At 48.9% G+C, this 70,984-nt stretch overlaps 4 protein-coding genes across 4 annotated transcripts; 1 reads left to right on the top strand and 3 right to left on the bottom strand.

Moving 5' to 3' along the window:
• Positions 1-276: 276 nt before the first annotated feature.
• LOC135812093 (trafficking protein particle complex subunit 2-like protein) lies at positions 277-6,635 on the bottom strand. Its single transcript, XM_065325425.1, has 6 exons — positions 6,439-6,635; positions 6,254-6,347; positions 5,129-5,207; positions 2,670-2,757; positions 2,183-2,262; positions 277-979 (listed from the first exon to the last, which is right to left on the bottom strand). Exons 1-6 carry the CDS (start codon positions 6,472-6,474, stop codon positions 937-939), a joined length of 420 nt encoding a protein of 139 aa, XP_065181497.1. The 5' UTR covers positions 6,475-6,635; the 3' UTR covers positions 277-936.
• A 90-nt stretch (positions 6,636-6,725) lies between these two features.
• LOC135812072 (arginine--tRNA ligase, cytoplasmic-like) lies at positions 6,726-29,250 on the top strand. The gene is made up of 13 exons (XM_065325404.1): positions 6,726-7,118; positions 7,768-7,863; positions 12,894-13,141; positions 13,834-13,972; positions 15,744-15,873; positions 17,464-17,568; positions 18,047-18,228; positions 19,144-19,250; positions 21,719-21,824; positions 22,199-22,306; positions 22,989-23,047; positions 23,521-23,644; positions 27,748-29,250. The coding sequence occupies exons 1-13, from the start codon at positions 6,960-6,962 to the stop codon at positions 27,985-27,987; spliced, it is 1,803 nt and encodes a 600-aa protein (XP_065181476.1). The 5' UTR covers positions 6,726-6,959; the 3' UTR covers positions 27,988-29,250.
• Positions 29,251-29,474: 224 nt separating this feature from the next.
• LOC135812082 (vesicle-trafficking protein SEC22b-like) lies at positions 29,475-32,458 on the bottom strand. Its single transcript, XM_065325413.1, has 5 exons — positions 32,273-32,458; positions 32,065-32,177; positions 31,400-31,560; positions 30,804-30,953; positions 29,475-30,096 (listed from the first exon to the last, which is right to left on the bottom strand). The coding sequence occupies exons 1-5, from the start codon at positions 32,345-32,347 to the stop codon at positions 29,942-29,944; spliced, it is 654 nt and encodes a 217-aa protein (XP_065181485.1). The 5' UTR covers positions 32,348-32,458; the 3' UTR covers positions 29,475-29,941.
• A 3,428-nt stretch (positions 32,459-35,886) lies between these two features.
• Positions 35,887-49,242, bottom strand: LOC135812104 (mRNA (2'-O-methyladenosine-N(6)-)-methyltransferase-like). The gene is made up of 12 exons (XM_065325435.1): positions 49,053-49,242; positions 46,013-46,176; positions 43,201-43,420; positions 42,753-42,876; positions 41,981-42,429; positions 41,343-41,514; positions 40,250-40,339; positions 39,295-39,473; positions 38,607-38,700; positions 38,195-38,295; positions 37,596-37,676; positions 35,887-36,495 (listed from the first exon to the last, which is right to left on the bottom strand). The coding sequence occupies exons 1-12, from the start codon at positions 49,067-49,069 to the stop codon at positions 36,354-36,356; spliced, it is 1,833 nt and encodes a 610-aa protein (XP_065181507.1). The 5' UTR covers positions 49,070-49,242; the 3' UTR covers positions 35,887-36,353.
• Between the last annotated feature and the right edge of the window lie 21,742 nt (positions 49,243-70,984).

The raw sequence follows: 70,984 nt of genomic DNA on the forward strand, positions 1-70,984 counted from the left end.
CTAAAAACGGGCTGGAAACGTGCAACTGCGACACTACACCACGTGATGTGAGTTTTCGCAGTCGGCAAACCCCATAGCAAGGGTACCAGGAGTTGCACACTCTGGGGGGGGCTTATGCATGTAAAGTCAAGCAGTGATAAGCACATGTACAGCTACAGGTACAGCATACATGTGTAGTACTCGGAACGCTACAGGCAGCAGAGCCAGAAAACATCTCTCTCTCTCTCTCGAGCCGCTCGCTTTCCCGGCAGGCAAGACCAAGAGCGGCACAGTAAGTACTTGTACGAATACGAGCGAATTGAGCGCTGAGAAGCGCTCGCCCACTATGTCGGGAGCAATAGCGCACTGGACGGCAATGCTGAGTATTTGTACATAGACTAGCATACGACACATTATCCTTAGCTGGAGTAGAGTTACAGAAGTCAGCGGGCCCTTGCAAATCACGAGTAGCTACATCAAAGTATAAAAAAAGGCAACCTGCATTAAAAATAAGGGGCTATGGACGAATATGGTACAGATATGTACAGACCTTCTATGTAAAAAAATAACTTGCAGATAGAAAAGAGAGAGAGAGAGAGAGAGAGAGAGAGAGAGAGAGAGAGAGAGAGAGAGAGAGAGAGAGAGAGAGAGAGAGAGAGAGAGAGAGAGAGAGAGAGAGAGAGAGAGAGAGAGAGAGAGAGAGAGAGAGAGAGAGAGAGCACAAACGTCGTGCATCCAAGATTCATGACAGCCAGCACACAGACTGGCGAAAACTGTCAGTTCGCCATGTGACTAGAGGAAAACATTCTGTTCAGATACGTACTGTTGAATACTATTCAGGTTTCAGCAAGGTGCCTCGCCTGAACTCCCCTACCAAACAGCTGGTGTTGCTGGTAGAAGGTATAGGCATACTCACGAAGAGTAGACAGCCATCAGTGACATTGTTGCTCAGTGTTTTCAAGATGGCTGCAAGAGACTGTCAATGGTCTTGTTGAACGTTCTGTGGCAAATTGTTGTAAGCAAACGAAAGCAGCAGCAGCAGGGATGGTAGCAGCACGAGCAGCGGTGGCAACAACAGCAGCAGCAGTGCACATGTTCCAGCCATGCTAATAAGTAATATGGCACCGAAATGCATACATAGATCTGAATCTGAGCACTTTGAAAGCCATTGGCACAAAGCCATGGCGAGTGGACAGAACTAGTCGACGAGTGCATGGCGTGAAGTTGACTTAGGCCGTGATGCTTTGGTCAGATCCAGATCCAGATATGTCAGATCCACTGGATCTGCAGTGTTCGATTCGTCGAATCCGGATCCAGATCCTTCGGATTAGGATCCGAGCAACCCTGCCCCAGGAGCAGGGTTGACTGGATCCATCGGATCCAAATGTGACCTTTGTGCGTATATGGCGGGTACAAATCATTTTTGTACGCATTGTCGTACGTCTAGTCGACTTTTGTTGACTTTTTTGTTCACGTTGACTTTTCGTACGACGCGTGCGATCAGTACGACTCTCACCCTTTTGGGTGACCTGTCAGCGCCATTTTTTAGTTCGTCAACATGGCAACAACCAAGGTCCAAATAAAAGTGATCGGTTGATTCTGAAGGATCCGACGGATCTGAGATCTGAATCTGGATCCGGATCCGACCAAACGATCATAGCCTTAGTGTGATCAAACAGAGTTGAAAACACAAGCCGGTGAACAGCACCCATCGGCTATTCAAGTGAAAAAGACAATGACCATCTGGGATTGATAAAACGAGGGCGAAAATTTCCACTCTGTCCGTGTGATCCTCTTGGACACAAGAGCAAAGCATAGCTGAGGCAACCTGTGCAAGCCTCCCTCCTAACACCATCATCTACGAGTACCCGATGTTTTGCACGCGTGAAGTGAACGGCAGCAACTGCCGAGGGTCCCTAACTTCTACTACTAGTACACATCAGTCAAACTATCCAAATGTAGCTACCCAGCTATCGTGGATCATACACAGTATACATGCCGAAGGACTTGGCCAGGGCAATATACAGAACACCGGAGATCCCCGGAAAGTTGCTACAGCTACACATGTACACACGCACGCACACACACACACACATCCCGCCCACATGCACACACGCACGCACCCCACCCACATGCATATGCACACACACACGCACGCACACACACACATCCCGCCCACATGCACACACAGCACAGCACATACCGTGAGACGATGGATTCGCCCGGCGCGTAGAACGGATTGAGGAGGTTCTCGCAGTACGCTGTGTGCAGGGTGCGGAACACCTAACCATTACAACAACAAACAAACGATGACAACATAAGGAACCAGGACCAGCTGAAGCGACACACCACAGCGACGTCATTGGACTAAGCACAAGCAATGCACAAAGGCTGTGATCGACCAACAAAGAACCTACAGAAAGTAGTGACCAATGGCAGGGAAAGAGAGAAAATACTTCGAACTAAAATAAATTGAATTGCCGGTATGTGACAAAAGGCCGATGGCGTACGCCTTTGTATCGAATCATAATTCAATAGTACGGTGAAGCATAAGCTAAGAAGGATCCCGCTGAACACTGTCAGCCAAGGCGTACATGTAGGTGTTGGAATTATTTTCTTGATTGAAAAACTCTACTCCCGCCAAGTCAGCGCACATACGCCCGCACCCACGTGCATGCACATTCACATACCTGCTTGATTTCGCTGTCTTTGTTCATACTGTTCGTGTTGTCCACGATGACGATGAACTTGACCTTAGTATTGGTGACGTAGCCATAGCTGAGGACCAGTCGTACAGTCAAGGACAAACATAATGGCAACAGCTATTCTGGAGTGGCTGCACAAGAACAGTAGCTACCGTATTTTCCACAGTATTAGCCGCACTAGATTATCAGCTGCAACCCCATTTTTTTGCCACGAAATACAGACGTCTACCCTATTTAATACAGAATTTATCACCGTTAATTTGAGCATGTGAGTATAAGCCGCATCCGCCTTTTTTGGATGAATTTCGACTGAATTTTTGAGTGTTGAAAGTGCGGCTTATACTCCAGAAAATACGGTACTCAACACGTAGAGCACCAGCCTTTGTCACAATAGAAAGGTTCCGCACTCCGTAAAGTTGAGCACCTTTGCGTTAGGCTGTGTTTACATGAGAAATTTCAACCCGGGTCGAGTTCAGCCCGGGTTGAAAGTCTGTACGATAGACAAAAGAGGTGAGCGTTTACATGAAGACAGTTGACCCGGGTCAAATACTGATATGCCGCCAAAAGTCCACTTCTACAGTCCTGTATGGTCACGTGAATCCGTTCGCGCGAAATTTGCATCTGCAGTGCCGTTCAAACCTGGCGCGAGATACACACAGAAGTACGTTTGTACGATTTTCTTGACCCGGGTTGATTTCAACCCTCCCCTTGGGGGGAGGGTTGAAATCAACCCGGGGCGAAATTTCAACCCGGGTCAAGCGCAATGCGTCATGAAAACGCGCCATTCATTTTATGCACATGGCGGGTTGAAATCTGACCCGGGTCGAACTCAACCCGGGTTGAAACGCCTCATGTAAACACCGCCTAAGTGGGCGGGAAAACCGTGAATTCGCGAGTTTGCACTCCACTTACGGAACGGTGTCTACGCAGATGACGTAGATAGGGCTCTCATAACGGAGGTGCTCCGTGAGTGGATTGGGGTACAAATGTGTGACTCTCTCCCAAGGTCGACCGGGTCACACACTGTCGCGCCCCGAGTTGCTACGTGATTTGAAAACTCCGTATGGTGGAACACAGATCCGCATGCAGTTTACGTAAGAGTTTCCGTAGATCGACTACATTTTTTACTGACGTAATTACGTTATGCGGAACCTCTCTAATATCTTCTCCATGCCTGATCAAAATACTACGCGATGTACGAGCGCAGCAGTACAGTAAAACCGGAATCCTTCGTATGGATTGTACTTGTATATTCGCACACGGAGTACGCTAGATCAGGGGCGTGTGTTATGCACCGTCACGAGATGGAGCACTCCCTTGCAGTTCCATGTACAGTGAAACAGTGTTCCGTATGTGGTACATCGTGTAGCATAAGAACTAAACATTACTGAATACAGCTACAAACAGTACTACCAACACTAATACTGGTACATACACTCTAATTTCAGAAATTTTCGGTGCTCAATATTTTCGGTATGAGCCCGACTATGAGGGCAAAAGGCCAGGTTAGGTGAACAGAAATTTTCGGTACAGGGAAGCTGTTCCCTATTGGATTATGTGTGTTAGTGTTTGTTCGGTGTATTGAAATTTTAGGTATGAAGCAGATGCACCGAAAGTACCGAAAATAAAAGTACACCGAAAATTTGTGAAATTAGAGTAATCCACTGTGCGCTATAATGATGGGCAGTTTATACCGAAGCTCAACTGTGCGTTATATCTACAGTACATGTACTTTTACTGAAGTTCCACTGTGCGCTATATCCAGGGTACTTTGTACTGAAGTTCCACTGTGCACTATATCCAGGGTACTTTTACTGAAGTTCCACGTGCGTCGTATCCAACGTACAGCAAAACGTGGGTTTGCCGAACCCTGTACAGTGTACCAAGCGGAATCCTGTATTGCCCGGACAGATTCCACTGCACCGAGGGCGTCCGGTTAGGGCAGGTTTTACTGTACTTTATACTGAAGCTCCGCTGTGCGTTGTATCCACGGTAGCTTACTGCAAGTCTACAAACTTTCGGCCCATTCAAATTTCGGCCTCCCAGGGCTAAAATCCATTTCGGCCTCCCAGGGCTAAAACCCATTTCGGCCCATTCAAATGTCGGCCTCCCAAGGCTAAAACCCATTTCGGCCGCATCAAATTTTCGGCCTGTACTGCTGCAGCCTGTATACACTGTCACACTGAACCTTGCAAAACAAAATTTCGGCCGCAACAAATTTTCGGCCAAACTTGACCAGGCCGGAAATAGCCGAAAATAATAAAATCAATATGCGCTGGATATTTGACTATTTGTCGACTTACAGTATGCTGAAGCTAAACTGTACACTGCACACCCTCGATCATTATCTCATAGACAGTGCTTAAAAAAGGTGCAGGAAATTGGCAAAATATCAAGTGTGAGGGCTTCTAGTTGACCGGCAGTGCACTATCAACAAAGGATACATCTTGTAGTCTTCCGTCGGGTACAGTATACCTAAATACATCTCCCTCTGTTCATTGGCCCGACCAGGCGGTGCCCCCACTGCAAAGAAACACACATGCACGCACACGCACGCACACGCACGCACACGCACACACACACACACACACACACACACACACACACACACAGCAGATGAGGCAATTAGCACGCATCTTTGCCACTGCCAGAGTGTGAGCCAGTGTACACACATACATCAATGAAAGGCGTGTAACGTTCGCACATCCGCGCTACCACCGGATATACAACTGTGTTGAGAAACAAAACCTGCTTAGGAAGTTTCGCTCGCGCCAAGGCCACCGCAGCGTTCTATGTGGTGTCGCAAGCGACCAGACACAGCTAGTACAGGTCTACTCTCCATATAACGTAATCTCTGGGACCACGGCAAAATTATGTTATATCGAGAGTTATGTTATGTAGAAAATCGTGTGTAAAATACAAGATGTACCTCAAAATGAAGGGTATTACAAGACGGGTTCAACCGTGCAAACATCTATACACTGTACCACCATTGACACCAGATACCATCGATGCCGCAGAATAGATGCACAATACTATGTCAATAGGACTAAACTGGCTTAGCTTCGGCTACAGCTTGACTGTACCGCGCACGTGAATCTACGTTGTATCGAGAGTGCACACGTCGGGGACCGCGCCGTAGGGTGCGTTATGCCGAGGTTTACGTTATAGTAGGACTAAACTGGCCTAAACTGCCTAGCTACGGCTACCGCTTGATCGTACCGTGCACGTGAATTATGTTGTATCGAGAGTGCTCACGTCGGGGACCGCGCCGTAGCGTGTGTTATGTCGAGGTTTATGTTATGTAGGATTATGTTGTGTAGAACAAAATTTGTATGGGAGTGATGGTGTTTCGGCTCGGGATTTGATTTTTTTACGTACTAGCGAGGTTTATGTACAAGTGAGAGTTCTTATATCGAGAGTAGACCTGTACCTGACTACAGGTGACTGAGGTGTCCTTTGTACAGGTGAATGTAGAATGCACTGAACTAGTAGACGGTCTTGTGCTAGTGTTCAAATGTGTAGGAACATCACACGTGTTGGATTGGCACAAGTCAATACTACAGTACCTTTCTCATCTATCACATCCAGCGACGTGTGCACATAGTAATGGAACTGAAGCTCCGGGTCATCCTTGGCCGTTCGGAGAAATAGAGGCTGATTCTATTATATGGGTGGGCAAGCAAGACAAAGAGACTTCTCCGTCAGGAACACCATGGGAAAAAAGCCAAGTAAAAACAATATCTCGACGTACTTCTTTAGAAATTACTGCAACACAGACGGCAGCCATAGTCAACAACAGCAGAAACCTCTACGTAGTCAGCAACTAACTAACGTCTACATTATAGGGGAGCTGTACTAATAATTGCCAATCAACAGTCCAAGAATCAGAAAGAGACTAAAGTCTTTCACATACAACTTGAAATTGTAATTGTGAGGTGTAGATTATTAATTTTCTGACATTCTGCAGTGTTGCAACGTTGCAATGTTGATGCACTTTTTTTGTTGAAAAAGATCGACATTTTCGAAACTTTTGAATTCTTGCTCATTATTATTGTGCCGTGCAAAGTCAGCCAATCAATGACTATGTTTGGTATAATTGTTGTGGTTCGCTTCATCGTAGTGTAGTCGACTAGTCCATGGCCAAAGGTTTCCATTTTGTGCAGTATTCAATATAAACACGTTGAGCTCAACGATGGTGACGATCGTCTAGAGTTAGCTTCATGTACTATTCCAAGTAGCAGCAATTCCTCTGATACAATTAGATAGATCATCATGCTGAACATTCACTCTCGCTTGAAGACATCATGCCTGAATTTTATGAAGGAAGGTATTCCACCTCTGCGCAAAGTGGAGGAAGAAACTTTGAGGCAACTGCTCAAGGTAAAGAGACAATCTGGCGAGTTCAGAGTGGTGGCCGACCCAATTGAGCAGGTAGGTGCCAATCTACTTAGCCTCGCAATATGCGTAGCCTGGATTACTTCTGAGAGCTTGTTACACCCAGAAGAGACGATGGACTGCAAACTACAGTTAGGGCAAGTGAAATTCGGATCAAATTTGCACTTTCAGAGCCACGGAACGAATTTGATGGCCCCGAGCGCCCGGAACGGCGAATGCCACGGAGCCTTTGGTCATTGGTCCGGATTTTAGTTGCCACGACTATAACAATGTGCAGGTCTCGTTCACCGTTCTGGCAATGAGAAAGTACACGTGTCTGTGGGTTGGCACTTGTGTGTGTGTGTGTGTGTGTGTGTGTGTGTGTGGTGTGTGTGTGTGTGTGTGTGTGTGTGCGTGCGTGCGTGAGTGCATGTGAATAGTGGCGGCCAATTCTTCAGCCTTGCAAGCTGGTGAATGGTGCAATCCCAGCACAAGTTGCTATGGCTTCTGCTGTGGAGTCGCTATCATCGCCAAAATGGTGTGTGTGCGTGTGTGCGTGTGTGGTGTGTGTGTGTGTGTGTGTGTGTGTGTGTGTGTGTGTGTGTGTGTGTGTGTGTGTGTGTGTGTAACTGTGTACGTATTTGTCTGACCGGATGCTTGTGTGTATGTATGTATGTATGTATGTGGTGGACGTATCGGTGTGCAGCGGTTCAATCTTCAGCCAAAAAAGCATGGCAGCTGTACTGTACAGGATAAGCTGGCAGCTCACTTGCAATCACTGGACTACTTGAACTGCTCCGATGTAAGGCTCTGTGTGTTCTGTCCTTCTCTCATCTTCCCTGGTCATACTCATAGTGTTTCATTCTTAATAAAAGTACAAGTGCATGTATAATAACTCAGATGGTGAGCCAAGGAAAAAAAGTGCAACATGGAAATTGTGGGCACAAGTTATGCGATCACAATCTGGTTTAGTTGGTGGACTCGATCACATAACTTGTGCCCACAATTTCCATGTCACATGTATAATACATAAATGAGGGTCCCTGGTTCGAGTCCTGGCGGTGACAGTCAAATTTTTCTTCAGACTGTTCCCGTTTGCATCTTCCCCTCAAACTAATAATAAAAAATTAATAATACTCGGATTTCAGAATTTTTAGGTGCTCAATATTTTCGGTATGAAGGCAAAAGGCCAGGTAAGGTGAACAGAATTTTTAGGTATGAAACAGATGCACCGAAAGTACCGAAAAATAAGTACACAGAAAATTTGTGAAATTACAGTAACCATAAATATAAAGAGGGAAGGTGAGACAATAGCAGTGAAGTGAGAGCTAAGTGCAACGGTGGGTGAAAAACTAATAATTATAACGCTAAAACTGTGTAGTGAGACAAACAAACATGCTGTGCACCTACGAAAACAATTTTAACGCAACTACATGTTTCTTCTGCTTACAAAGATCAGGCTTATGCAAACGAATGTATATTTAATCATTGTTCAGCATGGTTACTCTTCAGTCACGACTTTCCACTGATGAATGTGACAAGAAAATTGCCGTTTTTCTTCACTTGTTGTCTCACCCTAAGTGTCTGCAGGTGTATGATGATTTTAGTTTTTCTGTTCTTTGTCGTGCACGGTATGCTAGTCAGTTGAAAGTACTTGAGGCTGTTTGTATTCGTTTGCATAAGCCTGATCTTTGTAAGCAGAAGAAACATGTAGTTGCGTTAAAATTGTTTTCGTAGGTGCACAGCATGTTTGTTTGTCTCACTACACAGTTTTAGCGTTATAATTATTAGTTTTTCACCCACCGTTGCACTTAGCTCTCACTTCACTGCTATTGTCTCACCTTCCCTCTTTCTATTTTGGCACTGTATTTTGTTCTCGTAACCATAAATATCTTCAGGTTTTAAAGGAGGCGTCCGGTGAAAAATGAACATCTCAGGGTCCGTAGAGTTTTGGGCACTGAGTCGAATGCTCCTTGTCCGAGGAAGCCGCTGCGGTCCATCGTTTGTCAGATACCGGTATTCCCAGTCGAACGCGAGCGCACGTTCTCCCTCATCCGGTGGTGATGTCACAGCATGCAGCTAGGTAGCCGCACAGTTATCTTATGTGCAAACTGGCCACTGTTCGGAGTGCATGCTTTGGGGGAACGGTTTGTTGTAGCCTCTTCGGACCGCGACCATTTGAGGAGTTCATGGGAGATTCCATCTGCACCTGCCGCCTTCTTTGGCTTTAGGCGACGGATGTGTTAAGCAATGGCGGTGGGAGTAGTGCGAAAAGAGGGTAGTGCTGGGAGTTTGTGAGATGCGATACCAGGAAGAGACCGTGCAGGATTTTCCGGTGTTGCAAAGCTGATGAATTGGCGATTTAGAGCATTGGCAATCTGGGTAGGGTCAGACTAGGGGTGGATGCAATAATGGATGAGGGGTTAGTGCTAATGGAGGACACATACTGGCGGTGAGCCTCTCTAGATACGATTCGTGCTCTGTTTCGTTCGCACTTGTAATGCTCATGATTGCCAGGAGTAGGATACTTCCTATACAAGCTGTAGGCATCTCGTTTCCTTTTTAACTGAGCTTTAACAGCACTTGTCAGCCATGGAGGACTTGGTGTACGCCGTCTTGGGGCTGAAGAGCGCGACCGGGTGAGTAGGAAAGCGGAGCATAGACCATGAACCGGGCATGAAGGATGTCATAAAATGCTGGAGCAGTACGGTTTGGATCTCCAAGCTTCAACTGGAGGGCAGCATGCCAGTTGACATTAGCAATGGATTCATTTAGAGCAACTAGGTGAGTGGGGAGAATGGAGGAGATGTCAAACTGACTGAAGTCAGGTATCTGGAAGGAATGGGAGGGCAGTGTAGTGTCGGGTGCAGGTGGTGGTTCGGTACATGTCGGGATGCACAAACGGCCGAGAACAATTGAGTGGTCCGACTGACCGAGAGGGGCTGAGTGGCGCGGATCGCAGATGCTGGCTGTTGTGTCAGTGATCATCAGGTCCAGGGCAGCTTCATTGCCTTGGTGGGAGCGGTGGGTTGAGAATGTGACGTGTTGCTGCAAGGAAAACATGTCAAGAAGATAAGATGGTGGCCTGCAGTGTCTGTTGTTGTTCCATACCAGGTGGAACATTTAGCATTGAAATCTCCCATGATGAGGGCTGGCGAGCCAGGGGTCTGTATTTGAGTCAAGCAACTTTGAAATGAGGTGAAGAAGTTATCTATCACTGACGGGTCGGTGGACGGTGGACGGTAGACAGCCGCGATTTGGATGGGCTGCTGGCGCGTGGGGCAAGCAGAGGTTGCAGTGGATGGCGATATCTCTGCCCAGGTAGCTTTGAATTGCGGACTGCATTCTCTCTACTTCTTCCTTCAGTTGGGCAACTTCTACTTGCAAGGAGACAATGGTGTCTGTCTTGCTCGTTCGAAGACATTCTATTTCTGAAGCCATACCGTAGATAGTCTTGTTAAGCAACTGGAAAGTGGAGAGCAGGTCGCTTGCCATTTGGCCTGGTGACTTCCGTATTCCTAGTCCTTCCTTGCGAAGGACAACAACCAAGTCTTGTCGGCCCATGGTCTCCGGGTTGGTCAGTCCTGTAGCTCGGGCAACTGTGAGCAGCACCTCGTATGTTAGCAGAGCTAAGTCCATATCTTCGTTAGTCACCATATTGAGCCATACATTAACACTAGCACAAATCAGTGTAGGTACGGTCCTGCCGAAGGCAGCTACACCGGCGAAACAAACTCAACCGCGGAGCGGAAAAACTTGCTGTTTTGTTGTTACATCCGAGGTTGTTATATTCGCAGGTTGACTGTACGTATACACCTGGCACACAAACTCGTCTCCTTGAGTACACAAAGTCAGTGAAGGTACACGCAGCCGGGTCTTGAATTTAGTTTCCATTAAATAGTTCAGCCTCATTTGTGCTGTAACGACGAGTCCGCAATTGGCAAGTGACAAAACAGCGAACATATCCCGGGCCTAAAACTTTCAGATCCCGTGGTGCTGTGAGCTTTTAATCGAAGGATTGTGACCGTCATTCTAAGAGGCTGCACTGTTGTTCAATCAAGCAGCGTCCGAAATAGACGGTGTTTGTACCAAAAATCACTATGTGGTAGTCTGGTGGAGTCCAAGCGAGTCAGTATCGAGCAACTTTTTCACTCACATCACTCTTCTACATGTACATGTTGCCGGCTCTGCTTTCCAGAGGCCGGATAATCGCACCGGCTTCGTCTGCAACAGCTGCTCCTTCTTCGTTTGTCACTATTGCTTCACGCACTTCTTTCGCCCTAGCTTCATCTTGTGACGTAGCAGGGGTTTGACGTGGTCACATGCCGTCAAGCCCCCCCCCCCCCCCCCAGATTTTTCGTATCGAAATACCTCTAATACCCTCTGCCGCAGAAACGTGGGACAAACACCATTCGCCTCAGCGCCTCAGACTCTACGTCCCTGAAATTTTCGTTTTTCACAGGACTGTCACTTGAAATTTACTTTTTGTGTCAGACCAGCTTCGATAATAATTATTATTTGAGCCGTCAGATGAGAAAACAGACCTTATCACAAAAAAGTCATATTTTGTTTGTGGTACTACAGTCGTCCCTCTCTAATCCGGCACTTGTTTATCCAGCACCCTTGCAAACCAGCACACTTTCTGGCCAAACCGATTTTTTCAGTTCATTTTCTACGCTTTAATCCGGCACTTGAATTCCGCCTCCAGCAGCGATTTTCTGCAACAAATCACTCAAACTGTACATAATTCGATTTTCTAATCCAGCAGTTGTACATCACATACCGTCAGGGAGCACTGCAACATACACAACACATGTAACATACACTTGGGAATATCTTATGCCAGTGCATAGGATATTCCCAAGTGTATGTTAAAGACATGCATTCCACAAAGTACTTGGATTGACACAGAAAATCTCTGCGTTTTGACGTACGACACAAACATGTATGTTAACAGGTGGGCCGGGTTGGAGGGCAGGATTTGATAATCCAGCACCCTTGTTTATCCAGCAGAAAATGCCGTTGCAAAAGGTGCCGGATTAGAGAGGGACGACTGTATCTGATTGCCAGGAGCACCAGGAATCGTATGCAGAAAACTAGAGTTGATTTGGACCAGGGAAAGCAAAGTTATAGCCTCGACAGTAGGAGATTACAAATTGCACCTCAATTTTGGGTGCAATACCAACAATTGTTTCACCTACTTTGGATAATATTTTCTGTTTCCTTTGACCGATTTCCACAAACTTGGGCTTTCTGGAAAGCTCTGGCGACAAGCAACCCGTTGGGCCCAAATCCGATAGCAAATAAAGCACAGCCCCAGCGCAACAAGCTGCAGACATCGCTTCAGCGCTAGACTTGCGCCGTCACACGAAAATCGCTCGCCATTTCCATCTCCATTATCCCAGGACGCCCAATTTTTTTCGTGAAGATGCAGTGAGAGCTTCCAAGACGTCTGAGCCTGTTGCCGAGATCGTAGATCGCTTGAAAAGGGGGAAACCCCAGGTCTGGAGCGTTTGACTCGCGTGTAGAAATGCAAAGTGCCGTGACGTATCTTGCAGGCTTCGCATCTCGGGAACGCAGCATCGTGCCGCGATCGCGCTTGCTGCATTGGATTCCTTGCAGTTTTCTCTTCGATTTACATACTTGGATTGTCCCAAAAGACCGATATTTGACTCAAATACGACGGTTTGTAGCTTGGTTGTCCAGACGCACCAGTGGGTAAACTCGCCAACTTTCAAGTGCACTTTTCTGCACTGTACAGTTTTTGCGATAAGTTCTGTTTTCTCTTCTGACGGCTCATTTGTATTGCTGCTTTTATCTTTCCCATGCAAGATGGTGGTCACCAGGAGGAAGCCGCTGGCGTGCCGACTGGGCAAAGAGTTCCTCAGTAGCCAGATCCAGGATGTGGCGATTAATGGCCTGCGCATGCAGCCGCTGGCGCAGGGTGCTCGGCGGCGAGTCGTGGTGGACTTCTCCTCGCCCAACATTGCCAAGGAGCTGCACGTGGGCCACCTGCGCTCCACCGTCATTGGCGACAGTCTCGCGCACATTCTCGAGTTCTGCGGTCACGATGTGCTGCGGTGAGTGCCAGTAGGCTATGCATTAGGTGCTTCCCCGTGATGCCTTAAGGGTCACGAGGTGCTGCGGTGAGTGCTAACGTTAGTACTACTAACTACTAGTATATGCTATGCATTTATGATTAGGGGCTTCCCCGTGATGCCTTAAACCCCTTTCTCGAGTTCTGCATTATAGGGTCTGGGCATTGTGTGCTTCATCCCCATCCCCACGCAGACATGACGAACTCAGCCGGCATCCTCTTAAAAACTCCGCTCGGGCGGGTGCATACACTGCCGCATCATCAGCAAACTATGATTCTGTCGGCCGCTGGCTGGTGAGCCAGGATTTCGCTGTTCAGTCCCCCCGGCCAGCCAGTGGTCGTGACCGTGTCTATTGCTCAGCACTGTGACCAATGGCTGCACTGGGTGTTAGCAGGATGAGCTGTGGAATATGTGTGAGCCTGTGGTCACTAGTTCTGTGAAACTTCAGTGTATAAACGTACCTCCCAGAAACGTAACGATCAGAACTGTGTAGCCGAGGTACTGTACTATCTAAGGTAAAATGACTGGAAAGGGATATGCTGTGTCTTCGAAAAGCACTCTATATATCCAATGCAAAGAAAGGGAAAGTATGCTCTACCCAGGGTACGTTGTACCCACTGCAGTTTCACTGTGTCTCTGTTGTATTCTCTGGCTGCACGCTTTCTCCTGTACAGGCAAAATCATGTGGGGGACTGGGGAACGCAATTCGGAATGCTCATCACTCTTCTGCTGGAGAAACACCCGGAGCTTCGTGACTGTGATAGCGCGTCGAAACTGAACATCACACTGCAAGAGCTGCAGAGTAACTACCAGGTATGTGCTGCTGTTAACCGGGAACCCGTGGCCTAGCACGAGGGAAGCATGGCTGCAGCGAATGGGATTTTCGGTCTTTGACCACTTTGGTGGGTCTGATCTACTCGCCTCCCACCTCTTTAGGAGCTGCATTTCTGCCTTGATCCTTGTGGGTGGTGGCGTTCCTACGGATGCGGAAAATTCGGCCTCCAGCCGAGTCTCACGCGGACTATGATTTTTTTAATGTGCTGCTGAGTGCCATCCAACTGTATGTATAAGCGAGAGTACAACGAGTGTGCAACTCCAACTGCCTGCACAGCCTCTCTATACAGTGCTGTGAGGGCAGAGCTTCACATCATGTGACATGGTTCTGAAGGCTACACTGGCAACAGTGCAAAGTGATCATGCAGAGTTCAACGCAGGGTTCTGTACAACCCTGTGTCTATCATGCACAGGGTGCAATATAACGTGTACGAGTTTGTCACGTGATGTGAAATTTTTCCGGCGCAAACCCCAGACGCCGGAGTTGCACACTCTTGGGGGTCATGTAGCAGTTACTCTTGGCAGGGTTCTCGCCAGAGCGACGTAGCCGGGCGCTGCGCCCTCCTTCACTTGTTGACTACCCCCTCAAAATGAACGTGCCACCCTTCAGAGTTCAATCGCCACCTTTTTTATATGCATGATGAGGACACATCCTGTGGAGTGTAGTAGCACAGCATTGTATGAGTCATTGCCCCCCCCCCCCCCCCCGTAATCTTCACTCACCTCTGTGAAAAAAATTCACGGAACGAAAAAGCCTCATTTGTGCTGTAACAACGAGTCCGCAATTGGCAAGAAAAAGCTTATTTTGACCCTCTCCCACCCACCCACCCCCTTGAATGAAAAATATATTGTCTTGACAGCTGGAAAGGATTGATGTTTCAGCTTTCAATATCTTTCGAAATGGAACTCTCCTCGAGCCACCCACCCATAAATGAAACTTTTCGTTTCGTGTAAAAGATCGATAATTATGGACGGCCGCCAGCATCCATAAGGTTCACGGTGTTGTGTCCCGTAACGTGAGTATAGTTGTGTATTCTGTGTGTGAGCCAGGTAGGCCCAGACAGATTCTGCTCCGCTCGCCTCGATATTTTGCCGCAAAATGTTGCTGCGAAGTCTTCGATATTTTGCCGAGCCTGGCACAAGAAACTCGATATTTTGCTCCATTTTGCTCCGCAAAATGTGTATTTTATCCACTTCCCGTACAATCCCGCACAATGTTTCATAAAAATCGCAGGGTCGGTTTCTCAACACGGGTTTCCGTGCACGTGTCCCTGAGTTCTTCTAAAATCATGTCGATCCACAGTGAGTCCCGGTAATATTTCGGTGACATGATCTCGTCCTTGGCAGTGTATCCTGCTGAACGGGTAAGAAACAAGGAAATCCAAGTATCATGCATTGATTTTGCCGGCAATTTCCACTCTTTCAATTCTTCGATATTATGCCGAAAGAATTGCCAGCAGGATCTGTCTGGGCCTAGAGCCAGGCTCGGTGAAGCCTGTGTTCAATGTCATGACATCACCCATGGTCTGCTCCACCACTTGAAAAGTGCAGAAGTTGTGTCGAGTCTATGCTACATGTACTTTAGATTTTACAATTGAGAACGGGTTTATTCACGAAGCCCAATGGCAAACCAAATTCGGCAATAAGTAGAACACTCGATTGAAGTGTAAGATTGAACTCTAAAGCTTGACAAGAAACCGCTACCCTTTGTTGAGTCAATGCTACTTCTCTCGTCTCTGCTACGCTGCAGGCTGCGAAGGAACGCTTCGATTCGTGCGAGCAGTTCAAGAAGGACTCCCTGGCTGCCGTGGTGCGTCTGCAGGACAAGCAGCAGCTGGAGCTGCACCTGTGGAACAAGATCTGCGACGTGTCTCGCGACGGTAAGTCCTGTGCCTTCATCACCACAACTAGTACAGTTAGTATCACCTATATATAGCGTTGGTGTTTGATTTTGAGCATTTTATCACTATAAGCGATATATTACTATGACCGATACTGCATGCAATGTATGCGAGTGGGGTGTCAAACGACTCAGCGCGCCTTGCACATACGCACTACATACATGTACATGTACATGTAGCTGGCTGTAGCTCCTGACACACAAAATCAGCATTTCCTCACGATGGAGGCATATTTTGGCAACTTGTACGAGCAAAACTCGCCAAACAACACTCACTGGACAAGTTCTTCACGAAGAAGTAACACCCTGTTCTCCTCTGACATCGCTTGATTTTACATCAATCATTATAACCGATGCAAGGTCTTTTGCAATATGAATTTGATCACTATAGACGATTATTACCATATGCGATAACTGTGTATACTTAGTTATGGCAAATGAAAATGAATTTGAGAAATTGATCACTATATCCGGTATATTACTATCCGCCAACCTTATAGGCGATACGGACTGTATGTGTCGGGCGGGTTCTGTGGTAGGTTCATGTTCCCGCCCGAAAAATGGGTACTATTGATAGTATCCCATTTGGGGTAAAAAGCCGGGGGTTCTCAATAGTACCCCATCTTTTCGGGCGGGGACATGTACCTACCACAGAACCCGCCCGGCACATACTACTACCACACTCGTCGACGGTGCGGGGGAATGCTGTGCGAAAGTGAACACTGGCAAACCTACGCCAGTACTTGTCACTGGGTATTCGTTTTACAAGTATTTTTACTTCAATAACGCTGCGTCGCCGGGAAAGGGAAATGGGAGAGCATGAGAAAGACAGTAGTAGAGACCACTGAGACCATGAGAAAGACATAATTGGATGCTTCACTTGAGCTCTTTGTTAGTGTTCATGAGTAACATGCGTACCGGTATCTACTGGCTAGGCCCAGACAGATCCTGCCGGCAATTCTTTCGGCAAAATATCGAAGAATTGAAAGAGCGGAAATTGCCGGCAAAATGGGAGCAAAATATCGAGATGTTGGGTAAAATCGATGCCTGATACTTGGATTTCCTTGTTTCTTACTGGTTCAGCAGAACACACTGCCCAGGACGAGATCATGTCACCGAAATATCACTGGGATTCACTGTGGATCAACATGATTTTGGAAGAACTCAGGGACACGTGCGTGGAAACCTGTGTTGAGAAACCGACCCTGCGATTTTTATGAAACGTTGTACGGGATTGTCCGGGAAGTGGATAAAATACAGGTTTTTCCGGGGCAAAATGGAGCAAAATATCGAGTTTCTTCTGCCAGGCTCGGCAAAATATTGAAGATTTCGCAGCAACATTTTTGCGGCAAAATATCGAGGCGAGCGGAGCAGAATCTGTCTGGGCCTACTACTGGCAGTCCAACAGGCCGAGAGAGAATTGTGTGTGGCGGAAACTACCATATTTAGCAGCGGAGCAAGACCAGTATCTTCCCTGTGTTCTTCCCTGCTGCCTCTTCCTGGTTTTGGAATATCTCATAATGTTCTCCTCCGGCACTGCTTTGTTGCTTGTGCTCATGCTTCCATCCAGCTTACAATGATATCTACCGGCGGCTAGGCGTGTCGACCACGGAACGAGGGGAGTCGTTCTACGCTCCGTTCATTCCAGACATGCTCAAGCACTTGGAAAGTCAAGGTAGGTTGGGCTTGACTAAATCAGAAGGCATTACTTGAAGTATAAATTATTACAACATATTTAGTTGTCGACTCTATTAGCTTTATTATAGCAATCAGCAGAATCAGCGAAGCCAACATTGGACGTAGTAATCAACAAGAATAAAATATGGATAATAAAATTTCCTAACCAGTTTTCTAGAGACATTCATCAGGGAAATACGTCCGCTTCGCTGATTCTGCTGATTGCTATAATAAAGTTATTGTCTCCGCGCCGCCTACTCTATCTGGTGTTTGGCGGTTTCCTGTTTGTCAGGTTTCTCGGTTTAGAAAACAAAAGTCTATCCCCTGTCTGGTTTTGTTTGGGCTTTCTGAGCCTTTCTCACTGTCTCACTTTCATGATCTTTTTGCTTAGCGCGACCGATATGTCAATTTTGTTTTTTTTAATTCTGGTGTGCACGTGTGGGTGTGGGTGCGGGTTCGTGCATGCACGCATGCAGGGGCCATAACCGCGGACGACTTTGGCCGTCGCATCGTTCTCTTGCCGGGCTTCAAGGTGCCTCTGATCCTGGTGAAGTCTGACGGCGGGTACACGTACGCGGCCACCGACATGGCGGCGATCTGGCATCGCATCAACGTCGTCAAGGCAGACTGGCTGGTCTATGTTGTAGACAGTGGACAGGTTGGTTGGTCTACACACTGAATGGGGGACAATGTAATCGTGTAGAGCGGTTGTAGAGAGGTGTTACGTATCTGGGATTGGAATCGGTCTATTGACCTGCAGAGTAATAATATCAATGGCGGCCATCTTGTGGAACAGAGTACTCGTTGGAAACAGGAAAATTAATAGAATCGATGCTGAAAATGGCATGCTCTTGATATGATGTGAGGTGATGTTATATCTCCATGCATTCTCTTACACAACACCGAAGTCGGACAATAACTTTCCGAATTGTGAGCCACTCGAGACGAACCTTTTCCTTGTGTGGTATTGTGTGTTGCTCCTTACGTGGGAGCTCGCCTGTTTCCTGCCAGCTTGCATTCTCAGTTGACTGACTCGCCACTGCCACCCAGAGCACACAACAAGTCCATAGAAACCACTTAGGGAGCAACACACTTATTCCTCAAGTATCGCCAATGTCGCTGCAACCTCTTCTTCACAATGTCAAGGGTGTAATAATGATAAAATACTACTGCCACAGCTTCGCGTACTGACTTGGTGTACAATAGTATGCACATAGTATGCACATACTGGAAAACTGGAAAAATTCGGTGGAGATTTATTTTCAGTAACTTCAGGACGGGTAATTTGACCTAAAATAAAACGTAACCTAAAATTCGACCATGCCAGGCCACACAGTGTGCAAAATTCATTTTTCGATCTGGAAACCTGGCTTACCAAAATTTAAACGCTACCGAAAATTCCCGGGCTGCAGTATAGTAGCCAGTGTTCCTCTTCTGTTCCATTCGAATGCTTAGGTATACATTTTAGAGTAAGTAGTCTTCTATGATCATGTGTGATGATGATGGTGCACCGAGCGGTGCGGTGTGTTGATATTATTTTGTGACTTATCTGCTGTTCTCCGGTGTGGTGCAGTCGCTGCACTTCAAGTCGATCTTTGCCGCGGCGCGCCGGTTTGGCATCTGTCCGGACACAGTTCGCCTGGACCACGTGGCGTTTGGCCTTGTCACGGGAGCGGACGGGTGAGTTCTACGAGTTGCTGTTGTGTCCTGGCTTTGGTTTTTCAATCAACTCAATCTACGGACAGAACTGTTTCGTCCTTTGTGGACTCATCAGCGCAGCACAGAAAATGAGGCCGAACCTGATAGCAATGAAAAATAAATTTTCCAAAGCCAGATTTAAACCAGGCCCGAATCAACAAAGTTTCGAAAAAGTTGACTGCTCCCCACACTGGAGCTCGCGCTTTTCCTGCCGACTTGAATTCGCTAACTCACTACTGCCATCCAGAGCACAAGTGAAGTCAAGTCGGCGGGAAAAGCACGAGCTCCAGTGCTGGAAGAAACCAACTTTATTATTCCCGTAGCTATGCAGAAGACGTTACTTCAGTAACGTCTGGCGCTAGCCAGGGTCCACACAGCTTTAATTTGGTGTTTGTTTGTTTGTTTGTTTGTGTCACGGCTGGAGCTATCTTGTATCTGTCCCGTATCTGTCCCGTATCTGTGACTACAAAGGCTCTACAGGATTGTACATAATAGCTGTCCACAATATTTGCGGGCTCCTGTATCTGTCCCGCACCGTACCAATATTCGTCGTATTATGTATACGACTCCCTGATGTAGAGGGAGATTTGGAAAGAAATAGGGAGACGAGGAGGAAATTAAATTAGAATACACGCCGAATAGGTGATAGGATGCGTCAGCATAAACATACTTTGGAAGAGAGATCCCGTCGTCTCCAAAATAAGCGTGAACGAGCGATTCAGCGCCGGTCACAGGAAACGTCGGAAGAGAGATCCCGTCGACTCCAGAACGCCCGTGATCGGCAGAGTCCGCCGGTCCCAGGCAACGTCAGGACAGACATCCCGTTGAGTCCAGAACGCCCGTGATCGGCAGAGTCTAAGCCGGTCCCAGGAAACGTCAGGACAGACATCCCGTCGAGTCCAGAACGCCCGTGATCGGCATAGTCAGCGCCGGTCCCAGTAAACGTCAGGACAGACATCCCGTCGACGCGCAGAAAACCTAAATCTGCAGCCTCTTTTGCCGTCGGACAGGATACGTATTTTAGGAGACTGTAAAGTTATGTAATGTCCAAATTTCGACGTGAGCAGCAGGTCACTCGCGTTGATTTTTCGACGTGCGAGCCAAATAACACGAACTGAACTTTCGCGTCGCAGACATCCCGTCAACGCCCAGAAAAACTAAATCTGCAGCCTCTTTTGCCGTCGGACAGGTTACGTATTTTAGGAGACTGTAAAGTTATGTAATGTGCTCCACAGGCAACCATGCATTCGGCGGCGTCATTGGCTCAACAGGTCAATGTACATGTACATGTATTACTACAAAAAGGCCAGAAAATCCAATTACTGTATTAAAATCAACTAATTTTCGCTGGCGATTTAATTTCGCTGATTTCGCCGCTTGGTACCAACCGGCCAAAGTAAATCGCAGGCCAAAGTTTGTCATATAGGCAAATGATGCATGATTGAGCAATGGATGCATGTGAGAGCAAAAATACCAATCGATTTCAAATTTGACGTGAAATTGCGCGTCACGTCGGAATTAACGTGCATCTTAACCTCTCTACTAGAGAGGTTTCTATTTCTCATCGGCCAAAATTTGTTGATTTACAGTATAAGGAGATAAAAGAAAAGAAGGAGCAAACCAAAAGTAGATGATTATTCGAGAAATAACAATCCGCAATAAATTCTGCAAATACTTTTGCCTAACTCATAATGTTCAAACCGATTGAAACGTTTTTGCAATACAGTGATGTGGCCAATCAACGGAAAAAGACATTTCCATCAGTTCTTATAACATGTACGATGAGCTAGTCAAACAAGCATAAAAGCATAGCGTAGGGCCCTGAGCTTCCAAGCTCTCTCGTTTTGAAGTATATTTATGGCCGAAGTCGCTACCACTGTTTCGTTAAGTTCCGAAAGTATTGGTTATTCTAGCTCTTACTGTAAATGATGACACATTGTACAAAATTTATTTTAAAAATTTCGCCACCGCTGCATGGGGGCAAACTAAGTACTAAAGAGCTGAGGAGATCTTCGCTTACTTATGGTACTGTAGTATGTGACATACACAACCATTCTACAGTTGTGTTTGTGTGTGTGTGTGTGAGAGAGAGAGAGAGACAGACAGACAGACAGACAGACAGACAGACAGAGAGACAGAGAGACAGAGAGAGAGACAGAGAGAGAGACAGAGAGAGAGACAGAGAGAGAGAGAGAGAGAGAGAGAGAGAGAGAGAGAGAGAGAGAGAGAGAGAGAGAGAGAGAGAGAGAGAGAGAGAGAGAGAGAGAGAGAGTAGAAGATTGGAAAGCTGGATACATATACTTCGAAGTACACAACACTAGAGACTTTTGTGAGTGTTCACATGTTTGTGTGTTCCCCTCTCTCTCTCTCTCTCTCTCTCTCTCTCTCTCTCTCTCTCTCTCTCTCTCTCTCTCTTTCTCTCTTTCTCTTTCTCTTTGCAACATGCGCAGGAAACGCATCAAGACTCGATCTGGTGACAGCGTAAAGCTGGCGGAGCTGCTGGATGAAGCACAGCAGCGAGCATACGCCGTCATCGCTGATCGGACAGACTTTCCGGTGAGGGGAGAAGAAGAGACTGTAGTAGTCTGCTTTGCTTAGCCATCAACTCTAGCCGACCTCGATATGGCTAATTTCCCTGCAGTGGTCGTGATGTGCATGGGAACATTGCTGTGTTAATGATATCCGTGTTGACACCAGCTGCAGTAATGCTGCCTCCCAACCTTTGTTATGTGAGGCCCAGTTCAGATAGAGGAAAACTACTCCAAGGCGTCTTTGGTGCCTGTATCAATTAGTTTGCTGTGTGGGCTATGTCTTTGGAAAAATAAGTGTTGGGAAACTTTTAATAATCGTTTGAAAGTCAGTTGAAAAAAAAGTTTCCTTTCAAGTCTGACTCATTCAGCTTGGTTGTGTTTGTGTGTGGCTTATCACAGAGCGAGGAAGCCAAGCTGTCGGTGCGTGATTCCATTGCGTACGCCTGCATTCGCTATGCCGATCTTCGTCTGCCGTCGAATTTAAATTATGCCTTCGATTTTGATTCTGTAAGTCCGTGTGTGTGGGGGGGGGGGGGAGGGGGAGTTGTTTGTGCGATAAATTCGTTACTGTCTATTGCTGCTTCTCCTAGGATCAGCAGCTGCCTGATGGGGAAATTCAGTGTTCAGACCAGGGGCCCAGCCAGGGCTGGAACCTGAGGGGTGCCAAAAATACAATGGCAATTTTCTTTTTACATGTTTATCATAGCTACACCGTCAAATTCAAATACCATTCTGGCAAAACCTGAAGGGTACGCGAGCACCTATCCCCTCCAGTGTGCACTGTGGTTCCGTTCAGGGCTCGCCTATCTTTTTAGGCATGCTAACCAGACAGGGATCTTCAGCTCAGTAAACGGTGGGGTGCTCCCGTGGTCCTTTTATGGTACTGTGTCTGCCCGTGGTGTGTGCACCCGTACCGTGTTCTCCTGTGCTGTATTCACCTGTGCTATATTCACCTGTACTGCGTTCTCCTGTGCTGTGTTCTGTGCTGTGTTTACCTGTGCTGTATTCACCTTTACTGCGTTCCCCTGTGCTGCGTTCTCCTGTGCTGTGTTCATCTGTGCTGTGTTCATCTGTTGTGCTGTGTTCATCTGTTGTGCTGTGTTCATCTGTTGTGCTGTGTTCATCTGTTGTGCTGTGTTCATCTGTGCTGTATACATCTGTTGTGCTGTGTTCTCCTGTGTACCCGTAGATGTTGGATATGCACGGTGACACTGCCGTCTATATGATGTACATGTTAGCCAGACTAAGGTAAGACACCTCAACTCTGTCTTTAAGTCCTAGTAGTTACTGTAAAAGCCATTATTCTAACGAGGCGCATATATAACAATTTCCCAAACGTGACTAGTTTACATGTACCAAAGGGAACGATTCTCACTCATTCTCAACGCTCAATAGGACAGTATATGTATCGAGTTCTGTATAACGATTTCTATTTTAACGACAGATTTCTCCTCGTTAACTCGTTAGAGTTAGCACTTCGTTATATATATGGCTTTTATAGTACTCTCTTCAAGTTCGTTGTCTTTGCTTTGCTTTCTCACTGTTGTACCATGGAAAATAAGTATGGGGACAAAGATAGTAGGTCGTTAACGACTTATGGTCAGTCTCTTTATTTTTTCTGTTGCTACTCTATGGCAGTTGAAATCTTGTGTCGTGCGTACAGTTGGTCACTTATTTGTCGTACTCGGGTTTTCGTTGGCATGATGTGCTTTCCTGCACAGGAGTATCAACTTGAAGGTGAACATGACTGACGAGGAGGTTGCCGCGGAAGCAAGCAAACAAGCACCAGACCTGGAGCACCCACTGGAGCAGGAGCTGGCATCGGTCATCCTAGGCTTTCCCCACGTAAGTTCTCTCTCTCTCTCTCTCTCTCTCTCTCTCTCTCTGTCTTGTCTTGGTGTATGGCCTTGTTTGGCTGTGAACAGGTGAATGGGATGTTTAATACTGGGTGGCATACTAGTGCTGACAATGTGAATGGAGGGGACGGGGTGCTCGTACTGAAGGGATGGGGCACGTTCTCGTTTCACATCGATAGTTGTTTGTTGATGTTCATTAATTTTTAATTCCCGTAGCTATGCAGAAGACGTTACTTCAGTAACGTCTGGCGCTAGCCAGGGTCCACACAGCTTTAATTTGGTATTTGTTTGTGTGTTTGTTTGTTTGTTTGTGTCACGCCTGGCGCTATCCCGTATCTGACGGCAAAAAATCATAGGGATGTTATAAATTTTTCAATTCTCCTATTTTTTCAGGCATATCCTGGGATTCGAACCCGCACTATCGCCCTACATGCATTTCCCCATACACTTCGCATTCATACCCATTCTTCCAAGTTGCTTCACGTTATGATCTTGCGTTTGAAAGCCCTATTTGAATATTGCGGGCAGCTGTATGTGGCCAGCTGTGTTTGATGGTACGGTACGGGAGACGGTGTCGTATTACCCTCGATCGTACCTGTCCCGTACCTATCCCTACCGTACCGTACCATCAAAGACGGCTGGCCACAATGCATATTCAAATAGGGCTTTCAAATGCAAGATCATAATGTGAAGCAACTTGGAAGAATTAGTATGTATGCGAAGTGTATCGGGGGATGCATGCAGGGCGCGATAGTGCGGGTTCGCATCCCAGGTTATGTCTTAAAAAAAGGGATTTTTTTTAAGACCGGGGGATGCATGCAGGGCGCGATAGTGCGGGTTCGAATCCCAGGTTATGTCTTAAAAAAAAAGGAATTTTTAAAGAATTTATAACATCCCTATGCTTTTTTTGTCTAGGTCATCAAGGCAAAAAAGCATAGCGTAGGGCCCTGAGCTTCCAAGCTCTCTCGTTCGTACGGAAAACGGGACCTTGACCAAATAGTATAAAGGCGAACAATGGCGGAACTTGACAGAAATCCTCTTCGGCCTTGTCCACTATAGTGCGTTTCAAAAGTATATACCTCTAGACTTTTCCGAATAATTCGAATTTGGTTTGAGCTTTTTGAGAAATTTCTTCGGGGTATTGCTCAGGCAGCTTCCTCAATTTTTCTCGTGTAAATTTCTAAGCAATTGGATAACAAAGGCCCAATTTCGGAAATTTTATGCACAAAGTGATCACAGATTCTATGTGGTATAGATGCTGGCCTAACGTTTTTTTGAAACCAGAGGCCTTCACTGTTGAAACGCACTATAGTTGTGCAGCATGTGCTGTACTAACGTGTTACCTCCAAGCACTCTGCACCGTCAGTGTGCTATTATTAGCAGCAGCAGCCCATGCCATGGATCGGCGTGTTGCCTCTGCTTGTCGCCCGCATGTGTACAAATAAACGTTTGTGTATCCCTGGATACAGCATGCTATGGGCTAAAACTACATTGTATCTTAGTGGATCCTGCATTAAGCCAGGCGTTAAGCCTTGGATACTGTAAGTGTACAAATTTTCGCCTCATTCGAATTTCGGCCTCCCAGGGGTAAAACCCATTCGGCCGCATCAAATATTCGGCCTGTACTGCTGCCACCTGTGTAGTGCCCTGTCACATTGAACCTTGCAAAACAAAATTTCGGCCGCAGCAAATTTTCGGCCAAACATGACCAGGGCGAAAATAGCCGAAAATAAATATGCACCGAATATTTGACTTACAGTATGCTGAACTGTGAAGCTGGGCTATAACAGTACAGTGCTGTCGTGTTCCGAAGAACTGAGGGGTCAGCCTCGTAGCCTACGTAATATAATACCAAGAGTACATAAACCAGAGTGTGCAACTGTGCATATCAGATCTGAAATAGCGCAGTTCGTGCACTACGTCACCCTGATGAGGTCAGCCAAGCCGCGACTTGCGTACAGCTCAAATTTTCGTGTTTCACAGCAGGGGAAATCAGCCTAGTTTGCATGATTTTAGACGTCCTGTTTTAGGATTTCGGTGTTTTGTGTGACTAGTCGACTGCATGAGCTGCGTACATCCACTGGCAAGTAAATTCACCAGGCTATCCGTATCAAAAACCGAAATCAGGACCAACTCAGTGACCTGCACCACCGTGACTGGTTACACAACTTTTCACCGTACCTATGGCTTACCATGCCGTCAGAAATGACGTAGTGCACGAATTACGCTCCCGCAGGAACCATCCCGAGTTGCACACTCTGGTTTATGTACTCTTGATAATACTAATATTATGTAGCCCCTTCTTATCTTCATGTACTATGCACAGTTGAGTCATCGTGTATACATTGGTATGCTGTGCTTGGTGAAATCCTAGCCTGGTCGTTCCTCGGCGCCCGACAGTACTGTACAGATGTGTGTGTCCCTGGGGGGGGGGGGGGTAAGTTGTTACACTGGCGGTTCACTGTAATGTCGAATTGCGCTGGGTTCCTGAATTAAAGACAACCTGCTGAGATGTTGCCGTCTCCTCAGCTTTCGCCAGGATTTCCTTCGTTGAGCCGATCGCAGTTATGAACTGGTCACGCAAGGCCCTGTCGAGATAAGCTTCAAACTTGCAGTCCATGGCTGCCCGTTTCAATCGAGCCGCGAACATGATCGCAGACTCGCCCTCCTTCTGCAGGGTTTTCTGAAATTGATAGGTGGCAGCAACTACACTGATCTTGGGCTTGAAATAATCACAGAGGAGCTTCAGTAGCTCTTCGAACTTCTTCTCCCCTGGTTTATCTGGGAGGCACGAATTCTTCAACGTGGAATAAACCTGCCCGCATAATTGACTTATCAGCACGGCACGCTTTTTCTTGTCTGCCGCTGCCTGTACTGTCTCGGTTGCATCGTCCGCAACTTGGCCAATGTCATTAGCCGGAAAATGAAAATGGAGTCTCCCTGCACACTCGTCGAAATACCCGGTTTCGAAAATTTCTAATCTGGAGTCGCGTCCTGCCATCTTCGTCGCCACCTGTTATGTCTGGCCTTACGCCAGTAGACTATTCTCCAGCTGAGAGTGCCGGTGGTGCGTTAGGCCGGTGTGTCCAGCTGAGAGTGCCGGTGGTGCGTTAGGCCGGTGTGTCCAGCTGAGAGTGCCGGTGGTGCGTTAGGCTGTGTGTCCAGCTGAGAGTGCCGGTGGTGCGTTAGGCTGTGTGTCCAGCTGAGAGTGCCGGTGGTGCGTTAGGCTGTGTGTCCAGCTGAGAGTGCCGGTGGCGCGTTAGGCCGTGTGTCCAGATATTTTCATCCTTTCTACAAGAAGGGCTACAAGAATGACAGACATTAGAGAGGTTAGGATGCACGTTATTTCCGACGTGACGCGCAATTTCACGTCGAATTTGGCGTAAAACTCCGAATTTCGACGTCAGCTGCGGGTCACTCGCGTTGTTTTTCGACGCGCGAGCAGTAACTCGAGCTGAACTTTCGCGTCACGTCAGAATTAACGTGCAGCTTAACCTCTCTAATAACACAAGCATAGAATAGTTCTAGCCATTCATTCACTCCACTTTCACTGAGACCTCGAAAGGTCGAAACAGCGCTGTACGGAGGAAATTTTATTGTCAGTACAGTACTGTTAGGCGCTGCATCTGCCGCTAGGGTTTACCGGGTGTTAGCGGCCGTCGTGAGTTCCCTTCGGGAACGGACACGATAATTTACTTTATTGTCAGTACTGTACTGCTAGGCGCTGCATCTGCCGCTAGGGTTTACCGGGTGTTAGCGGCCGTCGTGAGTTCCCTTCGGGAACGGACACGATAATTTACTTTATTGTCAGTACTGTACTGCTACGCGCTGCATCTGCCGCTAGGGTTTACCGGGTGTTAGCGGCCGTCGTGAGTTCCCTTCGGGAACGGACACGATAATTTACTTTTTTGTCATTACAATACTGTACAGTATCTACAACTTGGAGTCATGTTGCGGGTGTGGTGAGGTCGGCCAGAGAGCGCATGTGCTGGAGGTAGAATTGCTTTATTAATAAAACAAATGAAAGTTTTTTTCTTCTTTTGTTTGAGCCGTTGGTGGATTGCTTGTGGTGGTGTACCGTGTTGTGCACAGATGATGGAGGAGCAGGTTTCGTTGAAGCTGGCGCCGCACCACATCTGCATGTACCTGGGCGAGCTGTCGCGCGCCTTCACCGCCTTCTACATGCAGTGCTACGTGGTAGACTCCGACCCGGCCACCAAGGAGGTGCTGCGAGTGCACATGAGCCGCGTGGTGCTCTGCAAGGCTGCCGGCGACACCATGCGCAAGTGCCTGGCGCTGCTTGGCGTGCGGCCGCAGCAGGGCCGCATGTGAACAACAGGGCATGGTGACGATGGCAAGCAACGACACATGTTGAGTCCGACGAACCCCTGGCCGCATGTGAAGAAGAAAGGACAGGGCGCATATGGTACGGCAGACAAGCCCTGCTGTATAACCCATGCTCGTTGGCACGGTTTGCTGCTCAGGCGGACCGAGAGTGCTGTAAACATCATCACATGTCTGCAATTTGCTTTACTGCTTCCCAATCCATACCCCACATGTGTGTGTGTGTGTGAGTGTGTAGAACAGCACCCCCATATTGGGGTTTGCTACATCAATTCCACATCACGTGACTACCCCAGGCAGTCACCCAAGACTTTATAAGTCATCTCGTTTGAAACGCACGGCGCTGCCAGTCTGGATTCTGAGCACGGGCCAACTGCAGCACGGGATTGGAGAGCTGGACTCGCAATGCAACCATTGTTCGCTGCGTTCCGCACAAGATGATGCGAGAGGAGCAGGGCGTGCAACTACGTGAGAATCACACCTAGGGTGGACTACAGGCATGCTCCTGCCTACGCCATCATGTGTGTCTTCTTTTCGGATTTAAATAGCAGATATTTATCTCTTGGCGTTCTGGGTGGTGTTGCGCATGCCTAGCCTACATGTACACACGCATCATGGCGTACTCGGCTACTGTCATTCGTCATGCTGTTTCTGTGTATGTAGACGAATGCGTGCTCTGTGCTCGTGCTGCCCATCGGCTTCTCCACTGCTGCGCACGTGCCGACCCAGACTTGCAGAACGTCTGTGACCTGTATCACATGATTCACATCGCATGAGACTCTGCCATCGCCGATCCATGGTGGAGAGTCTGCACGTCATTGCTGCACCCACTTGGGGTTTGTGTAGGCCCACACTTGGACAAACAGCCCACTTCTTGAGAATTGGTTGTGCTTCCCTTCCTGCACCAAAATAATTGTGATCATCGTGCTTAATAATTATATGAAGCTGATATCAAAATAATAGATTGCCTACAAAATGCTTTGAAGTACATGCACTTAGTAGTGTGAAGGGCATCCTTATCTTGTATGCTTGTATTATTTCATTGAGCAGCGCTGCAGGCCTACTACTACTTACTACACTATGTCTGCCACTGCTACTACCGGTAGTAGTACTAGTAGGTTCCAACATTAATAGCAAGGCACTTTGGGACCGAGTCGTGAATGGTTTTTAAAATTATTTCAAAGTCATACACCACACATCCAGCAGCTTTGAAGTCTCTGCCGCAGTGTTTGAATTAAAAAAATGCCTGAACTTCCCGTGGAGTTTGAATGAAAGAATTCTCCCAGCAAAACATGCTGCTGGCACACTTTGTACTACATACAAGCAAAACGCACGCGGTGGGTTGGTGGGGAGCTAGGGTGCCACGAATTAGCAAAGCAGCATGCAGTGAGGTGTCTTTGACATCCTGACAAGCGGCTACAAGGACACAATCCAACCATGGAAGCGCAACCGACAAACACAGAGCGCCGTGCGAATCTTGTCAAAAGTTGTTTCTACCAAATTTGTTGTCATTTAAATAGCAGAGTACAATTGAAAAAAGCGATGTACAGCTGGTATCGAAGTAATTCATTGCATCTGCGATATGCCAGCAGCAGGTACAGTTAAAATTAATTCATTTGAAGCACTACATATACTGAAGAACGAGAATTCATGCTGTGAAAGGGGGAAAATAGTCAAAATATACCAAACATAAGGATACAGCTTTTTGATACGAAAAGGGAGTACGCAGCACTGTGACAGTGGACTGCAACAGCAGCTCCTACTCAATGGCTATCAATGTACACGGGGAGATGGAAACATCGGCAAAATGCAGACGTGCAATGCTTTCATACGTTGATAACTGCGACAAATATAATAATGTGAGAGGGGGGGAGGGGTCATGTGCAGTGGGCCTATGTACAGAGGGGTCTGTCTATGTGAAGGGTTTGCGAGGGTGACAGATCTAGAACACCATGTAGCGCAGGAACAAGAGCATTACGACGAGGATCAGTGCCATCGCCGCCCACATGGCGTACTTGGAGCGCAGGTTTAAATAGGCAGCATCCTTGCGGAAGATCTGCGACTGGGAGGACAGCTCCTGCGCTTTGGACGCTAGCGCTGAAACAGAAACACGAAACAACACAAGCGAGCCACGGGAGATGAAGGCAGCTGATCCCAAATACGCTTAAGGAATGGAGAAAAAGGGACAGTCTTGCAGCAATGTACGAAGAAAACCGGCATGCATCATGTGCTAACACTTGTACTACTTCATCATAACTGCCTTTGAGTTGAGTTACCCAAGAGGATATTGTTACACCTCCAGCTACACTGGTGCTATTCGAGCAAGACATGCACACCCGTCGAGAGAAAGAGAGAGAGAGAGAGAGAGAGAGAGACGGAGAGAGAGACAGAGAGAGAGAGAGAGAGAGAGAGAGAGAGAGAGAGAGAGAGAGAGAGAGAGAGAGAGAGAGAGAGAGAGAGAGAGAGAGAGAGACACACACACACACACACACACACACACACAGACAGAGATAAAGAGAGACAGATGACAATGAAGTTGCAACGCAATAAATACTGAATGGCTAAAGACAGTGCACCAAACATGTTTAGGGTTTTACGTCGGGCCCTAGACGACGGCTACTTTGGCCAACCGGACAACAAAGAAGTTGAGGCCAAAGGGAGTGATTTATTTTCTTGCGCATGCTTGTATGTATGAAGTGACGTAATAGGAGTCAGGCCGCTACACATGCACGAATATATACAAGTGCACTGGTCATTCGTACGAGAGCAGAAACAACAGCAGCAGCAGTAGCAGCTTAACTTACATGTCATATGCTCTCCGCGCTGCAGTACATCGTCGATGTTTTGCACCATGATGCGCTGCACATCCACTAGCTCGTCATTCAGCTTCTTCACGCCGCTCCGATGCGCCCGCGAGTCCACGTACGGTTTCTTGAGTCTCTGCAGGGCAGTGGCTGCGTGGCAGCATAGAAACCAAGCAGAACAACGCACACGTGTATGAAAAGTTCAGTGTGTGATTTATACCAGTCCAAAACCTGGGCACAACGCACATGGCAGACACATGCAGAAAGTCTCAATAGTGTACAATACAAGCCACAACATGGCGTTGGTTACCCTAGATTGAGTGCCTGGTATGATGGCCAGTTTTGCATGTGTAGTGTTGGCGGTGGCCGTTCGGGTACGGACTGTGCACGGTCCACACCCAACCCGTGCTCTCCAGCTGCCGGCAAGCAACCGGGATGGCATACTAGTACTGTATGTGCATGGGCCATTACGCACATCCACAGGCCATGCAGAACTGCTACTGCATTGATGAGCCAATGCAGCACCGCCACCACCACCACCATCAACAGGAGTACGGTCAATGCGTGATGAGTCGGCAACCAAACCGACCACTCACCGAACTCGATGAAGGCGTACGGCCGCTGCGCGCTGGCGACCTGTGTGCTGTGCATGTTGGAAAACTCCTCGCGCAGCTCCTCCAGGTAGCTGAACGCCATGCGCTTCGAGAACGTTTTCTCGCACAGCGCCATGTAGCACACATTGTCCGCTACAATGTAGCTGCAGAGGGCACACAGCACATCGGGTAGCACAGTGCACGTGTCAGACAAGATGGGGTGCTTCAGTGTCCGAGCATAACCAACATATATGATGATGTACAGCAGTGCTGTGAAATCTGGTCAAATCAAAGACAGTCGACTCCACTTATAACGAACTCGCATATAGCGAATTGTGTGATATAGCGAACCGTTACCCATGTCCCAGTTTGAACCCACAGTGAAAGAGCATTTCTGTTACCTGGTATAACGAACTTCAGCTATAAAGAACTAATGCTCATGCGCAATGGTGTTCGTTACAGTATATCAGTAGTCGACTGTACTTCAAGCGTGTTCTATTCCTGGCATTCCTGAAAACAATTGTGTTATGAAGTGATGACTAGGACCATTGATTGTGTGCAAGGTGATAATGGCCACTATCAGACACCGTTATACTGGCTGAGGTTCAATGAATGTGTTCATTCATGAGCCAAGCTGTCTTTTTCATCAAGGATGAAATCCTGCTTACTGGAATAAAATTTCTCCGTCATCCACGGTGGAGGGTGACGCTGCATTGGATCCCAGCTTGCGGAACAGTTGTTTTGCTTTATTCTGGTACTCGGTCATGTCACTGCGTCCAGTCTTGAGTCGATGGATTCGAACACAATGAAAGTTGGAAATATAGGCTCAGAATAGAGAGTAATGGACAAAGAAAGAAAGTGTTCTCTCTGACTTACCTCTTCCGCTTCCTGGACGCTGCCTGATAGCAGGAGGCCATCAGAGGCTCGAGCTATGAGCGTCAACAGGACCATCCTTGGCCTTCGAGGTGAGTTCAGAGCACAAATACTGTGTTCTTGTTCAATCTAATAAATTCGCTGGATACTTTTTTACACTTGACGACGTCGAGGTCGACTGGATCACGATCGTGCACCGGGTTTTTTGTACGTGTCCCTACGTGGCAAAAAAACGGCCCCTTTGTGCAAAATTTAAAACCATAATTATTATCGGCATAGATCTACGTCATCTCTGAGGTTTTCCTAGATCCATGGATGCCATGATCAGATGATTGCCCATGTCATGAATCCATGCAGCATGATTCATGAATCATCCACACTGCGTTGATCTACTAACTATACTGTCAAGAGTTCATAACCCCCAAGAGTTCATAACCCCAGGGGGTTATGAACTCTTGGTACTGTCCAGTGCCTTTACACACTTGTACTAAGTTGTAGTGTCCAGGAGTATTGGTCAAGACGAGTCGACAATCATTATCTCGACGTCTCAAGTCGTCAAGAGCATGACACAAGTCATCACCTCTCCCCCCTCCAGAGTTTGGTACATGGTGCGGCTTGAACAGCCCAATGGTACATGTTATTGGCAGTGTTACCTGTAACCTGGTGACCATTGTGCTCTTAGCCTTAGCATAGTTGAATACCTGTCACTTACTGAACTTGAACCCAGCATTAGCAGTCACCCTGCCAGTGGAAGGAATAGGGAGGTTTATTATTATTATTATTATTCTCGTATCCGTCCCGAATGGGACTCACGACGGCAGAATTAACCGTGAGCATGTGTGTGTGAGAGTGGGAGAACGAAATGAAAAAGAAAAGAAGTCTTGTAATAAGGTCAAATTTAAGAAGAGCAGTACTAGACTAAATGGCTGAGCAGATGTTACTCCATTGTTTTCTGTCGCGGGCATAGGTGCCGAGATCACGAAGGCAGCTGGGCTTAAAAATGCAGATAGGTGTGAGGCGGACGTCTCGCTGGAGACTTGTGGTGAGGCAAGAGCGGGGTGCACCTATTCGAAAGGGCTGACTGGTAGCATATGTACAGAAAGCAGTGAGAGCAACATTCGCAGGGATGTCACTTGGCTGGCGTAATATATGTCCTAATAGCTTCCACCTGTCCCGCTTGGCCATTTCAGATACAGAGCACTGGCCAGTAACAGCATATAAATCTGCATTCGAGATGACATCTGGGTAGGTAATTCCAAGGGTACACCGCAGCTGTTTCCTATGAAACACATCTAGGCGCTTTTCTTGTGCACGGGACAGGCCATGGCAAGCAAGGTTGTAGGTCAAGATTGGTAGAACGAAAGTGTTGTATAAACGAATTTTGATGGGTGTAGAAAGCAGGTTGTGTTTGAACCATAACTTCAGAGTGTCTCCAAATGCTCTTGCGGCCAAGCCAATACGGCGCGTTACGTCCTCCCCGGAGCCGTATAGCGAGCCGAGTGTCTTCACCTGTCGCCAAGCTTCTTTACCACGAGTTGTGCCGACCTTTCTAGATGTTGTAGAGGTGGCATCTCCCAAAGTGGGTTCCAGGTAAATACGGATCCACTCAGTCTTACTGGTATTGACGGTAAGACCCCATTCGGAGAAGACGCCTGTCATCGGCGTAAGCTGTTTCTTCAGGTAGAATGTTGTCTGCTGATGGTCGGGCTGGCAGTCGGTCACGTACCATTCGTAGGGCTGCTTCCAAATAAACCGTGAACAGTACCGGTGACAAACCATCGCCCTGGGGGACCCCCCGAGCTGTCTCAAAAGGTGCGGACTGTGCTTCGTTCACGCGAACTGTCAGCGCCGTGCCAGATAGCAGGTACCTAACCAGTCGTAAACCGTCCGCGTCTCCAATTTTCTCTTGCTCCATGACATCAAGCAGCTTTGTGCGGTTTATTGTGTCAAAAGCCTTGCTCAGGTCCAGCCCTAGCACGTAGATGGTAGCGTTGAAGCGTTCAACAATTGATGCCAGGATCCGTTTGCAAAACACAATGTCTGCGGTTGATCTGTTTTGACGGAACCCGGCTTGCGATGGAGATATATATCGCTCTACGTCAGCTCTGATCCGGCTAAGTGTGATGAGGGACAAGATTTTTCTGGCAGTAGTCAGCAATGTTATCGGACGCAAATTGGGAGGTTTCGCTCTACGTAATTACGTATGAAAATCCGTATGTCGTACGCGCCGGGGAGCGAGGGCAACTTTCATACGTAAATCTCTCTACGGATTTCCGTAGGAAAGCTCTTTCCTACGTTGGGTCCTCCGTAGGACTTTTTGAAATATATTAGAGAGGTTCCGGGGTACGATTTTCCGTGCCAAAATCCGTATGGGCGCTACGGATTTTTTCCAGGCGTGCCCCATACGATTTTTCGGCACGAGAATCCGTGTGGACTGGCTTTCATACGAACCATGCTTCGTATGGAGATTTTGCGTCATCGGGTGCAGAAAGATTTTTCGCGTACAAATTTGGTGCGAGAAACATCGATTTTTCGCGGGAAGTTTTGATTTCGGTACAAATTTTCAAAATAAAAAGGCATAGCGCGGGAATGTGACGTGTTTGCGATCGTCACCTAGGCAATGACGGCACACACATAAGTTCCGTACCCCGGAACTTTTCACTGCTCGAAAACGACGTATAAAAAATCCGTAGAGCCTCCACGGATTTTGGCACGAAAAATCGTACTCCGGAACCTCCCTAATATATTTCGCATTTTCCGCATTTGTCCATGGCAACATTCAAGCCGCGCGAAACACAAGGTACACACACCGTACGCCACATGCAAAATATAATGGAAAACGCGGTTTCGGTTCACGGTGCATGCGGTGGGCGCATGCAGCCAACGCGTCTCCAAAGCAACAACGTTAACGCGTATTTAGCAGCTGAGTTCATGGTGTGTCCTCTGTCTTCAACGCGGCTGCAGGGCTAGGGGTGTATTCACTCGTGCAGTGCGAATGATATCACTGGTTGATATAAGAACACCATCTGGTTTGAATAGCAGCATGATGACTGATGTGAATAGAAGCCTAGCCCTGATATCGCCTTCTACAGGAATAAACCCGTCTTTAAATCGAATACGCGGCATGACAATCAGGCAGTCGTAAAAAAAGGTATTTTACGACTCCCTGATTACAACTTCAATGTGATTATACATTCACTGATTGTACACTAACCTTGTACCCTGCAGTCATCCTCAGTGGGAATCTAGCTAATGTTTCGGCCGGTGTACCAATGGTGTACGTGCACATATCCCCTCGTAGAGGTCACGGACAACACAAAGGTATTAGGGAGGTTTCGCTCTACGGAATTACGTATGAAAATAACGTATGAACTGCACGGAATTTTCATACGTAAAAATCAGAGCTGTTGGGTTTCGCTCTACGTGATTTCTCCACAACTAGACTCTGTGTTCCTGACGACAATCATTGCAGCTGCCAGGGTCTTGGTTACCGCAACTCACAGTACACGAACCGATTCAGGGGCTCGCGTTCAGACCCTTTTGACGACTAGTCGTCAAAAGGGTCTGAACGCGAGCCCCTGAATCGGTTCGTGTACTGTGAGTTGCGGCGACTATCGTGATGTTTTTGTTTTTGTTTTTTTTTCATTCTGGAGTAATAGTAGATCAGAAATGAGCATTCCTAGCAAATGAAATTGTGCATATGCCAGCATCTCTAGAGCAGAAAAGAGTCAATAAATATTGCCCTGGTGATTAAGTGACATATTTCAACCGGCATTGGATTGTTTTTGCTTCAAGGAATTGAAAAAAAGAAGTAGAAAAAAGCTCCACGCATCTTGAGACACACTATAGACGTGTGGGTATGAAGTGTTTTTAAATGCTGGCATCAACCTGGTCAAGCAACGTGATCAAACAGCCTATCAGTGTTACAAAGCTGATCCGCTTTATGTATGTGTGTGTGTATGTTCATTCATAGCATGCCATGGGATGTAAAAGAAAACAATCCTAAGGCAGCTACAGCCACCGAGCAACGTGCGCCGGAGAGAGAAACCGGCTAAACCGACACACGCGCAGCATCCTACGACCGCTAGCGGCTCTCTGAGTCTGGAGCCGCAAACGCTTTCCGCAGTGCGTCCATCTTGGCGTCGCTGACTGGCCACTTCCTCTTGCCGGCCTCGTTTTGCAGGAAGAACACCTCTGTGCCGAAGGACGCCGTGAAGTTAAGTTGCCTAAGTACACACATGCCACACATACACACAAAGACAATCCACTAGTATCTGATACAGTCAGACCTCGCTTATCCGGTCCTCTTTTATCCGGATCCCTCGCCATCCGGAAGAAAATCATTGGTTACCGATTTACAGCATATGTCATGCATACACACAGTATGTGTGTTTGATTATCCGGTTCTCTCGCCTATCCAGATATTCACAAACAAATTCTACGGAGATAGAGAACATACGACACTTGACGTACTTTGCGAGTCAGTCAAGCCCTAGCGGTAAGAACAGTGTCAGCTCTACAGCCATTTAATTTGCACCTTTGAGGATATTGGCAGTCCGGAGATGAAATTCGAAAACGTTTCTTGGTGTACCTACGAGGCTTTCTCCGAAATCCCTTTGTGTCTTTTTAAACTTTTGAATATAACATGAAGAAGTTACCCAACATGAAGAAGTTATATATGCCGTCCGTGGCAATCATGGTTTCTCATGGGCGCCCCATAAAACGATTTCAACTTTTCTAACTGGCCGTAACTCGGTCAAAACTAGCTCAAATTCAACGATCCAAATATCTACCTTGAAGAGAAAACTCTCAGCGTGCCGTAGAACCCATCCGCGACGCGCTGCGATCAACGGTTCTTGAGATAAATCGCTCGTAAGTTCAGTCGCGATCGCGGCACTTGAAAAGCGTGGGAGTGCAACTCGAAAGTTGAGAATTTTGAGACTTTTCCTCGCGCTGAGTTACTCAAATTTGCGTGGGTTTCACTGGTAGTATTTCCAAGGGCACACAGCGAAAAAATCGAAACTCTGCGATCAAGAAAAATGAAAATGCTGGAGCAGGACGAAAGTGCACGCATTTCAAGCAGTTTTCGCTAGTTCGCTGCTCTCCGGCGCTGGAGATATGGCGTCCTGGTCATCATGCGTGACCTCAGTCTCTTCCTCTCGCGGAGACCTTTCCAGGAAGCCCAAGATTGTGAAGATTGAGTGAGTAGAACTGAAGTTACGTCCCAAAGAACATGAAAATATGCAGAATTTTGAAATTTTCAATCGGCTCTCAAAGGGTTAAAAATGTCCGAGCATGTCAAGCATGTCCGACCCTTCCTACTTACCGAGTGGATGTTATTAAATGTTGTTTGCCAGATCTATACACATGATCCCTTGCCGGCAGCACACTGTGGCTGCGGAGAAACCTGGACACACACACATACAGACAAACATGCACACACAGACACATACACACACACACACACACGACCAACAACAACCTTTTAGTTTACAGCTATAATTAAAGCCCTGCTCCCTCGGCTCAAGCATACCCACGAATATTGAAAATCAGTGCCCTGTCTTCGAACACGGAGTGCTAGGAGCTGTTAAAAAATAAACTTTCACGGCGCGCAAATTTTGCGTTTTCATGAATTGGGCTAGTTCACGATGAGAAACCTATGCGATTATATCTCTTCAGCTGGAGCTTGTACTGTCTACAATCAATATACGGAGCAGTTTGCAGAGCGATTTATGTTCGCGAATGGATGATGGTCGCGAAAATATCGAAATTAAATCTCTAGCGAAAGTTTCTCACTTTACAGTACACACACCATTGCTTTGTAGGACAGCTGTTTGACAACTAAAGCAGCACTCCACTAAGCTCTACTTTAAAGTGTAGAGTAATTGAAGGGTACACACTGGGTGTTGCACTAAGGATACTTACTTGCTTCTGTCCATTTTGACAGCTCCCCGTGTCGGTGGTTCCCTCCATTCCGGTATGACGATGTTGAACGAGAGGGGACGCTCAGTTGCACTGAGTAATGCCTGCAATTAGAAAGAGACAACAGTAGCCATTGTAATTCTGCTCACAAACACACACACGTGCGCGCGCACACACACACACACACACACACACACACACACACACACACACACACACACACACTGCCCGCACGACTAGAGACTAAAAAAAAAGGAGTGACAGTCTTATTCACAGCAGATTGACTGCCCATGACCTACGCCACCAACGTAACTACATCCGCTCACTGAATGGCATGTCGAGCCCACTGTATATGCGGGCGGCACAACCAGTATTCTCCAGTGCACGAGCAGAACGAGAGTGCGAGCATCCGTACCTCCATATGGTCTACCATGCGCTCGATGACCTCTTCGCAGAACGGTGGGTTTGCCGCCAGCGAGCCCTCGACAGGGCGAAACGAGAAGAATGATCTGTGAGAAAACGTATCAAACAGCAAACACAATGCCATTGTACAATGTGCAAGCATAAGAAACGTAGTGGGCATACACACCGAGTTGATATCAGCTGTGAGTTTACTATACCTGAAGAGCGCCCAGAGCGTGTAGCTCACAGTTCCTAACGTCTAATGTGAATTTTTTCCTTTCTTTCTAGTGTGAAGCATCTGTGCGCTATACTTCACAAATTGGAAAGTTTGATTCGGCAGGAAAACTGTTCTGTGTGTGTGTGTTTGGGTAAGTGAGAGAGAGAGAGAGAGAGAGAGAGAGAGAGAGAGAGAGAGAGAGAGAGAGAGAGAGAGACAGAGAGAGAGAGAGAGAGAGAGAGAGAGAGAGAGAGAGAGAGAGAGAGAGAGAGAGAGAGAGAGAGAGAGAGAGGAGGAGGGAGGGAGGGAGGGAGAGAGAGAGAGAGAGAGAGAGAGAGAGAGAGAGAGAGAGAGAGAGAGAGGGAGGGAGGGAGGGAGGGAGGGAGGGAGGAGAGAGAGAGAGAGAGAGAGAGAGAGAGAACGCCATAGACAGACAAACAGATAGAGGAAGCCACTACAGTGCTAATCATCAAGGTAAACTCACCCTCGGGAGCCAAACACACTGTCCGTGTTGGCATACAGCGAGCAATACTGTGGGAAGTAGCAGTTGAGCGGTGACGCAAAACACTCCATCGTTACGCCAAATTCAACGTGAAGACAGTGAAATGCTGCTACTGGCAATGCACCCTGCAGGTTCACTGCCGACATGTCCCCAAGTAGAGTCTGTGATGAAACCGACAAAAAGCCAACACTTCAAATTAATTCAAACAGTAGTTTGGAGGCGGTGGGAAAAACAGTTTCGTAATACGTATTCGCATGCAGCGACGCAAATCCACACAATTCAGTAGACACTTTTTCTATCAAACGTTTTCTTTCCCTTCTCTTCAGGATAGTACAGGGAATGTTGGAAATTAGAAAAACACATAACTATATAGAGAATGAAAGAAAGAAAAAGTCAACACTTCAACATAGGTGTTAAAAATGATTAAAGTGTTAAAAACTCAAAAACAAACAGCTGCAAGTTGTAGACAAACACGTTGAACACATCAGGGAACACTTGTTGAGTTTTTAACACTTTAATCATTTTTAACACCTATGTTGAAGTGTTGACTTTTTCTTTCTTTCATTCTCTATATAGTTATGTGTTTTTCTAATTTCCAACATTCCCTGTACTATCCTGAAGAGAAGGGAAAGAAAACGTTTGATAGAAAAAGTGTCTACTGAATTGTGTGGATTTGCGTCGCTGCATGCGAATACGTATTACGAAACTTCAAATTAACTACATGTATGAATAAAAACTAGCCGCGCTTTTCAAACACATCAAGGCAAAGTAGGTTCAATTTTCCAAAAAAAGTTTTCTTGTGATATTCGTCAGTTGGAATAGATCACAATACGGTAAACTAGCAGGAACGATTGAGTGTATGGGAAGAATGTGAAACTGTGAAACATTATAATTGATAACTTAGCATCATGAAGCAGTCATATTGCGCATGGGTTACCTCGTAACGTTTCAGCATGCAGAGCAGACGTTCCCGGAAGTAAGCGAGCTCCGGATCGAGCTGCGCACACGTGGCCTTGTATAGTCGTTCCTGTGTGCGCAGACAACAGATGAAAACATTTACAGTTGCAGCCGAATTACCGACATGCAAGCAACAGGCCCGACCTGTCCGAGCATCCGCTCTTGGAGACAGCACACACACATACCACTGGAGTAGGGGTGTCATCGAGTAGTTGGGTGCCCGTGTTACCCGTAAGTATTTGGGTAGCAGTTTGCTCCTGAGAACCCGATCGGGTAGTTGGAGTACGGTATTTTCGCAAAGGCGCATGTAAAAAGCACGGCTACGTGCTTACTGCACACTTTCTATGTTGCACAATTGCACACTCACTATACAAACTATGTAAAAAAAAGCACCCGATAGGGTACCCGTGCTACCCGGATAGAAATACCCGAACTCTTTACCCGGCCTAACCCCTACCCGTTGCAGCCCTACACTGGAGTGCCTCAGTGTTATCATCTTACAATTATGACCAGCACACGAAGCACAGAAGCCATATAGTTTCGACTAGGCCTTTCGTACCAGTACTTTTCAAGTCGAATACAATGGTGATTAACGTTGTTTGCTTGCTGCCATGTTAATCACCATTGTACGCAAGGCCTAGTCGAAACTATAATATAGTATGGCTTCGGTGCTTCGTGCGCTGATTTGCTTCCCTCCAACTATGAATCTATAATAATTATTAAGAGTACACAAGGTCAGTAGAGCTACGCCGGTGCAAAGATTATCATAGCTAGAGAAAAGAAGGCAGTGACCGGGTGGTCAATCATTGGTCAATCAATGATTGATCATGGGTGGTCAATCATCATGTATGGGCCAGACACACGTGCACTCATTCTGGTCCATGTATCATCTTTTGCAGGCCACGGCCAGATGTGTGATGCTAACGTGTCTGATGCCAGATATAGGTAGCTCAGCGAGTGGTGCTGTTTTCAGCAGTCAGCAACGTCCATGGCATGTACACACACACACACACACACACACACACACACACACACACACACACACAGGTGCACAAACACATACCGGTACTTACCAGTTTTTGGAAGTGCGCTTCGGCTATGGAGCACTTCATGCCACCTGTAGACACTGTGACAAGATTGCTGCTACTAATGGCGCCATCCCTTGATAGATTGCATGTGACATGAGGCACAGCTGCAAGAGCTGTACGGCAGTTGTTGCATGGCGCACCGTTGGCTTGTCGTAACCTACACACAGAATATATGTGAGACAAAACGTTATGCAACTTCACTTAAACTAATGAAGTCACAGGTGTTCTTTTTCATGCGTGAATGATTGGTTGTACCACACAAACACACACACACACATACATGTATATGCCCATCACAAGAGGCACACAAATCTACAAATGCACTGGATGTGCACCCACAGATTTTCTCTTTATAGCAACGGTAGTGGATCTGATTCTGAATAAAACCGGGCCACACACACACACCACACACAGCCATGGCCCTTTGGCTGTATATAAGGCTCCTCGTCCTTGTCCCGAGAATACTACACCCCACGCGTCTACTCGCATAACTCCCCGGAGTGCACAGGTCTGCATTGATTGTGTCCCTGGAGAAATGAAAACATTACACCATCCTAGCTCCAAACGAAGTACTATACGCCCATACCCAATATTATCCGGTCCCACCCGCCCTGTAAGCATACCTTGCCAACTGTCTCCGCCGCTCATCGGCGCGTGCACCCTTGCTCCAGCCACGGCCGGCGGGCACGCGGATCGTTCTCTCTGTGCACTTCTCCGTGCACACGGTTGATAGTTGGGCTCCACCGGGTCGCACAGCGGTTGACTCCCCATGGCTGTGGGCCGAGATGGCAGTAGGCCGGGTGGACTTGCTTGGACTGGCACTGTCCGGCATGAACGGGGGCACTGCGGCGCGACACGCTCTGCCGACTTCGTCATTCCACGTCACGGCGGGCGAGCAGCTGGGCGTGATCTCATGGTCATCGTCGACTGGCGGCGACTCCCAGCCATTGCTCTTCCTAGTGTTTAGGCCAAACAAATACGAACTGACACCACGGCAAACGTCGTCCACCTCTGAAAAGATCACCTTGTCCACGATAGGCTTAAGTGCTTCGACAAGCTGCTTGCAGTTTACCTGAGCAGCGGTGAGAACAGAAGATAGAAACCCAGCGTTAGGGGAAAATTATACCCCATAGAAACGGACTGACTGGTCAGTTTGAGCACTCTAGCAAGATAAGTTTGGGCCTGGTTTAAATTTGGCTTTGGAAATTTTACTTTCCATTGCCATCAGGTTCGGCCTCATTTTCTCTGCGCTGCGCTGATGAGTCCACAAAGGACGAAACAGCATGGTGTCCGCAGGTTGAGTACGCCATAGATAAAGGCGCGGCTCAGGACACTAAGCCAAAACGGGCTGATGACAATGACAAAGACCTGGCTGGCTGAGGGCGGCAAACTCACCACAAGCGCTAACAACTCGGCTCCTGTTGGGCTGCCAGAGATCTCTATCAGCTTCATGCATGCCGGTAGCTTGTTCAGGAGCACACCGGCCTCCAGCGTTGATAGTCGCTCGCATTTCTCTGTCCTGTGAAGCGCAAACAGATCAAAACAACGGTGTCTATAGCTAGCAGGCTGCACAGTCATAAAGTACCGGCGGGTGCCGAAGAACGGAGTGCCGAAGAGCAGAACAGTCTAGAGTACCACAAAGCATAGCATATCAATGTATACACGCTGTGACTCAAGTATGCATAGCCTCCAATACATGAACACAACAACGGTTCGGCGACCTACAGAACTGTAGGCAGCAGGCTACAAAGTCATACAGCTTCTTCAGGCTTTTGAAGTTTCAAAGCAAAGTCCCGTCTAAAAAAATGGCTCTGAAGCGTGATGTGCTGCAAATCTCTCTCACCTCTTCTCCAGTTCTCTTTTCACACTCGAAAAGTAAAACTTGTAGTCGTTGAGCCCGGATCCATTGGCCGGCACGCTCAAGATGGCATTACTCAGCTCTCTGTGCATGCACGGTGAGACCTCATCGGCGCTCAGTACGGACGGCATGCCTGAGCTATCCGGATGACGAACGCTGCGCTCCATGAGCCAGCGATCAAACGATTGGCGTGGAGGTGATTGGCCTGGCAGCAAGGAACAGAGACATGGATATTTAGTATAGGGTGTCCCAAATCAGTGTGTCACGCATTCTGAAGTTTGATGTGGTATTCTTTATTTTTATTTTTTACTTCACCAAGCGAACAGGCAATGATGCCTTCTCAGTGTAGTGTAATGCTCGTTGTACAATAAATCGTTCTTGTCTTGTCCACAGATTCCTGCGTGGCTTGCAGCCCGACCACAACACTCAGTACACCCACAGAATCCAGAGCTGCTATGCTATTGACAGCACCGCTAGCAGCAGCGCGTAGGCTAGCTAGTAGATACAGTGAGTGCGTTCGATTATGCGCGCGAATCAATTCACGAATCGATTCGCGCTATTCAGATCACCCCATGTGAATAGGGTAAATGGATTCCGAATCGATTCCAGTGCTCATGACATGAAAATCGAACGACTTGAATGCATGCGAATGGATTCATAAATCGATTCAACTGCATAATCGAACGCAGTCAGTGAAACCTGTCTAAGGCCACGCCGTTTTTTTTCTATGTTTCCTTATTCGATGAAATCAATGAGGGAGGGCGAAAAAATAAAAAAAGCCATCCAAAAAAACAGTGTACATGCATTGCATTTGTGTACAGTGAAGCGAGGCGGCACTGTTTGTGTTCATGTACATTGACATGTACATGAATACATGAGTGTATCCCCTCTGCCATGCTTGTGGTCCAAACACAGGCGACATGATGATTGTGTGACCATGGTGACTTGCGGCCCAGCTTATTGCACGCACATGTAGTACAATCAGTCATGTACAATGTACATGTGTGTGAGCTGAGTTACATTTTCCGGTTTTCTGGGTTTGCATTAAATTTGTATTGCATTTTCAAAAAACAAAATTGTTCCGTTTTTTAATTTTTTAATTTTTTAACCCTTTGAGACCCCACTGAAAGTACGACAATTTACGCACCTTCAAATAACATGCACTTTCGCTCGTATCTCTATGAAACATTCACCAATTTTTACAAACTAACCACCAATGGAAAGGTATTTCCAAGACGGAGAGAATAGTACCACGCTCAAGCCAACTACCTGCACAGCCTCTGCTCTGCGTGGCCTATAATGCCGCCCAAAACAGCAGCCGTGCGCGAACAGCTTCAGAAAAGTTCAAACAGCCGCCATTCCATTCTCCTTCATCGCATCGACTTCAAATAAACTACAGCGGAAAGCTCGTTTCAAGCGCAAAATATTGGTGTGCAGCATGCTTGAGTATGACATACCATTCCGGGGAAATCTCCTGCCAAGTGCAGCGTGAAAATTTGAATTTTTCGATCTGAGTGCATTTTTCAGCTTGTCTCCGACTTCGAGTCTCACCACGGCGGCATCGTAACTCCTAGAGACTTCGGATAACTTCAACGTTATAGCCAAGGGTCTTCTCGAAACGGAGATACTTTGTTTATGAAAATCGGTGAAGGAACACCAGAGATATACTTATTTTAGTGTCACTGTATACCAAACGATCGAATTCGATCGTTGGGGTCTCAAAGGGTTAACTCCGGCTGTGAAATACATGCGCGCGGGCCGCGGGGGACGCGAAACATAGATAAAAAACAGTGTGGCCTAAGCTTAACCCTTTGTGTACGGACTGTACAACTTTCGATCCCCTGGGATCGAAACTTTTCAAATTTTCAATCGATCGTAACTCAGTCATTTCTGGGTTATTTCCAAAACCTAAATTATGTAGGTCGAAGAGAAAAACCCCAGCTGTCCATTGAAACAATCGCAGAAACACTCTGATGTGCGGTTCCTTAGTTACGAAGCTCGAAAGTCAAATCGCGGCAATTGTCGCTCAATAGCCGCGTGCGCAGACTTGAATAAGGGATTTTCCCATCTTTCTGGGCATCCAGTGACGTAGAAACATATTCAAAATGGCAAACGGACTCGTGGCAGATTGTGAAATTTTTTTGGAAGTAAAAATTAGTTGTTACAAGCAAGGAGAGCGAAATGGCTGATACAAGACGACTTCTGTCGGAATATTGGCGTTGCAACTAAGACGCTGGGCTGTAGCGCTGGAGTTTTGACCTTCGTGGTGGCAAGTGTGGGCTCAATGTGTTCCTCTTGCGACGAGCTTTCCAGGAAGCTCAAGATTGAAAAAATCGTCAAAAGGAGACCAAAGTTATGACCCGGAGAATTATGGAATTTGAGGCGAGTCGAGATCAGATTCAGTCTGCGTACATTTTTTCAGTACATAAAGGCTTAAAATGCTTACTAAAACTATGTCAGACTCACTGTACAGTACTGTATGCATGCATGTAGGAGCCCACGATCGATGGCATTTACAAAAGTTAGATGACTACGAAGTGTTCTTTTTTCTCAGTTTAATTGAGTTTATACAAAAGAAAAAAGGACCAAGGAACTGCAAGCTGCGCTATAATGTCCAATTACACCACCAGTTGCTAAACAATCAGCTCAGTTTACGAATATCATTCCCTTGCGAAATATGGACTCAGATGGAGAGCCAAGGTTTAATTTATACAAAAGAGAAAGACCATAAACTTGCGAAATATAATTGATTTACAGTAATTTGCTGTCCCCTGAGTTACGCACGCCGTAAGCTTACCCATGTGTTTGCGGCACATGCTGGCATAGTGGTGCTGCAGCCTTCTCATGTCCTCCTGCAGCTTCTGTTCCGCCGCGGGACTGCAGGGCCGGTATAGTGCGGTGCGGCCGTGAAAGCCGTCGTCAGACGTGCGGACTGCACACGCGACACTGTCGTCACAAATCCTAGAGGACACGAAACGCACGCCAGAGCATGAACGAATAATTATAACAGTTATACGCACTTGCTGTCTGATGATCGCTAAAGCCGTGAACTCAAGAGTCGCAGCAGAAACGCTTTGTTTCCTTCTTTCAAGTTTGCGTATTCGGCTCTGCACCTAGGTGCATTGAGCACTGTCACGAGCTACCAGAACTCTCCCCAAGTACAGGTTCTCCCTCGTTATAACGAGTCCGATTAGTACATAAACCCCGTTAGTAAATAGAAATCCCCTGGCGAAACGTGGTCTGTACAACTGTTTACAGGTCCGGTTACAACATAAGTCGATAGTACATAAATTTCGTTATAACGACCCTTTGCCTGAGGTCCCCGGAGTGCCAAACCCTCAGTATAAGACAATATTGACCGTGAAGGACCAAGGCCAAAACATGTAGGATAACGCAGGAAGACGCAGCGTATGATATCTATGTATTTGTAGATATGGACGATCTTTTGCATCGAAGGAAGAGCTATGTTGGAGATTTTCGATTATCTTCTAACGAGTTCAAGCATCGAAAATTTATGGTGTATTGGGGGTAGCCCAGGTAAGTACGAATTAGTGCCTATTTCACCTTTAGCTGCAAGTCCTGTTACAAGATACCGTATTTCCGCGCATATAAAGCCATGGCGTTATAGGTGAAACATCGCTGTTTTGGACCACATTTTTTTACAGAAAATAGCCTCGGATTTAACGCCATGGCGCTAAAAGTGAGAGATGCGTACATGCAAACAAATCGGCAGAGTATGAACTTCGAGTACTCGTACAGTGCCGTAGCACGTTCATGTCGAGGATCCATGTACTTTCAATTTTCCCTGAAAATTTCAAATTGTTTACCTATTGTGTACAAGGTGGCATGTGACAGTGGGGATGGGTACATGCAGAGAGAATCACCGCTACTGTAGGTTCACTGAAAGAACTGAACTCACCTTTAACACCAGATGCAAATTCCTCCACATTGAATTTTGTTCACTTATAACGCCATGGCTTTATAAGTGAGGGTGGCCTTATATTCGGATATAACGCCATGGCTTTATATGCGCGGAAATACGGTAAGTCTCGTTATAAGGGGCCGTATGTAATTATTGAACGTTTTTCACCAAACAAATTATTTTAGTTTAGACCCAACCCCTCCCTCCCTCCTCCTCAGAACGTAAAAAAAGTTTGACATATGCATGCATAATACAACAAAAGTTTCAAGTGTTCAACTGCTCCTATGGCCATGTACATGTATCAATGTTTTCTGAAACGAAATTGGTCAACCCCCTCCCACCCCATAACGAAATTATTTCGTTCTGTGAATAAAGTTCGATGTTTATGGACGACCCCTAAGATAACTTTTTCGATGGCCCAGAGATTATCTACTAACGAGGGAGGACCTGTATTACAGCTGTGGTGCAATCACTTTGCAATGGCCAGTATTTTGCTTATTAAAATCTCGTAGCTGTACAGATGAGGCCGGGGTGGCCGAAACAGCTAGCTGTCTACTGCATTGGGTATGTGTACAGCTATATCGCAGACTTTTGCAACCAGTTGTGATACCTGTCTAAGCACAGGGAAAAAGCCAGCACAAACCTAACTGATAAGGGCCAAACAGCAAGGGAAAACATATCGTCTCTACGGCTTAGGCATCTCTAGCCTTTTCCGACTCATAACATGCTCTACAGCTTCGGGACACCACTGCCCCCACGCTCCCAGCCAGCTCTCTGCAGATGGACGCCTAGATCGGGACTCAAGCGGTACGGGAATATCCTTTTACTGGATTCGAGCACTTTGGTGGACACGCTGCCATTGGCAACGGCCGGCCAGCAGAATACGCAGAAAGTGCTCGAAAGGAATGATAATAAAATGCTGACAGGATGTTACGTGATCCAAGGAATTCTATCTGGGTGCCCTTTGATGCCAAGCAAACTAAATCCCGTCAGTCTCGTTCAATCAGACTAGCGCTTACTGTACAGGCTGAACATTTCGTCGGTCAATAGTTTCGTCCAACTCCAATGAAAGGGAGTTCGTCTGGCTGTAAATTTCGCTCATGGATCATAAGAGTGTATTGAAAAGCTGGCCAAATAGACATTAGTCCGGCATTTAATTTAGTCCAAAACCTCATTGGACGAAAAAGACTTCTATAATTAAATTCCAGACGATTTCTGCTTATACAGTGCGATTACGCCATTGCTTCAGGTGTTTTCTCTGTAGTGGCAAATCTGTGGCATCACATGCATTGACTAACTGAGCCACTTCCACTGCATTTCCTACAGGAAGCATGGTGGATGATGCCATTCGCGCAATCACCATTGCTTGAAGGGATGGAAATGCCCATCACCAAAAAAATCGCACACCCGCGTCGTAGTTGCTTTATATTTATTTTACTTCACCAACATTGCCACCGGCTACGCAAGTGTGTTGAGAACACACAACCAGCATAGGAAGTTTGGCTTCTGCCAGGCCACCGTCATGCCTATCAGTGCATTGCTTAATTACTAACGCTAATAACTTATCTGACAAGTCACACGTCATTCGTGTAACGGGTACGTAAAAAAAAATAGCAGCTATTCCAAAGCAGACCGAAGAGCTAGCATCGCTTTAGCTATCCAGTACCGGTATCAAAATAGGCAAAGGGGAGATCGTCAGACAAAGACCATCTCCGAGACTGTCCTAACACTCTTGACTCTTGCACAAACAATATCACTAGACACAATGAGACAGTAATTTTAAAATTATTTTCGATATCACTAGACACAATGAGACAGTAATTTTAAAATTATTTTCGATTTGACATACTGACAACGTTATTTTACTAGGATATACTTTTAAAATAAAAAGAGATACAAAGAATTCGCAACTGACCTGGAAAGACCTGCCATGATCGACGACGACAACAGGGAAATATCCAACTCCAACACGGCGACTGAGAGCGCAACAAATTACTTGTGCAGATCGATGTCGTTCAGATAACTGCTTCAAAAATACTAGCCAGTACTGCCACTAGCCCTGCATGCTACAAACTTCACCAAGGTTTTTGTCGTGCCTCGCTCGCTTGAATCAGAACCGAGGTATTTATGTGCTAGCGCGTTCAGCGTGGCCGTGGATACGCACTACTACGTGACGTAGATGTACGCAAGGTCAGCATGCACTGGCACTGCACTGACATGTCGACAGCACATTCACAGTCAGCAGTACGACTCCGAGCCTACGCCTACGGGTAGTACTACCGTAGAATCCCGCGGCGCGGATAATTAGGCTTATCTGTTTCACAAGGACATAGTCATTTCGGTGGGCTTATACAAGAACATGGGCTTGTACGCGGGCGCATGCCCGCATGGGCTTATACGCCGACACCAACATTGTGTTATTGAAAGTGCCAATGAAGTGAGAAGTACATAAGTCATTGCTGAAAGCCACTGTGCAAACAAAAACAACCGATGATTGTGTTGAAATGTACAAACAAACAAAAAAACCCCGAAACACTCGTACTACGTACATGTACAATCATCATACACATGATACATGTACATGGTATGACCAAGAGTCCATAATTTATGGACTCATGGTACAATTATTTAGGCCCATGCCGGCATGCCATGGCATGGGCTTGTAGTCGACGAAGCCTTGTGATGTTCGAACTTTCCCTGGGCTTATGCGCGGGCATGGGCTTATACGCGGGTGGGCTTATCGGTACTACACTCAGCCTTCTTCTTACGTGCCCGTTGGCGTAGACTCCACAGTCCACGCAGACCGTGCACTAGCACTGACTGTACTCTCGTCTGTAGACTTGTAGATCTACCCCCACAATATTGCCATAATCATAAGTAGACTGTAGTCAGACTCATGCTCACGACGATAGATACATGTACTGTCATTATTATTAATTTTTTATTGTGTATGTGCCACGCACCACGTAAATGCACTTGCCAATAATAATGGGAGAGCGCTGCTAGCCCTCGAAACTCTAGTCTAGAGTACAAGTACCCGGTAGACGGTGTAGACTATTTTTAAAAGCACTAAGTCTTGTACCAAGAGTACATAAACCTACTCTTGCTTGTACTTGTAGTTGTACTGTACAGTAGACTGTACACAGTCTATCATGGTCTACTACGGCCCGGATCTATTATCATGATCATGCATGTGGAAGGCGGGAGTGCCCCCCCCCCCCCCCCCGCCTGTCTTAGCGCGAGCTTCGAGCTAAACAGTGTAAAGATCATGTCGCCCACTCATTTCCTGTGTTTCCCCATTTCTTCGAACTCGCTCAGCTTCTGCTTCGCTCGTGCTTCAGCTCCACGCTGTAGTAGGTAGGTACATTTTTATTTGAATTCGCAGAACCAAACGGGCGGTGTCGCCCAATTACATGGAAGCGAATGGAAACAGTAAAATATTGTAGGAAATAGCCTAACACGATAGCAGGGTGTAGTACAAAGCAAAGAACGCTCAGTCAATGAATAACGTTAACGTTAGAATACAACAACGGGGAGGCGGTAAACAGCACATGACTGGTACTGTGGTCCAGTGTGGAGTACCGCAAACGTTCAAAGATTCCTGTAGTGTTCAGTAGTGGGTGCTACTGCTAGCAAGTCTGAGTTTAGTTCTCTTGTCTTCTTCCAGCAGAATACTGCAAACTCTACAGCGAGTTTCTTTTGCGTCGAGACAGACAGATCGTTTTAGTCCTTTCTTGCCGTCGTCTCATGAGCGCCCGAAAGCAACAGTATCCTATGTTCTTGTCGTTCCATTTTCTGGCGAACTCATTCACCGACTACTTCTTCCTTTATGAAAGCTTCAGGTGGTTGAGTTCTCCCACTTGCGACAATCATGCCTTGGAAAAGAACAGGATATTACTAAGGTATGTACAGCCAGTGCAGTGATGACAGTGTACTGCACTGCAAAAAGCACCTGCATGCACTGGGCGTAGTTGTTGTTTGTTTTGTCGAGAAAGAATCCCTTTGATCCCTTTCGCACTCGCGCGGTCCCCACGGGCGCAGCACAGAAACGGGTCTATTGAATTCATTTCTTGGTCGATTTTGACAACCAATACGTCGTTGTTTTTCTTTTTTCACTGGCTATCCTTTCTCAGCTTCCGAATTGCGATGCCGTCTACCTGGAAAGCCTTGAAGTGAAACGAGTGGAGGCCGGTTTCGGAGGTAATTTTCGGCCAAACAACAATCAAATCGAAAAATTCGAAGCGGACAATCTGTTGGTATCTATCGAAAGAAGACGTTGGTCCAAAAAAAATTTGGACACAGCCAGAGGATCCAGAGGAGCCAGAGGAGCCAGAGGATTTCTTGGTCGATTTTGACAACCAATACATCGTTGTTTTTCCTTTTTCACTGCTATCCTTTCTCCGCTTCCGAATTGCGATGCCGTCCACCTGGAAAGCCTTGAGGAGCCAGAGGAGCCAGACGAGCCCGAGGAGACAGAGGATTTCTTGGTCGATTTTGACAACCAATACGTCGTTGTTTTTCCTTTTTCACTGGCTATCCTTTCTCCGCTTCCGAATTGCGATGCCGTCCACCTGGAAAGCCTTGAGGAGCCAGAGGAGCCAGAGGAGCCAGAGGAGCCAGAGGAGCCAGAGGAGCCAGCAGTGAGCCAGATGTGAGCCAGATGTGAGCCAGATGTGAGCCAGATGTGAGCCAGATGTGAGCCAGATGTGAGCCAGATGTGAGCCAGATGTGAGCCAGATGTGAGCCAGATGTGAGCCAGATGTGAGCCAGATGTGAGCCAGATGTGAGCCAGATGTGAGCCAGATGTGAGCCAGATGTGAGCCAGATGTGAGCCAGATGTGAGCCAGATGTGAGCCAGATGTGAGCCAGATGTGAGCCAGATGTGAGCCAGATGTGAGCCAGATGTGAGCCAGATGTGAGCCAGATGTGAGCCAGATGTGAGCCAGATGTGAGCCAGATGTGAGCCAGATGTGAGCCAGATGTGAGCCAGATGTGAGCCAGATGTGAGCCAGATGTGAGCCAGATGTGAGCCAGATGTGAGCCAGATGTGAGCCAGATGTGAGCCAGATGTGAGCCAGATGTGAGCCAGATGTGAGCCAGATGTGAGCCAGATGTGAGCCAGATGTGAGCCAGATGTGAGCCAGATGTGAGCCAGATGTGAGCCAGATGTGAGCCAGATGTGAGCCAGATGTGAGCCAGATGTGAGCCAGATGTGAGCCAGATGTGAGCCAGATAAGAGCCAGATGTGAGCCAGATGTGAGCCAGATGTGAGCCAGATGTGAGCCAGATGTGAGCCAGATGTGAGCCAGATGTGAGCCAGATGTGAGCCAGATGTGAGCCAGATGTGAGCCAGATGTGAGCCAGATGTGAGCCAGATGTGAGCCAGATGTGAGCCAGATGTGAGCCAGATGTGAGCCAGATGTGAGCCAGATGTGAGCCAGATGTGAGCCAGATGTGAGCCAGATGTGAGCCAGATGTGAGCCAGATGTGAGCCAGATGTGAGCCAGATGTGAGCCAGATGTGAGCCAGATGTGAGCCAGATGTGAGCCAGATGTGACTCGCCAGATGTGAGCCAGATGTGAGCCAGATGTGAGCCAGATGTGAGCCAGATGTGAGCCAGATGTGACTCGCCAGATGTGAGCCAGATGTGAGCCAGATGTGAGCCAGATGTGAGCCAGATGTGAGCCAGATGTGAGCCAGATGTGAGCCAGATGTGAGCCAGATGTGAGCCAGATGTGAGCCAGATGTGAGCCAGATGTGAGCCAGATGTGAGCCAGATGTGAGCCAGATGTGAGCCAGATGTGAGCCAGATGTGAGCCAGATGTGAGCCAGATGTGAGCCAGATGTGAGCCAGATGTGAGCCAGATGTGAGCCAGATGTGAGCCAGATGTGAGCCAGATGTGAGCCAGATGTGAGCCAGATGTGAGCCAGATGTGAGCCAGATGTGAGCCAGATGTGAGCCAGATGTGAGCCAGATGTGAGCCAGATGTGAGCCAGATGTGAGCCAGATGTGAGCCAGATGTGAGCCAGATGTGAGCCAGATGTGAGCCAGATGTGAGCCAGATGTGAGCCAGATGTGAGCCAGATGTGAGCCAGATGTGAGCCAGATGTGAGCCAGATGTGAGAGATGTGAGCCAGATGTGAGCCAGATGTGAGCCAGATGTGAGCCAGATGTGAGCCAGATGTGAGCCAGATGTGAGCCAGATGTGAGCCAGATGTGAGCCAGATGTGAGCCAGATGTGAGCCAGATGTGAGCCAGATGTGAGCCAGATGTGAGCCAGATGTGAGCCAGATGTGAGCCAGATGTGAGCCAGATGTGAGCCAGATGTGAGCCAGATGTGAGCCAGATGTGAGCCAGATGTGAGCCAGATGTGAGCCAGATGTGAGCCAGATGTGAGCCAGATGTGAGCCAGATGTGAGCCAGATGTGAGCCAGATGTGAGCCAGATGTGAGCCAGATGTGAGCCAGATGTGAGCCAGATGTGAGCCAGATGTGAGCCAGATGTGAGCCAGATGTGAGCCAGATGTGAGCCAGAGGAGCCAGAGGAGCCAGATGAGCCACTGATGAGCCAGATGAGCCAGATGAGCCAGATGAGCCAGATGAGCCAGATGAGCCAGATAGATGAGCCAGATGAGCCAGATGAGCCAGATGAGCCAGATGAGCCAGATAGATGAGCCAGATGAGCCAGATGAGCCAGATGAGCCAGATGAGCCAGATATATGAGCCAGATGAGCCAGATGAGCCAGATGAGCCAGATGAGCCAGATGAGCCAGATGAGCCAGATGAGCCAGATGAGCCAGATGAGCCAGATGAGCCAGATGAGCCAGATGAGCCAGATGAGCCAGATGAGCCAGATGAGCCAGATGAGCCAGATGAGCCAGATGAGCCAGATGAGCCAGATGAGCCAGATGAGCCAGATGAGCCAGATGAGCCAGATGAGCCAGATGAGCCAGATGAGCCAGATGAGCCAGATGAGCCAGATGAGCCAGATGAGCCAGATGAGCCAGATGAGCCAGATGAGCCAGATGAGCCAGATGAGCCAGATGAGCCAGATGAGCCAGATGAGCCAGATGAGCCAGATGAGCCAGATGAGCCAGATGAGCCAGATGAGCCAGATGAGCCAGATGAGCCAGATGAGCCAGATGAGCCAGATGAGCCAGATGAGCCAGATGAGCCAGATGAGCCAGATGAGCCAGATGAGCCAGATGAGCCAGATGAGCCAGATGAGCCAGATGAGCCAGATGAGCCAGATGAGCCAGATGAGCCAGATGAGCCAGATGAGCCAGATGAGCCAGATGAGCCAGATGAGCCAGATGAGCCAGATGAGCCAGATGAGCCAGATGAGCCAGATGAGCCAGATGAGCCAGATGAGCCAGATGAGCCAGATGAGCCAGATGAGCCAGATGAGCCAGATGAGCCAGATGAGCCAGATGAGCCAGATGAGCCAGATGAGCCAGATGAGCCAGATGAGCCAGATGAGCCAGATGAGCCAGATGAGCCAGATGAGCCAGATGAGCCAGATGAGCCAGATGAGCCAGATGAGCCAGATGAGCCAGATGAGCCAGATGAGCCAGATGAGCCAGATGAGCCAGATGAGCCAGATGAGCCAGATGAGCCAGATGAGCCAGATGAGCCAGATGAGCCAGATGAGCCAGATGAGCCAGATGAGCCAGATGAGCCAGATGAGCCAGATGAGCCAGATGAGCCAGATGAGCCAGATGAGCCAGATGAGCCAGATGAGCCAGATGAGCCAGATGAGCCAGATGAGCCAGATGAGCCAGATGAGCCAGATGAGCCAGATGAGCCAGATGAGCCAGATGAGCCAGATGAGCCAGATGAGCCAGATGAGCCAGATGAGCCAGATGAGCCAGATGAGCCAGATGAGCCAGATGAGCCAGATGAGCCAGATGAGCCAGATGAGCCAGATGAGCCAGATGAGCCAGATGAGCCAGATGAGCCAGATGAGCCAGATGAGCCAGATGAGCCAGATGAGCCAGATGAGCCAGATGAGCCAGATGAGCCAGATGAGCCAGATGAGCCAGATGAGCCAGATGAGCCAGATGAGCCAGATGAGCCAGATGAGCCAGATGAGCCAGATGAGCCAGATGAGCCAGATGAGCCAGATGAGCCAGATGAGCCAGATGAGCCAGATGAGCCAGATGAGCCAGATGAGCCAGATGAGCCAGATGAGCCAGATGAGCCAGATGAGCCAGATGAGCCAGATGAGCCAGATGAGCCAGATGAGCCAGATGAGCCAGATGAGCCAGATGAGCCAGATGAGCCAGATGAGCCAGATGAGCCAGATGAGCCAGATGAGCCAGATGAGCCAGATGAGCCAGATGAGCCAGATGAGCCAGATGAGCCAGATAGATGAGCCAGATGAGCCAGATGAGCAAGATGAGCCAGATGAGCCAGATAGAGGAGCCAGATGAGCCAGATGAGCCAGATGAGCCAGATGAGCCAGATGAGCCAGATGAGCCAGATGAGCCAGATGAGCCAGATGAGCCAGATGAGCCAGATGAGCCAGATGAGCCAGATGAGCCAGATGAGCCAGATGAGCCAGATGAGCCAGATGAGCCAGATGAGCCAGATGAGCCAGATGAGCCAGATGAGCCAGATGAGCCAGATGAGCCAGATGAGCCAGATGAGCCAGATGAGCCAGATGAGCCAGATGAGCCAGATGAGCCAGATGAGCCAGATGAGCCAGATGAGCCAGATGAGCCAGATGAGCCAGATGAGCCAGATGAGCCAGATGAGCCAGATGAGCCAGATGAGCCAGATGAGCCAGATGAGCCAGATGAGCCAGATGAGCCAGATGAGCCAGATGAGCCAGATGAGCCAGATGAGCCAGATGAGCCAGATGAGCCAGATGAGCCAGATGAGCCAGATGAGCCAGATGAGCCAGATGAGCCAGATGAGCCAGATGAGCCAGATGAGCCAGATGAGCCAGATGAGCCAGATGAGCCAGATGAGCCAGATGAGCCAGATGAGCCAGATAGATGAGCCAGATGAGCCAGATGAGCCAGATGAGCCAGATGAGCCAGATGAGCCAGATGAGCCAGATGAGCCAGATGAGCCAGATGAGCCAGATGAGCCAGATGAGCCAGATGAGCCAGATGAGCCAGATGAGCCAGATTAGCCAGATGAGCCAGATAGATGAGCCAGATGAGCCAGATGAGCCGGATGAGCCAGATGAGCCAGATGAGCCAGATGAGCCAGATGAGCCAGATGAGCCAGATAGATGAGCCAGATGAGCCAGATGAGCCAGATGAGCCAGATGAGCCAGATAAGCCAGATGAGCCAGATAGATGAGCCAGATGAGCCAGATGAGCCAGATGAGCCAGATGAGCCAGATGAGCCAGATGAGCCAGATGAGCCAGATGAGCCAGATGAGCCAGATGAGCCAGATGAGCCAGATGAGCCAGATGAGCCAGATGAGCCAGATGAGCCAGATGAGCCAGATGAGCCAGATGAGCCAGATGAGCCAGATGAGCCAGATGAGCCAGATGATCCAGATGAGCCAGACGAGCCAGACGAGCCAGACGAGCCAGATGAGCCAGATGAGCCAGATGAGCCAGATGAGCCAGATGAGCCAGATGAGCCAGATGAGCCAGATGAGCCAGATAAGCCAGATGAGCCAGATGAGCCAGATGAGCCAGATAGATGAGCCAGATGAGCAAGATGAGCCAGATGAGCCAGATAGAGGAGCCAGATGAGCCAGATGAGCCAGATGAGCCAGATGAGCCAGATGAGCCAGATGAGCCAGATGAGCCAGATGAGCCAGATGAGCCAGATGAGCCAGATGAGCCAGATGAGCCAGATGAGCCAGATGAGCCAGATGAGCCAGATGAGCCAGATGAGCCAGATGAGCCAGATGAGCCAGATGAGCCAGATGAGCCAGATGAGCCAGATGAGCCAGATGAGCCAGATGAGCCAGATGAGCCAGATGAGCCAGATGAGCCAGATGAGCCAGATGAGCCAGATGAGCCAGATGAGCCAGATGAGCCAGATGAGCCAGATGAGCCAGATAGATGAGCCAGATGAGCCAGATGAGCCAGATGAGCCAGATGAGCCAGATGAGCCAGATGAGCCAGATGAGCCAGATGAGCCAGATGAGCCAGATGAGCCAGATGAGCCAGATGAGCCAGATGAGCCAGATGAGCCAGATGAGCCAGATGAGCCAGATGAGCCAGATGAGCCAGATGAGCCAGATGAGCCAGATGAGCCAGATGAGCCAGATGAGCCAGATGAGCCAGATGAGCCAGATGAGCCAGATGAGCCAGATGAGCCAGAGGAGCCAGATGAGCCAGATGAGCCAGATGAGCCAGATGAGCCAGATGAGCCAGATGAGCCAGATGAGCCAGATGAGCCAGATGAGCCAGATGAGCCAGATGAGCCAGATGAGCCAGATGAGCCAGATGAGCCAGATGAGCCAGATGAGCCAGATGAGCCAGATGAGCCAGATGAGCCAGATGAGCCAGATGAGCCAGATGAGCCAGATGAGCCAGATGAGCCAGATGAGCCAGATGAGCCAGATGAGCCAGATGAGCCAGATGAGCCAGATGAGCCAGATGAGCCAGATGAGCCAGATGAGCCAGATAGATGAGCCAGATAGATGAGCCAGATGAGCCAGATGAGCCAGCTGAGCCAGATGAGCCAGATGAGCCAGATGAGCCAGATGAGCCAGATGAGCCAGATGAGCCAGATGAGCCAGATGAGCCAGATGAGCCAGATGAGCCAGATGAGCCAGATGAGCCAGATGAGCCAGATGAGCCAGATGAGCCAGATAGATGAGCCAGATGAGCCAGATGAGCCAGATGAGCCAGATGAGGCAGATGAGCCAGATAGATGAGCCAGATGAGCCAAATGAGCCAGATGAGCCAGATGAGCCAGATGAGCCAGATGAGCCAGATGAGCCAGATGAGCCAGATGAGCCAGATGAGCCAGATGAGCCAGATGAGCCAGATGTGCCAGATAGATGAGCCAGATAAATGAGCCAGATGAGCCAGATGAGCCAGATGAGCCAGATAGATGAGCCAGATGAGCCAGATGAGCCAGATGAGCCAGATGAGCCAGATGAGCCAGATGAGCCAGATGAGCCAGATGAGCCAGATGAGCCAGATGAGCCAGATGAGCCAGATGAGCCAGATGAGCCAGATGAGCCAGATGAGCCAGATGAGCCAGATGAGCCAGATAGATGAGCCAGATGAGCCAGATGAGCCAGATGAGCCAGATGAGCCAGATGAGCCAGATGAGCCAGATGAGCCAGATGAGCCAGATGAGCCAGATGAGCCAGATGAGCCAGATGAGCCAGATGAGCCAGATGAGCCAGATGAGCCAGATGAGCCAGATGAGCCAGATGAGCCAGATGAGCCAGAGGAGCCAGATGAGCCAGATGAGCCAGATGAGCCAGATGAGCCAGATGAGCCAGATGAGCCAGATAGATGAGCCAGATGAGCCAGATGAGCCAGATGAGCCAGATGAGCCAGATGAGCCAGATAGATGAGCCAGATGAGCCAGATGAGCCAGATGAGCCAGATGAGCCAGATGAGCCAGATGAGCCAGATGAGCCAGATGAGCCAGATGAGCCAGATGAGCCAGATGAGCCAGATGAGCCAGATAAGCCAGATGAGCCAGATGAGCCAGATGAGCCAGATGAGCCAGATGAGCCAGATGAGCCAGAAGAGCCAGATGAGCCAGATGAGCCAGATGAGCCAGATGAGCCAGATGAGCCAGATAGATGAGCCAGATGAGCCAGATGAGCCAGATGAGCCAGATGAGCCAGATAGATGAGCCAGATGAGCCAGATGAGCCAGATGAGCCAGATGAGCCAGATGAGCCAGATGAGCCAGATGAGCCAGATGAGCCAGATGAGCCAGATGAGCCAGATAGATGAGCCAGATGAGCCAGATGAGCCAGATGAGCCAGATGAGCCAGATGAGCCAGATGAGCCAGATGAGCCAGATGAGCCAGATGAGCCAGATGAGCCAGATGAGCCAGATAGATGAGCCAGATGAGCCAGATGAGCCAGATGAGCCAGATGAGCCAGATGAGCCAGATGAGCCAGATGAGCCAGATGAGCCAGATAGATGAGCCAGATGAGCCAGATGAGCCAGATGAGCCAGATGAGCCAGATGAGCCAGATGAGCCAGATGAGCCAGATGAGCCAGATGAGCCAGATAGATGAGCCAGATAGATGAGCCAGATGTGAGCCAGATGTGAGCCAGATGTGAGCCAGATGTGAGCCAGATGTGAGCCAGATGTGAGCCAGATGTGAGCCAGATGTGAGCCAGATGTGAGCCAGATGTGAGCCAGATGTGAGCCAGATGTGAGCCAGATGTGAGCCAGATGTGAGCCAGATGTGAGCCAGATGTGAGCCAGATGTGAGCCAGATGAGCCAGATGGGCCAGATGAGCCAGATGAGCCAGATGAGCCAGATGAGCCAGATGAGCCAGATGAGCCAGATGAGCCAGATGAGCCAGATGAGCCAGATAGATGAGCCAGATGAGCCAGATGAGCCAGATGAGCCAGATGAGCCAGATGAGCCAGATGAGCCAGATGAGCCAGATGAGCCAGATGAGCCAGATGAGCCAGATGAGCCAGATGAGCCAGATGAGCCAGATGAGCCAGATGAGCCAGATGAGCCAGATGAGCCAGATGAGCCAGATGAGCCAGATGAGCCAGATGAGCCAGATGAGCCAGATGAGCCAGATGAGCCAGATGAGCCAGATGAGCCAGATGAGCCAGATGAGCCAGATGAGCCAGATGAGCCAGATGAGCCAGATGAGCCAGATGAGCCAGATGAGCCAGATGAGCCAGATGAGCCAGATGAGCCAGATGAGCCAGATGAGCCAGATGAGCCAGATGAGCCAGATGAGCCAGATGAGCCAGATGAGCCAGATGAGCCAGATGAGCCAGATGAGCCAGATGAGCCAGATGAGCCAGATGAGCCAGATGAGCCAGATGAGCCAGATGAGCCAGATGAGCCAGATGAGCCAGATGAGCCAGATGAGCCAGATGAGCCAGATGAGCCAGATGAGCCAGATGAGCCAGATGAGCCAGATAGATGAGCCAGATGAGCCAGATGAGCCAGATGAGCCAGATGAGCCAGATGAGCCAGATGAGCCAGATGAGCCAGATGAGCCAGATGAGCCAGATGAGCCAGATGAGCCAGATGAGCCAGATGAGCCAGATGAGCCAGATGAGCCAGATAGATGAGCCAGATAGATGAGCCAGATGAGCCAGATGAGCCAGCTGAGCCAGATGAGCCAGATGAGCCAGATGAGCCAGATGAGCCAGATGAGCCAGATGAGCCAGATGAGCCAGATGAGCCAGATGAGCCAGATGAGCCAGATGAGCCAGATGAGCCAGATGAGCCAGATGAGCCAGATGAGCCAGATAGATGAGCCAGATGAGCCAGATGAGCCAGATGAGCCAGATGAGCCAGATGAGCCAGATAGATGAGCCAGATGAGCCAAATGAGCCAGATGAGCCAGATGAGCCAGATGAGCCAGATGAGCCAGATGAGCCAGATGAGCCAGATGAGCCAGATGAGCCAGATGAGCCAGATGAGCCAGATAGATGAGCCAGATAGATGAGCCAGATGAGCCAGATGAGCCAGATGAGCCAGATGAGCCAGATGAGCCAGATGAGCCAGATGAGCCAGATGAGCCAGATGAGCCAGATGAGCCAGATGAGCCAGATGAGCCAGATGAGCCAGATGAGCCAGATGAGCCAGATGAGCCAGATGAGCCAGATGAGCCAGATGAGCCAGATGAGCCAGATGAGCCAGATGAGCCAGATGAGCCAGATAGATGAGCCAGATGAGCCAGATGAGCCAGATGAGCCAGATGAGCCAGATGAGCCAGATGAGCCAGATGAGCCAGATGAGCCAGATGAGCCAGATGAGCCAGATGAGCCAGATGAGCCAGATGAGCCAGATGAGCCAGATGAGCCAGATGAGCCAGATGAGCCAGAGGAGCCAGATGAGCCAGATGAGCCAGATGAGCCAGATGAGCCAGATGAGCCAGATGAGCCAGATAGATGAGCCATATGAGCCAGATGAGCCAGATGAGCCAGATGAGCCAGATGAGCCAGATAGATGAGCCAGATGAGCCAGATGAGCCAGATGAGCCAGATGAGCCAGATGAGCCAGATGAGCCAGATGAGCCAGATGAGCCAGATGAGCCAGATGAGCCAGATGAGCCAGATGAGCCAGAAGAGCCAGATGAGCCAGATGAGCCAGATGAGCCAGATGAGCCAGATGAGCCAGATGAGCCAGATAGATGAGCCAGATGAGCCAGATGAGCCAGATGAGCCAGATGAGCCAGATAGATGAGCCAGATGAGCCAGATGAGCCAGATGAGCCAGATGAGCCAGATGAGCCAGATGAGCCAGATGAGCCAGATAGATGAGCCAGATGAGCCAGATGAGCCAGATGAGCCATATGAGCCAGATGAGCCAGATGAGCCAGATGGGCCAGATGAGCCAGATGAGCCAGATGAGCCAGATGAGCCAGATGAGCCAGATGAGCCAGATGAGCCAGATGAGCCAGATGAGCCAGATGAGCCAGATGAGCCAGATGAGCCAGATGAGCCAGATGAGCCAGATGAGCCAGATGAGCCAGATGAGCCAGATGAGGCAGATGAGCCAGATAGATGAGCCAGATGAGCCAAATGAGCCAGATGAGCCAGATGAGCCAGATGAGCCAGATGAGCCAGATGAGCCAGATGAGCCAGATGAGCCAGATGAGCCAGATGAGCCAGATGAGCCAGATGTGCCAGATAGATGAGCCAGATAAATGAGCCAGATGAGCCAGATGAGCCAGATGAGCCAGATAGATGAGCCAGATGAGCCAGATGAGCCAGATGAGCCAGATGAGCCAGATGAGCCAGATGAGCCAGATGAGCCAGATGAGCCAGATGAGCCAGATGAGCCAGATGAGCCAGATGAGCCAGATGAGCCAGATGAGCCAGATGAGCCAGATGAGCCAGATGAGCCAGATAGATGAGCCAGATGAGCCAGATGAGCCAGATGAGCCAGATGAGCCAGATGAGCCAGATGAGCCAGATGAGCCAGATGAGCCAGATGAGCCAGATGAGCCAGATGAGCCAGATGAGCCAGATGAGCCAGATGAGCCAGATGAGCCAGATGAGCCAGATGAGCCAGATGAGCCAGATGAGCCAGAGGAGCCAGATGAGCCAGATGAGCCAGATGAGCCAGATGAGCCAGATGAGCCAGATGAGCCAGATAGATGAGCCAGATGAGCCAGATGAGCCAGATGAGCCAGATGAGCCAGATGAGCCAGATAGATGAGCCAGATGAGCCAGATGAGCCAGATGAGCCAGATGAGCCAGATGAGCCAGATGAGCCAGATGAGCCAGATGAGCCAGATGAGCCAGATGAGCCAGATGAGCCAGATAAGCCAGATGAGCCAGATGAGCCAGATGAGCCAGATGAGCCAGATGAGCCAGATGAGCCAGATGAGCCAGAAGAGCCAGATGAGCCAGATGAGCCAGATGAGCCAGATGAGCCAGATGAGCCAGATGAGCCAGATAGATGAGCCAGATGAGCCAGATGAGCCAGATGAGCCAGATGAGCCAGATAGATGAGCCAGATGAGCCAGATGAGCCAGATGAGCCAGATGAGCCAGATGAGCCAGATGAGCCAGATGAGCCAGATGAGCCAGATGAGCCAGATGAGCCAGATAGATGAGCCAGATGAGCCAGATGAGCCAGATGAGCCAGATGAGCCAGATGAGCCAGATGAGCCAGATGAGCCAGATGAGCCAGATGAGCCAGATGAGCCAGATGAGCCAGATGAGCCAGATGAGCCAGATGAGCCAGATGAGCCAGATGAGCCAGATGAGCCAGATGAGCCAGATGAGCCAGATGAGCCAGATGAGCCAGATGAGCCAGATGAGCCAGATGAGCCAGATGAGCCAGATGAGCCAGATGACCCAGATAGATGAGCCAGATGAGCCAGATGAGCCAGATGAGCCAGATGAGCCAGATGAGCCAGATGAGCCAGATGAGCCAGATGAGCCAGATGAGCCAGATGAGCCAGATAGATGAGCCAGATGAGCCAGATGAGCCAGATGAGCCAGATGAGCCAGATGAGCCAGATGAGCCAGATGAGCCAGATGAGCCAGATAGATGAGCCAGATGAGCCAGATGAGCCAGATAGATGAGCCAGATGAGCCAGATGAGCCAGATGAGCCAGATGAGCCAGATGAGCCAGATGAGCCAGATGAGCCAGATGAGCCAGATGAGCCAGATGAGCCAGATAGATGAGCCAGATAGATGAGCCAGATGTGAGCCAGATGAGCCAGATGTGAGCCAGATGTGAGCCAGATGTGAGCCAGATGTGAGCCAGATGTGAGCCAGATGAGCCAGATGAGCCAGATGAGCCAGATGAGCCAGATGAGCCAGATGAGCCAGATAGATGAGCCAGATAGATGAGCCAGATGAGCCAGATGAGCCAGCTGAGCCAGCTGAGCCAGATGAGCCAGATGAGCCAGATGAGCCAGATGAGCCAGATGAGCCAGATGAGCCAGATGAGCCAGATGAGCCAGATGAGCCAGATGAGCCAGATGAGCCAGATGAGCCAGATGAGCCAGATGAGCCAGATGAGCCAGATGAGCCAGATGAGCCAGATGAGCCAGATGAGCCAGATGAGCCAGATGAGCCAGATGAGCCAGATGAGCCAGATGAGCCAGATGAGCCAGATGAGCCAGATGAGCCAGATGAGCCAGATGAGCCAGATGAGCCAGATGAGCCAGATGAGCCAGATGAGCCAGATGAGCCAGATGAGCCAGATGAGCCAGATGAGCCAGATGAGCCAGATGAGCCAGATGAGCCAGATGAGCCAGATGAGCCAGATGAGCCAGATGAGCCAGATGAGCCAGATGAGCCAGATGAGCCAGATGAGCCAGATGAGCCAGATGAGCCAGATGAGCCAGATGAGCCAGATGAGCCAGATGAGCCAGATGAGCCAGATGAGCCAGATGAGCCAGATGAGCCAGATGAGCCAGATGAGCCAGATGAGCCAGATGAGCCAGATGAGCCAGATGAGCCAGATGAGCCAGATGAGCCAGATGAGCCAGATGAGCCAGATGAGCCAGATGAGCCAGATGAGCCAGATGAGCCAGATGAGCCAGATGAGCCAGATGAGCCAGATGAGCCAGATGAGCCAGATAGATGAGCCAGATGAGCCAGATGAGCCAGATGAGCCAGATGAGCCAGATGAGCCAGATGAGCCAGATGAGCCAGATGAGCCAGATGAGCCAGATGAGCCAGATGAGCCAGATGAGCCAGATGAGCCAGATGAGCCAGATAGATGAGCCAGATAGATGAGCCAGATGAGCCAGATGAGCCAGCTGAGCCAGATGAGCCAGATGAGCCAGATGAGCCAGATGAGCCAGATGAGCCAGATGAGCCAGATGAGCCAGATGAGCCAGATGAGCCAGATGAGCCAGATGAGCCAGATGAGCCAGATGAGCCAGATAGATGAGCCAGATGAGCCAGATGAGCCAGATGAGCCAGATGAGCCAGATGAGCCAGATAGATGAGCCAGATGAGCCAAATGAGCCAGATGAGCCAGATGAGCCAGATGAGCCAGATGAGCCAGATGAGCCAGATGAGCCAGATGAGCCAGATGAGCCAGATGAGCCAGATGAGCCAGATGTGCCAGATAGATGAGCCAGATAAATGAGCCAGATGAGCCAGATGAGCCAGATGAGCCAGATAGATGAGCCAGATGAGCCAGATGAGCCAGATGAGCCAGATGAGCCAGATGAGCCAGATGAGCCAGATGAGCCAGATGAGCCAGATGAGCCAGATGAGCCAGATGAGCCAGATGAGCCAGATGAGCCAGATGAGCCAGATGAGCCAGATGAGCCAGATGAGCCAGATGAGCCAGATGAGCCAGATGAGCCAGATGAGCCAGATAGATGAGCCAGATGAGCCAGATGAGCCAGATGAGCCAGATGAGCCAGATGAGCCAGATGAGCCAGATGAGCCAGATGAGCCAGATGAGCCAGATGAGCCAGATGAGCCAGATGAGCCAGATGAGCCAGATGAGCCAGATGAGCCAGATGAGCCAGAGGAGCCAGATGAGCCAGATGAGCCAGATGAGCCAGATGAGCCAGATGAGCCAGATGAGCCAGATAGATGAGCCATATGAGCCAGATGAGCCAGATGAGCCAGATGAGCCAGATGAGCCAGATAGATGAGCCAGATGAGCCAGATGAGCCAGATGAGCCAGATGAGCCAGATGAGCCAGATGAGCCAGATGAGCCAGATGAGCCAGATGAGCCAGATGAGCCAGATGAGCCAGATGAGCCAGAAGAGCCAGATGAGCCAGATGAGCCAGATGAGCCAGATGAGCCAGATGAGCCAGATGAGCCAGATAGATGAGCCAGATGAGCCAGATGAGCCAGATGAGCCAGATGAGCCAGATAGATGAGCCAGATGAGCCAGATGAGCCAGATGAGCCAGATGAGCCAGATGAGCCAGATGAGCCAGATGAGCCAGATGAGCCAGATAGATGAGCCAGATGAGCCAGATGAGCCAGATGAGCCATATGAGCCAGATGAGCCAGATGAGCCAGATGGGCCAGATGAGCCAGATGAGCCAGATGAGCCAGATGAGCCAGATGAGCCAGATGAGCCAGATGAGCCAGATGAGCCAGATGAGCCAGATGAGCCAGATGAGCCAGATGAGCCAGATGAGCCAGATGAGCCAGATGAGCCAGATGAGCCAGATGAGCCAGATGAGCCAGATGACCCAGATAGATGAGCCAGATGAGCCAGATGAGCCAGATGAGCCAGATGAGCCAGATGAGCCAGATGAGCCAGATGAGCCAGATGAGCCAGATGAGCCAGATGAGCCAGATGAGCCAGATGAGCCAGATAGATGAGCCAGATGAGCCAGATGAGCCAGATGAGCCAGATGAGCCAGATGACCCAGATGAGCCAGATGAGCCAGATGAGCCAGATAGATGAGCCAGATGAGCCAGATGAGCCAGATGAGCCAGATGAGCCAGATGAGCCAGATGAGCCAGATGAGCCAGATGAGCCAGATGAGCCAGATGAGCCAGATGAGCCAGATGAGCCAGATAGATGAGCCAGATAGATGAGCCAGATGTGAGCCAGATGTGAGCCAGATGTGAGCCAGATATGAGCCAGATGTGAGCCAGATGTGAGCCAGATGTGAGCCAGATGTGAGCCAGATGTGAGCCAGATGTGAGCCAGATGTGAGCCAGATGTGAGCCAGATGTGAGCCAGATGTGAGCCAGATGTGAGCCAGATGTGAGCCAGATGTGAGCCAGATGTGAGCCAGATGAGCCAGATGAGCCAGATGGGCCAGATGAGCCAGATGAGCCAGATGAGCCAGATGAGCCAGATGAGCCAGATGAGCCAGATGAGCCAGATGAGCCAGATGAGCCAGATGAGCCAGATGAGCCAGATGAGCCAGATGAGCCAGATGAGCCAGATGAGCCAGATGAGCCAGATGAGCCAGATGAGCCAGATGAGCCAGATGAGCCAGATGAGCCAGATGAGCCAGATGAGCCAGATGAGCCAGATGAGCCAGATGAGCCAGATGAGCCAGATGAGCCAGATGAGCCAGATGAGCCAGATGAGCCAGATGAGCCAGATGAGCCAGATGAGCCAGATGAGCCAGATGAGCCAGATGAGCCAGATGAGCCAGATGAGCCAGATGAGCCAGATGAGCCAGATGAGCCAGATGAGCCAGATGAGCCAGATGAGCCAGATGAGCCAGATGAGCCAGATGAGCCAGATGAGCCAGATGAGCCAGATAGATGAGCCAGATGAGCCAGATGAGCCAGATGAGCCAGATGAGCCAGATGAGCCAGATGAGCCAGATGAGCCAGATGAGCCAGATGAGCCAGATGAGCCAGATGAGCCAGATGAGCCAGATGAGCCAGATGAGCCAGATGAGCCAGATGAGCCAGATGAGCCAGATGAGCCAGATGAGCCAGATGAGCCAGATGAGCCAGATGAGCCAGATGAGCCAGATGAGCCAGATGAGCCAGATGAGCCAGATGAGCCAGATGAGCCAGATGAGCCAGATGAGCCAGATGAGCCAGATGAGCCAGATGAGCCAGATGAGCCAGATGAGCCAGATGAGCCAGATGAGCCAGATGAGCCAGATGAGCCAGATGAGCCAGATGAGCCAGATGAGCCAGATGAGCCAGATGAGCCAGATGAGCCAGATGAGCCAGATGAGCCAGATGAGCCAGATGAGCCAGATAGATGAGCCAGATGAGCCAGATGAGCCAGATAGATAAGCCAGATGAGCCAGATGAGCCAGATGAGCCAGATGAGCCAGATGAGCCAGATGAGCCAGATGAGCCAGATGAGCCAGATGAGCCAGATGAGCCAGATGAGCCAGATGAGCCAGATGAGCCAGATGAGCCAGATGAGCCAGATGAGCCAGATGAGCCAGATGAGCCAGATGAGCCAGATGAGCCAGATGAGCCAGATGAGCCAGATGAGCCAGATGAGCCAGATGAGCCAGATGAGCCAGATGAGCCAGATGAGCAGATGAGCCAGATGAGCCAGATGAGCCAGATGAGCCAGATGAGCCAGATGAGCCAGATGAGCCAGATGAGCCAGATGAGCCAGATGAGCCAGATGAGCCAGATGAGCCAGATGAGCCAGATGAGCCAGATGAGATAATTCGGGTACGATGGCGGGCGGGAGCAAATTTGTAGCTCCTGGCTCAGCAGCATCTGTTCTCTTCCCCAAGGATCCAGAGTGGCCCAAGGACCACGTTTTCTTCATTGAGGAGCTATCCAAGAATGGAGTGAAGCCAGAGGAGTTGCTTCTAGTGGACTTACACGGAAAGCCAGGTTGGTGTGTAGTAACGTTGTCCTGCCCAGCTGTGAGAGATAGGATCGCGGCAAGTGGAGTCCGGATCGCCGGTAAGGATGTGCATGTTATTGTTGGAGGCAGCCAAGTCACTGTGGTGTCCTTGTTCGGCTGTCCCTTGCATTTACACGATAGAGCGTTAATCAATTCTTTGGAGGCACATGGGAAAGTTTTCGGTCAGCCGACGAGGAAAACAGTCAAGCATGGAGATTATGCTATCGAAACAGGAACCAGGCAGATTCGAATCAGCTTGCAGAAAGGAGTACCGAGTACGCTGAGAGTAGGTAGTGTCACTGTACGTACATGGTACCCTGGCCAAGTACAGACATGCTACCTCTGTACACAGACTGGCCACGAGGCAAGGTACTGTCCAACACGCAAGAGTAGCAACCAGGCGTACGCAGGGGCCGAGGGTCAAAGCAGCCAGACCCAGGCAACCCCAAACACGCATGCAGGAGAGAAAGCACTGTACTCACAGGTCACACAAGGTCAGAGCAATACGCAAGAACGGCATGGAAATACCGTAGCGAACACAAATGAAAGTGCTGAAGGCGGACAACAGGAAAAAGACGCATCAACCCCAGGCCGGGGAGAAATACACCCGACCGAACACAAGGGAAAGCACCCCCTCGACGGGATCTCAGAAACCTCACAGCAGGAAAACGATACCTCCAGCACAGAGCAGAATGAAGAGACAAACCGTACATATGCCTCCGCTGTTGATGAGCGGCATCACAGGCACCCTGACCCCAACAGCGCGGAACAAGCGACTGGCGATGAGTCTCTGCCCCAGGAAAGCCGGTCCGTGCAAGATGAACAACAATCATCTGTGGACTCAGCCAATCCTCCCCAAGGGCTGCAGCAGCAACAGCAGCAGGCCTCTACACCTGTTGCTCCATCGCTGCCACCACCATCCCGAGGTAAAGCCGCCCACTCATCTCCAGATGAAGAAGGTTTTACCCTAGCATCGGGAAAGCACACCTTCGCACCCCATGTCCTGACCCCCACCCAGCTGACCCCCGAGCAGCAGCCAGCATTCAATGTCGACATACAACAGCAATGGGCAAAGCAGGCCAGCGCGAAAGAGATGGCCGATGTTGCCAAACGAGTAGCCGCAAGTCATCGACGGCACTTGAGTAAGTAAGCATCCTAGTAATAGTGGTCAGGAACATTTTTGCGCATATCAATCTGTATTCTACTACTGTGCTAATTCTGCCGACACTCTTACAAATGGCGTCTCTTAATCCCCTAGCACCCAGCTTTTTCCCCTCTAAGTCAAATCTAACCAGGCCTACCAGTATATGTCCTACTCACGATGCAGAACCCCTCCCTGCCCTTCTTGCTGATGTGACATCTAGCCATCCACCCTACACGCCCATAACACATTCATTCCACCTTAGGATAGGCCAACTCAACTGCCAAAGCGCCACTCATAAGATCCCAGTCATTGAGTCGCTACTACACACTGCGTCCCTTGACCTCCTATTCCTCTGTGAGACGTGGTTCTACCAATCACTGCCGGATGCAGCCATCTCAATTCCCGGATACAGCCTCCTGCGTAAAGATAGAGACGGTGCCCGACACTCCGCGATAGGCGGAGGACTTGCTGTTTATATTCGACAATCGCTTATGTGCCATTTCCAACGGCGGACCGACCTTGAATGCAAACTGGAGCACATTTGCGTGGAATTTATAGAATCGCAGAACAGTCGAAAGAATACATTCCACATGTTTTACAGGCCCCCTCACCGATCATCAGCAGAAAAACACGACTTTTTTGTGTCCTTCCAGTCCACCATTGCCAACGCACTGTCAGCCTCAGGCACGACAGTCATTCTCGGTGATTTCAATGCCAAACTCCGACAGTGGAACGCAACAGATGTTGATACGGCAGAGGGCAAACAGCTAGCAGGATTGTTAGACGACCTTGCACTACAGCAAATTGTCCGAAACACCGCAACGCGATACTCAGCTACGGGTAGCCAGTCATCACTTCTCGACCTGGTTATCACAGACGCAGAGCATCGTATATCCGACCTTGAAGTCCTAGATCCGCTATCAGACCACTGTCCCATAATCTTTAAATATCTCTCAGGAAAGCACACCCCAAAGCACCCGCCGCCCCGCTTTGTACCAGACTACGCGAACACTGACTTTCAATCTCTACGACAGAAACTTTCATCTCTTCCACTCCGGGAGTGTATGCTCGGTGCTTCCACCATCGAGAGTGCGTGGTGGGCATGGGAGTCATGCATCACACAAGCCATTGCCAGCTGCTTAGCGTACAGACGAGTTTCATCTCGAAGACAGCAAACCAAGCCTTGGTTCACCCCGCATCTGCATTACCTTCATCGCCAGAAGCAGCGCCTTTTCCGTGCCGCCAAGCGCCACCAAACAGTAGCATACTGGTTAACCTACAAGGCCCAGAGGAATGCATATCAGAACCAGTTAAGAAATGCCAAGACCCTGTACTTCAAGCGCCTCAGTGAGAATATTCACGATGAGCAAGATGCCCACCTTTGGTGGAAGAAAGCCAAGACACTTGCCAACATCTCCTGTAAGAAAGATAAAGTTCCTGACCTAACGTGTGAGGGCTACACGGCACAGAGCGAACCAGAGAAAGCAGAAATGCTCGCGAAGGTATTTGAGCGCCAGTGCACTCCTGCTCACGGTACAGGTACAATACCAGCACCAGCCGACGACTGTCCGAATGAATTATTCTCTCTGCCAGTCTTGGCCGAATCCTCAGTGTACCGGGTGCTCCGAAGGCTCCCGCAGCATAAGGCAACAGGCGGGAACATCTCGAACAGGATCCTCCGAGAGATCGCACCATGTATAACGTCCTCTGTTACCGACCTGTTTAACGCTAGCCTCACCTTAGGTGAGTTTCCTAGTGCCTGGAAGCTGGGAACAGTAATCCCCATATTTAAAAATAAAGGTAACCCGTGTGATCC

This window comes from Sycon ciliatum, chromosome 1 (assembly GCF_964019385.1).
Source record: "Sycon ciliatum chromosome 1, ocSycCili1.1, whole genome shotgun sequence".
In the NCBI taxonomy this organism is placed as follows: domain Eukaryota; kingdom Metazoa; phylum Porifera; class Calcarea; order Leucosolenida; family Sycettidae; genus Sycon; species Sycon ciliatum.

Coding starts and splice junctions, on each gene's coding strand:
- LOC135812082 (XM_065325413.1), bottom strand. CDS start 32,347: ATGGTCCTGTTGACGCTCATAGCTCGAGCCTCTGATGGCCTCCTGCTA. Junction 32,178..32,272: donor GCGTCCAGGAAGCGGAAGAG/GTAAGTCAGAGA, acceptor CATCGACTCAAG/ACTGGACGCAGTGACATGAC. Junction 31,561..32,064: donor GACGGAGAAATTTTATTCCA/GTAAGCAGGATT, acceptor TGCCCTCTGCAG/CTACATTGTAGCGGACAATG.
- LOC135812072 (XM_065325404.1), top strand. CDS start 6,960: ATGCTGAACATTCACTCTCGCTTGAAGACATCATGCCTGAATTTTATG. Junction 23,048..23,520: donor TACATGTTAGCCAGACTAAG/GTAAGACACCTC, acceptor TTTCCTGCACAG/GAGTATCAACTTGAAGGTGA. Junction 23,645..27,747: donor TCATCCTAGGCTTTCCCCAC/GTAAGTTCTCTC, acceptor TGTTGTGCACAG/ATGATGGAGGAGCAGGTTTC.
- LOC135812104 (XM_065325435.1), bottom strand. Junction 43,421..46,012: donor CATGTGCCGCAAACACATGG/GTAAGCTTACGG, acceptor CCTTGCTGCCAG/GCCAATCACCTCCACGCCAA. Junction 37,677..38,194: donor GTCAAAATGGACAGAAGCAA/GTAAGTATCCTT, acceptor GTGTGTGTCCAG/GTTTCTCCGCAGCCACAGTG.
- LOC135812093 (XM_065325425.1), bottom strand. CDS start 6,474: ATGGCTGCCGTCTGTGTTGCAGTAATTTCTAAAGAA. Junction 6,348..6,438: donor TTGCAGTAATTTCTAAAGAA/GTACGTCGAGAT, acceptor CCCATATAATAG/AATCAGCCTCTATTTCTCCG. Junction 2,263..2,669: donor AAGACAGCGAAATCAAGCAG/GTATGTGAATGT, acceptor TGTAATGGTTAG/GTGTTCCGCACCCTGCACAC.